This window comes from Calonectris borealis, chromosome 4 (genome assembly GCF_964195595.1).
Source record: "Calonectris borealis chromosome 4, bCalBor7.hap1.2, whole genome shotgun sequence".
Taxonomy (NCBI): Eukaryota; Metazoa; Chordata; class Aves; order Procellariiformes; family Procellariidae; genus Calonectris; species Calonectris borealis.
The window spans coordinates 80,902,222-80,974,310 of NC_134315.1; positions in this window are offsets into that span (position 1 = coordinate 80,902,222).

The window sequence follows — 72,089 nt, forward strand, 5'->3', positions numbered from 1 at the left end:
CCTCGTTCTCTCCGACGACATCTTCTCTTTCATAGCTTTAGAAGTTTTGCTGAAATAATGTACAAGACAGGTGACTGATCTGCAGAGCCAACAAAGTGATGAATTTTCAGGGCAAGTGAGGATATAGCATGCCCCAAGGAGGAGTTTTGGGGGAGGATTACTGTGTTGTCAATTATTGAGAACAGATGTAGCTTATAGAACTTGGGCGGAAAGCTCATCTGATTGCTCTTGGCCAAGTTTAGATGATGGCTAGTCAACAAAATGCGATGCCCAAGAGACTGTGAAACTAAACCCTCTGGAAACATGTCCAAAGAATAAACCAAGTGTAAGGCAATACTGTATTAATAAATCAACTGAGCCTCTTAACAGTAACAGAGTCAGATATGCGTGTAACGATTCTGTTTAAACCATCTGAGGAGCTTGTCAAAGCTCTTCTATCAAAATAATATACATAATTACTTGTATTAAATACAAAGAGATAGTCAGCTTCTAGTTTTCCTCAAATTTAATAAATGTTATTACTTTTTGTATTAATGAAGATAGCAGTCTCTTTAGATAGCTACATGTTACAGTGTCTTCTTGGATAGCATTTTTAACTCCTCACTATTATTTCTGGAGTAGACTAGTTCCAAAAATGTCAGGAAGACAGGATCTGGCATGGTGAGTCCTTGACGCAGCTTATCAGAATTACAGACTGACTGGTTATAAAGTAAAAACTCCTAAATAAAAATAAAACAGTGTTGGAAGAGAAGCTTGCTAAATATTGCACTGGTAATCTTGGGCAGTCAGTAGGAATGGTATATATACTTCTATATAAAATATAGAAGTATACAAAATTAGCAAAATACAAGCTAAAGATGAATGCTATTTAAAATATGTATCTACTCCACGGAATACAACAGAATGAATTTATTACCTATTACAAGGTAATTAACTATTTCATGGTAGGATCAGTATGCACGTTTTCTCCCTAAGACTTTCAAAAGGAACATGTCCATCAGTGCTAGACCAGAATATGAAGCTATTTCTTGCATTAAGTAGCATCTTACGGTGTGTTATCCAAGATAACACTTGGCATGAATAAAATTATCACAATTTGTCCTTTCATTCCTGTTCGAAGTTCAGCAGAAACCTATGGGAAATTGTACTTTCACCATTTTATTTTTAATCTGTAAAATATAATCGCTGCTTAAATAAAAGCACTCAACCAGCTTCCCCCAAAATATTTTGGATGTGGAAAATGGATATCTTCAAAACTGTGTATTCAATTTCTCCCACTTTTACAATCAACTGGCATAAGGCATGATTTAAGCAAAAAGAAGACATACATTAATGCGGGAAATTGAACATATTAGCCAATTTGAGACTGAACATCCAGAATCACCAGCAGCCAGGAGTAAAGTGATACCCACAAGGGGGAACCCCTAGCTAAAATCCTGGGGAAGTAACAGCCTACACCACATACATCCTCTTGCAGAGGCACATGGGAGCCCTTTCTCTGCCCATTTTTCAGCCTGGACTTTACCTTTGATTCTCCATATCCCAGGTGACAACAGAGTTTTTCTCTTTCCTGCCATGGCTTCCTTCTTTCCATTATTTTCTCTAAACAACAAGAAAATCAAGAAAATGAAAACAAGTGCCAAAAAAGAGAGTGTCCTTGTTTTCTAGCCCCAACATAGATTGCAAGATGTAAAGTAAATATTTGTTCTTACTTTTCTATGATTAGACTTGAATTACTAGTATTAATGACCACTGCAATTTGCAGTTAGTTCCCTGAAAGGAAATTTTACGCAAAAGTCATTCATCTTTCTTTAGTTCTTCTGTTTCCATAGGCACTGGAAACTGAGCAACAAAAGCTCTCAGGATTCCTTGGGTGATGAACAGATGGGTGGAAGGACAAGTAGAAGAGTACCTTTCTAAAGTGCAGGTGTAGGGTTCACACCTACACCAGTTCTCTCCCTTCTCCTGGGCCATATTTCCAGGAGTTGGATTTCTAGCTCAATGTATGGTTTTGTCCTTTTATTCACATATGTATATCTGGGTGAAAACCTCTTTATGGTCGTTTATATGAGCAGTAATACCCCCACTGCAAACAAAAGTGAAAAGCTCTTTAAATGGAAAAATACTGTTTCATCAGGTACAAAAAGGTTACCCCAGCACTAAAAGCAATGGTTATTGATGCTTCCTCCTAGTCAAGGTTCTTGCTATTTGTGTCTCTAAGTTGAGGTAGACAACCATTTTATGTCATTTATAGGTTATGTAAGTTATAAAAGCATCCTGTTGTCAAAATTAAATTTTATTTCATAAGACACTGCCTCTTAAAGTGCCTTTTACACATAAATGTAAAGCAAGACTATTAGCATGGCTGTTAGACCATAATAAAGGATGTTCATGATTCGTCTCTTAATTATGCTTTTTCACTACCATACTGTGCCAGTACAATTCCCTTTTCAACCACAAACCATGTTTATGATGTACATATAATGCAATAAAATTGACACAGATAAGAGCAATGGGTCACATTATTCTGTGCAATTGAATCAGAAGACAATGCAACTGCAGAGAATTTGTAATTCAGTGAGTCTTTTTCAGAAGATTTTGAAAGCTCCCATTGCCGCAGATAAATTATAAATCAAACAGCAATAAACTATACAATTACAGAATACGTGTTTTCTATAAAATGACAAGTGAGCTTCTCTTTAACTACAGATTAAAGAAGACATCACTGGCACTTGTTAACCAGGTCAGCATCCATTGCAATTTAGTGCATGTGCCTTTTCATGCTATTAAGCTGATATAGCAAAAAAAGCATCGCATCTTGGATTAATGATAATATTGGGTGGGTCACCGTTAGCCACCTGCTGCTGATACAAATCGCAACAAAGGACAGAGCACAGCACGGAAGTACCCATGTCCCAGAAGAGTTTCGCACCTTAGAAGAAGTTGAGGATCTAAAAGCTTATCTCAGAAACCCTCCCGATCCCAGTAGCACATCCAGTTGTATTTCTTTAGATGGTGGAATGAGGTACATGGAAGGGTCTCTAGCTCTGGAGAAGGGCAGAAATGTCCTGAAAGACTGAACGGAGAAGGACAAGACGATTGTCTGAGGAAGGTGGCCATGAAAAAACTTTAACCTTGGAATGTTAACAACAAAACTTGCAAACATAAGAAAAAAGATAGTTGTTGGGGTTTTTTTTCCCCCTAAATAGCTCTTTAACCTTATAATTAGAAACTCCGTAGCCTTGATGGTGAGAAAATGGGAACTTCTGTAACAGTCACCCCGACTAGGACCCATGAGTCTAACACAAAAGGAATTTTTATAGAGCTTCTCCAATATGGGTTGCAGTCTGGTTACATGAGATGGAGTGGATTCTCAAAGTTTCTAAAGAAGCTCAGCTTAGTTTTAAGTGTGATTTTTCCTGGATAAAATAAGATCTAAAAGACCAATCAAAACTTAAATATTCATGAGATATAAGCATTTAAAAAATAGAAATTTAGGCGAAGTGTAGCCATTGAACAGCTGTATACTCATTCAACCTAGTCACAGTGTACATTTTATATGTCAGAATGTATTTCCTTATAATGACAAATTAACTGACAGTTCATTATGACTTCCTACAATAACTAGTTATGCTTCTACAAAAAGTCAATTTTTTTGGTTCAGTTCTTTACACTACATGCACAGTAAATTTTATTTGGTGCCATCTTTTTTTCTTGACCGAATCACATTGACATAAAGCTGTTGAAATGGGGACAACAATCAAGATCTTAGTTTTTTTTGGCTGTGTTTTGTATTTACATGACAGGCATTTGTCTGCTTAGGTAAGAGAGAACTATTGATTGAATTCAGTAATATAAATACTTTTTCTTAGAAAAACGGGTGTTCTGGACCAGAGAATATTCTATGAAAGACAGAAATGTGGGGGAAAAGAATTAGAATTAAAATATATTACATGTTATTGGAATTTTCCTTGTCCTACACATGTAATTACAATGCAGTATTTTGTTCTGTACGCAAATGATGACAACTTCACTTTTTTCTAATCTGAATAATTTCACATCGTTCTGAAGAATTAATATCCACATGGGAATTGGCTTAAAGCAATGAAGGAAGCTTTTACCAAATGTTCTCCAAGAAAAGCTGATGTTTTGAATATATTTAGGAGACAGGCACAACACTGAACCAGATATTTCGGCTACCACATGGTGCAGTCCACAGAGACAAGCCAGATGTTTAGCACTACTTCTGAGACCCTAGTATCTATGGGGAATTTAGCTGTTTATTTGGAAAATATTTTATTTAAAACAACCCCAACATATCAGCAGCGTATAGCTTGTTGTAGCAAATGTACAACCTAAAGTTTTTGAGAACATCAGATTTTTTCAAAAGAAAGAGGGTTTTAAAAAGCACTCACACACTTCATTTTTAAAAAGCCCAGTCTTTGTTGATCTAAAATAGGCTGAGCCACTGCAGTCCAACTATTTCTGAGTAATAGCAGGTCATTATTAAAAAGAGAAGAATGATAACACCAGACATATTACAAAAGAGATTTTCAGATGTAAGCACCCATAGGAATAATGTGTGGGGTCTTGCATGTTCAAGAATAACTCCCGCAGAATAGGATGAGGAATATGGGGTTGGACTTTTTATGCTCTTATGCTGCTTTGTTCTGTGTGAAGACAATTAGATCTGGATTTTTAAAGTGTGGACTTATTTTTCAGCAGGCTGAAGATACCTGCAGTTTTACAGGGTCACTGGAGTTGGTTGCTTATTAGTCTTCAGCCATCTTTTAAACAGACAAAAGCCAAGTCATTGGCATTGTAAATTGCTCTACGATGCCATCAGCATATAACGGTAAAAGCCCTGACTCTGATACTGGTTGGTCACTATCTAGCAGTTACACTATTTCCATCGACCCTAGAAAAAGCAACATTCTTTACACACGTATTACCTGCTGGTTTTTTCCTTTAGTGTAGAAACTTATTACAATTTGCTATAAACCATTAACCTAGCCTACCCTGCATAAACACCGGGGTGGGAAGGAAGCTCACAGAATAACCACTGCCTTTGGTGTGCTGAACAGGGCAATACTTTCATGGTCTGAAAAAAACAGTGAAAGTGACATCCCGGATCTCTTCAGTTTCTGTTATTTACTCCTAAAATATAGTTCCTATTAGATAATACAACATTTCTATTTCAGGCAGAACGAAAGCTTAAAACTGATGACGTGCAGTCAGGGAGCAACAACTGCAATACCACTTCCAAGGGCCGGGCTGCAAATAAAGCCGTACCTGCAGACAATACAGGGCATCTGTGCAGGCTACAAGTGAATGCAGAATTCGAGCTACTTTTTGCAGATGAAATTGGCTGTAGTCTTTTCTTAAGCAGTCAAACAAAGCAGGCTAATGGAGCCAGTCAAACCTACTCAGTTGAATACACTTAGAGCAAGTGGGCAGTTCTTGCTGAACTCAAGCCATGGCACTGGCCATCATTGAAAAACAGAAAAAAAATAGAAAACCTAAGAAAAGTTGGGGGCTGGGGTTTTTTGGAGGGGTGGGGAGTAGAAGAAAGAAAGGGGAACAGCTGCTTTGCTATTGGTTTATCATTGTGCTGTTATGACTACAAACTTTTCTATACTGGATATCTATACAGTGCCTTTCAGGCCCCTGACAACCTTAACAGCTATGGGGTTATTATGGCTAGCACACATCCCTCCATGGGGACTAGATACCACACCACTCTATTTTAAGTATGATATAATGGAAAATGGAGCAGGGATCTCAAATGGCCTTTAGCTGTTAACCTCAGGAAGCAGCTTTAAAAATACTATATTTGTTATTGTAGTTGTTAATAGTTTCCAAAAGGATGACTCCTAGGACTGCAAGAGCTCATTGACTTCACATACGTACATCCTTCTCTGAGGTCAAACGGGATTGGTTCATGAGCACACAGTTGAGAGAAGAATTACTTAATGAAGTGCTCTTGCCTGAGCACATCCAGCTCAGACAGCGCTTTCTTGCGAACATAAAAAGGAGCTTTTAATGTGAAAGCCTGTTTTTGTTTGAAACTCGGAAATGTTTATGGGAAATTCTGCCTCTAGGCTCCGAGACACGCACATGCATAAATGCACAGAGCATTGTTCGCATTTGCATCATTGTGGTCTCAAGGGGGAAAAGGTCTGAAAAACAAATCTGTTTTTACAAAGGGACTGAAATGAAATTGCCCAAGTTAGAACATCTTAGTAACAGCGACAGCCAAAGCTACTTACCAAGGCAGGCTTTGTTGAAATCCACTCTGTTCATAAGCTCTTCAAGAAACAAGATACAAAAGTCAAAAGCATGCATTTCAAAGTCAATACTACAGAACTCTGCATTGAACTTCACCAATTTAGTGATGAGAAAAGAGGGCATTAGGTACTGACATTTCTTTTGGGAACTGGAGAGAATGGGCGATGGTGACGTGATTATATTATGGACAGTGTAACGTCCACGGTAGCGAATTTGATGATAAATTCACTTATCGCCACATGACAATTCCACAGCATATGAAGATATTAAATAAGAATTCCCCTGAGAATGTCCGCTGAAATTTCAGGTGTGACTCATTTGACTTATACAGTGATTTTTCAGACCATATCTTAGAACAAGGCATACATAATTTTTAAAAGTTTCATTAGACTTACAGAGTTTGTTTTTGTGTATAGTAGAAGCTTTCTTTTCTTTTCTTTCCTTTTCTTTTCATAGGTGGTATTTCAAAGGAATATCAATCACAGGTAAAGGTTAATTTCATTCATAGGAACCATTGACAGCTAAAGGTGCTCGCCTCTTACCTGAAAGAGTTCCGAAACCTGAAATAACAGCTGGTATGACTGTGTCTTTGAGTCAACTAATTGGCTGAATTATTCTGAAGTGTGCACAAGACAGAACAAGAGGGAATGATGAACAAAGTCACTGACTCGAGAGGAGGAATGAGCAAGGAAAAGTTTGTAAGAAAAGGCAAGCGCAATGACAGGTTTATGCTTTTTCTTTTGTTTTAGTCTGTGAGGTTGTTGGTAACATTGGGTGTTTGCAGCTTTCGAACCCGTCTTGACCTGGCAAACCTTAGGGCTGATGTTCTGGTTCCTGTTGAGATGGGCTGAAGGGCAGGAAGGAGAGCGGCAGACGAAGAGCTGGGATGCAAAGAGGGGGATGAATATGAACAAATGTGGTGTCGGGAGTCACCAAGGCACCCAGGTGGGGATGTTCAGATGGGAAGCACTGGTGATGGGAGCTTTGAGGGCACATAGGTCATCCTGAGCTGGGTGAGGGACCAAGTGAGTAACTGCTGATGGGGTATGGAGGCGATGAACAGCAAAAAGTCACGTGGAAAGGGGAACAGAGCGGGACGCTGGATCCAGAGCAGTAATGCCAGACTTGTTGGATAAATAGGCTGGGACTGGGATTTACTACTGGAGATGATGACCACTTAGTGCGGCCGCTTATTCCTGGTAGCTCAGTGGAGGGGACAGAAGGATGTGGGTGACTCGAAGGTCCACTCTTGCTGATGGTCTCTATGCATGGCACTATAAGCTGTTTTACAGTTTGCTCTTCAAAGGCCTAGCAAATTTCACACCACGTGTGAAACAACCCATTAAGGTTGGAATATGCCATAATCACGATGTCTGTGCGGGCTATTTCAGACACCTTATGTATTACTATTGTCTCTGACTATATGATGATAGGCTGTTTTTCCAATATTATCTATCTCATTCAGTGCTAGAATTGTCCTGCTCTGGGATTGCTGTCAGGTGGAAAGGAGTTGTCTATAGAACCCCAGTTCCACCTGCAGCAGGGTTGGAAACTATATAGTGCATAGGAGAGGAAACTGAAGACAGACAATCACAGCTGCCCTGGAGAATGAGATTCATGCTCTGCAACAGATCTCTCACGTGATGCTAAAACACACATTAAAAAACAAAAAAAATCACAACAGACAACTATTTGTGTGTTTCTCATCCTCTGGGAGCGTGACTCCCAGTCTGACTGACAGATCCTCAAAGATATATCTCAAGAGCATAGTGACCCACTAAGATGTGCTCGTCTGCCTTCCTGCACAACATGAGTCACAGAATTTCACCCAGTCATTTCTCTATCCGTACAGAACATGGTCTGATTGAACTAATCAAATCCAACATTTTTGGTCATATAACTGCCAGCCTTCACCTTGGAAGTATAATCAGATTGGATTGCCTACCAATATTTAGAAAATTAGCTAGGAAAGATCCTGTTAAGCAACGTTTACAAATTTAGACTTGTATTTCTGGAACTTTTTATTTCTTATTGCACTCTTGAGAATATATAAGATATGAACAGGCAAACACATTATCTTCTGCATCTTTTCCCTACTATGCAACAGGAGAAAAAAAAAACAATAGCAACACTCTCACAGTGTGTTACAAAATAGAAGATTCATACAAGATTGTCTATGTTTAAATCACAAGGGAGTGAAATACAAAGGCAAAAGAGACATCAAGTCAGTATTATTATTAGATCAAAAAAAAAGAAAGCAAATATTTCAAACCTGTCTGTTAAGTAATGTTGTTTGGGAATGCTTTCCTTGCTTTTCTAATTGCTTCTCCATTGGGAGGAGAGTGGAATGCATGTGTTGATTTTACTAAAATTTCCTTCTAAAAGGGCTGTTTAAATTTTAAATAACACTGAAACACAAATAACCTCACTCAATTTACATACAAACTACTCTGACAAGCCAAATGCCTTCCCTTGGCAATAGCTGAAGCAACACAGCCTGTGTCTGAAGCATTTCAGCTGTCCTGCTCGTTCAGCGCTGCTCAGACACTTTACATTCTGCAGTAAATGAGGATATGGTTACTTACAAAAAAGTTGGGGAGAAAATTCAGTAAATTTTAAGCCTTTAAATGTCCAGTCCCAAGTTCCTTCTTAACATTTTGTTTCAGCAAAGCACTTAGGTATTGATGACAGTGAGGGGAATTGATAGTGTTATTCACCTTCTTTTAGTTGGTCTGTGAACTGAAAAAAGTGAAAATATTTATTGGTGCACAGTCAGTTTCCATCAAAAAGCTGAATCTGATTGTATTTTGTTTTTACTTTTGATAGGTTTCTCACAGAAAATACCTTTTCTTTTTTTCTTAATCCATTCAGGGTCCCTAACTCTGTATAGAAGCTCACACTTTTTGCGTAATTACTTTTAAAGTCTTCTCCAGTCATAGCATGGCTGTCTCTTTAAACTACTTAGAATCATAGAATCATTAAGGTTGGAAAAAACCTCCAAGATCATCGAGTCCAACCGTCAACCCAACACCACTATGCCCACTAAACCATGTCCCTAAGCACCACATCTACACGTCTTTTAAATACCTCCAGGGATGGTGACTCCACCACTTCCCTGGGCAGCCTGTTCCAAGGCCTGACCACTCTTTCAGTAAAGAAATTTTTCCTAATATCCAACCTAAACCTTCTCCGGCACAACTTGAGGCCGTTTCCTCTCGTCCTATCGCTAGTTACTTGGGAGAAGAGACCAACACCCACCTCGCTACAACCTCCTTCCAGGTAGTTGTAGAGCGCGATGAGGTCTCCCCTCAGCCTCCTCTTCTCCAGGCTAAACAGCCCCAGTTCCCTCAGCCGCTCCCCATCAGACTTGTGCTCCAGGCCCTTCACCAGCTTCCTTGCCCTCCTCTGGACACGCTCCAGCACCTCCATGTCCTTCTTGTAGTGAGGGGCCCAGAACTGAACACAGTATTCGAGGTGCGGCCTCACCAGTGCCCAGTACAGGGGCACGATCACCTCCCTGCTCCTGCTGGCCACACGACTTCTGATACAGGCCAGGGTGCCGTTGGCCTCCTTGGCCACCTGGGCACACGGCCGGCTGATGTCCAGCCGGCTGTCGGCCAGCACCCCAGGTCCTTTTCCTCCAGGCAGCTTCCCAGCCGCTCTGCCCCAGGCCTGTAGCGGTGCATGGTACTTACTACGTTTCTCTTCCTCTCTTAGTCTTGTTGACGGTAAGTCAGCTTTAGGTAGTGAATACTGTAGGCAAGACTGCCTGTTCCCTGGGAATCCCCTCTGCAGAGAGAACCGAACAACTTCCCTCACTTCTCCGAGAGCGGATCTGTGCAATCTAGAAAGGGTTACCGGCTTCATGTGCAGGCAGGAGCGCCTCTCCGTCGTTCCTCCCGTTGCTCAGCGGCTGTGTGTTTGACAAGCAGGAGACTCAAAGCTGTATCAAGAGCATTCCCTAAACACCGGAGGTGGAGGAAAAACTAGCACAACTCTCTGATGCATTAGCTGCGACACTTACTTAGGAACCATTTTATTCAATATTTAATCCTGAGGTTCTTTTAGCAGCTTGTTCAATTACTGGATGAAAGAAAGAAAGGAAAAAAAAATCAGCAGCATAGATACAATTAGCCAAGACTTCCCATCACGACCACCATTCATCACCAGCCTTGAGAAATCAAATCTTTTTATTCTCTCCCACTCGTTCCACTCATGTTTAGTACTTCTATGTCAAATACAGCAGATTCAAAAGGAGTGATTGGGAAATACTTTTTTCTCAAGTAGCCCGATGATTAGAGTGCTCTTTTGAATGGTGCGAGCTCTCTTTCGCCTTAGCTAAGCTACACACAAGCATTAAAGCAACACGTTCAGTGAAGCAGGAGGAAAGCCTTGCTCTTTCTCTGCAGATTCTGGGGGAAAAAAAAAAAGGTATAACAAGAGGGCTTAGATACGTACTCCAGGAAAGGCTGTTGATGGAAGTACCGGGAGTTAGGCAGCCTAAGGTTGATCACAGACAGCCTAAATCCTTTTCTCGTGGCCCAAGCCCCTAATCTCAAGCATGTTCCTTCAGAGGTACATAATTCATAGTTTCTAGCTGACAGGTATGATTAAACCTACAGGTAACGAACGTTTCTGTGGCACCATACATAAGCATAGCACCTTATTAACTCACACTTTTCAAGAGCCTCCCCTGGAGAAACGTAAAGGCTGTGAGTGCCACGGTCCCTCTGAGCGCAGCACAAACGTGTCCCCTTCCCAGTGAGAGGTTTTGCTACTGCAGGCAACGTTTCCTCAGCAGCCTTGTGGAAAGGAGCAGCTGCCATTGTCACGGCGTATCATCCGCCTTAACAAATACTAGGGAACCACTGCCAGGATTAATCCCTCTCCTGACTGTCATAACATGTACAATGAGTCTTCTCCTTGAGCAGCTTTTTCTACTTATCTCTATTTTTTGCTACAGAAGCCACTTCTACGTAAGCAAGGGATCGTATGGAAGAATGAATAGGCTCTGATTTATGCATATCCTATCAGACAGCCTTTCAGAGGCTCCTTCTGGGTCAGCATGCTCCATTATTCTCCAAATGTCACAAAAAGGTATTTAAATCAACAGGCGGGAGAGTATGAATTAACAAGCAGAGAAACAAACAGATATCAGAGCAGTTGCTGCAATCATGGTAAATACCATGGCCGTGTCTCCACTGGCCCTTCCTTTAACAGTGGTGGGGAAGTGTGCAAGCCCACTTATTTGGGATGGGAGCTGTGGATGCCAGCTGGACCTACCTTGCTGTTCCTACCTTGCTCGCAACTCTTTTTGATGACTTTGAAGCCACCGACAGCCATAGCAGAACCTTGAGGCCTCAGCTCCAAGGCTACCAACACAGCCTCTTCACCACCAGGTCCAGGATGAAGTTGCAGGAGCTGGGACACACCAGCCTCACAGCTCGTCCCATTCTCCGTTCCCTCTTTATACCTCTCCCGTGTCCCTCCCTGCCCCTGGATGCCCTTTCTGGGTTGTCCGCATCTCCTGTCTGACCCTGCTGGGGGCTGATTCAACTCACTGACTCGACAGAAAAGCCCTCTAGCAATAGAAAACAAAAAAAAAAAGAAAAGAAAGAAGAAAAGGAAAAATGCAGATATATTCTGCCTCAAGCTCGCCCTCCAGAGCTGTGCCCTGTGCAGCTCTGGGGCTCTCTCACTCCATGGGTGGCAGCGGCTGATTTTAGTTGTTTCTGGTGGATAGAGATTGCAATGTGGTTCCCTGCTTGTGCTTTTATTTTTGCTGTTGCAGAGTGCTGCTGCTCTCCCTCATTCCTCCACAAATCCTTACCCTTGACTACATCATCATCTTAACCCAATAATTTCTTCCAATTTTTGCAATATTAAAAAAAAAAAACCAAACCCCAACTCTGCCAGAGAACACAAAAATATAAAGCAATGTTGCAAGAGAAGGCTTGTAGCAATATTTATAGATTTATAGAATGAAATGGCTGTTGTGCCTCTAGGTTAAAATCCAGGATAGCACTCACAATTTCTGTGTGATCCCACTGACCCGTCCAAATTCTTGCTAGCAGGGGTTGAAAGCAACAGTTAAAGGCACTTGTGGTGCAATTAAATACATATTGGAGTGGGTAAGCTGGGCAGCTGCTGAGCGTCTGGCTGGGCACTGAAGACCAGCAGGCAGCCTCCTCCTGCAGCTCGGCGATGCTCAGTCCCTCCCTACGCGTTGCAGGGCCCATTCCCTTCCACCACCGACCTGCCAGCCGGCAGCACGCCCCAGCCCACAGTAGGAGTGCTGACATTTATTTTATTTCCAAGCATCGGGCTTGTAATTGTTAACTACTATCGCTAACTGATTAGACACTGAGCAGTTCTAAAAATACCAGTCTGGGGGTGATAACTTTCTGTCATGTGAAATCTGACATCTTGGAAAAAAAAAAAGCATGCACACATGCAGGCATTTCATAGCTTTTAAATATTAGCGCCAGCAATTATTTCTGCTTCACTTCTTACGCTTTTTGTGAGTTTTAAATATTTACGGTTCAGCCTGTTCAAAGATTTATTTTATCTTACTTTTGATATTTACTTTTTAACTGTCACACCTTCTTTGTCACAGCTTCAAATATGCTGCAACTTCTGACTTCCTGAGAATGTATCAAGGGATTTGGTGCTGGTACCAATTCACAGATTCCCTCATCCCATAGTCATTTTGTTACCTTCAAATGCCGTTGAGATGCCCTGATTAGAATCCTCTCCTCAACCATTGCTCAGGTAACCTGTCTCCATTCTTCTAGAAAAACAAACCCAAACCAAAATTATTTTTGCACATTTTTCAGAACAAAGGGACTTTAATTGTACAAAATTACAGGAGGTGATATCCTCACAGGATTTTAGGCAGTCCTGCCATCTTGGATATTCATTCAGGATTGGCGTGACTTGCTCTTTTTTCCATATAGGAGGGAGCTACTCACCAGAAAAAAGAGGTCTTCATAGGATGCCTGTTCTAAATCCTCACACTAATGCTTGTATTAAATCCTAATGTGTTTGCTGATATAAAGGAAGGACAAAATTAGTCTTTAAACTTAGTCGTAGAGCCTCAGCCAGAATCTACATTTTTCAAGAAATTTGCTATCATGCAACAAAGAAAGAAATAAACAACCAAAACCTCAAGCCCCAAACGCACCACCTTACTATTATGAAAACACGATTTTTGATGAACAGTCTTCTGATCAGGCTAATGGATTTTTTTTCCTTTATTAACAAGAAACCCCTATGACCTCTTTTACACGCATGTGGACTGCGTGCCTGTGTCCAGATGGTCATGACACACAGTTCTTGAGCTCCCTTTCCATTTTCAGGCATGCTAAATTTGCATCCGCTGCTTGTTTCACAGTAAACCTTCTTCTAGTAGCTGATAATCTAGTATTAACCCAACAATTACACTAACTGATATATAGTATATTACCGTACACCTATATTAATATAAGCCAAGCAGCCCTGCCTCTGCTGAGAAGTCAGGACAGAGCCATGGGTCTGTCCGTGGAGAACAGATTTTGGAAGCAAATAATTTTTAAGTTTCATTCTGAATAGGTAGGTGCGGAGAAAACAGTTGTCAGGAGTGCCGAAACAAAATGTAAAAAGACTGAAAAGTGCTGGCAGTGCTCTGGAAAAGCTTTGGGGGTGAAATTGGGAATTAGGGTGGTTTTCAGGGTGAGCAGCTGGTGGTGGGATAGGTCCTCCTCCTCCTCCGAGGAGCAAGAGTCCCCCAAACACAAGAAGGTCAGGATTGCAGCTTCGCCACACTTACACCCTCCTGGATATTAAAATACGGAGGGTTGGGTCTCCAGCCTTGAGGGTTGGCCTGCTCTTCCTGAAGGTCCGTAAATCAGCCTCCAGGACTGAGGCTCTGTGCCAGCGAGAAACTATCATTTATGGGTTGGAGACATGCGGCAGGTGCACGGGGAGTCTGAGAGCGGATTAAGCTGTCCACGTAGACACAGTGATTCTGCAGAATGGAGCTGCTTGTGCAAGCGGTCTTTGGGTACTCAAGGACTGCGCAGTCCAGCTTTTAGTTAGGTGTCTGAATACAGATTAAAAGGTGCTCACTTTTGTTCTAGGTTTCTTTGCTGCCGCTGACATCCAGACAACACGCTGCCCTTAACATACCTGCCAAAAGCGCTGTTGGGGTTTGAAGCAATAAAGGTGGGGTACTCACAAAGAGTTTTTGATTAAAATAGAAAATAACATCAACTTACATGAAAATATAATTCAGTACTTGTTTGATATTTTGGTTCTATTCTAATAGAAGGGTTAATGTAATCTTTCACAAATTGTTGTTCACCAGAAAAGAGCGTATAACAATATGCACTGACTGCAAATGTTGTGTTTAAATATTCAATACAGACGTACTTGTGGAGAACTGACAGAAAAATCCCCTGCTCTCTCTTCCTCTTCATTCAGCAAATTAGGTGGAGGATTTTGAACATAAATTCAGAAAGTTTTTTCATAAATAGAATATTCCAGCAGTTAAGACTGTGGTTTTAAGCAGTTCTGACTCTTCTCACATTCTCTTTCTATGCCTTGGTGGAAATAAATCAAAAACTCTTAAGCTGCTGCAATAATCTCTAAGAGACAAAACAGATGGAAAAAATAATAGGATAAGATACCTTATGAGTAAGATTTTGGCAACACGCACCTAATGCCTCTGTTCTTTACCTAAATGTTTAGACTTGCAGCTGCCAAAACCGAAATAAAATTGTGGGTTTTTTAAAAAAATATGTGGTACATTTTATATATAGCACACTTTATATACTAAAAAAAAAAAAAAAATCTGCACAGGGGAAAAAAATACTCCAAGAAGCAAAATAATCCAATACTCTCCACTATATTTTGTAACGGACCCCCGGAAAGAAGGAAGGCAGTACATACACACACAGACATCGCAGTCCTCGACGTCTGCAGCCCCAGATCCACCAGCCTCATGCAGAGGGTCGTGAAGGGCAGAGGATGCTGGGCAGTCCCTGAGTTGCTCCCACCCGTGGTCGGTGCTGGGATGAGCTCGTGGGGATCCCCCGAGGGCAGGGAAGACACGCCATCTCCCTGCTGGATGGAGAAGCAAGTCAGACAGGATTATGGTGGGAAAAAACTGCATTGATCAGGCATGGAGCTGCTTGAAAGGAGCCCTGGAGCAGCACCAATTTTTACTTCTTTTATTACCTTGTTCCCCTTCCCATGTTCATCCCTTTCAAATGCCTTATCTCTCCCAGTTACACAGCTTGCCCGGTGTGCTCGTACCCCAGTGGCCCTGGTTTTGCTGTGCTAATACCCCTTTTTTGGTATTTGCTGTACGGTTTTCTATATAATCCGCCATAGCACCCTGCTAGTTCCCCATTTTATTATTTACAAGATTTGATCCTTTCTTGCACTGTTATCTTGTTATTGCAGCCATAAACCAAGGTTAGCCCCGACAACACGGACATGACTTTCTCTTTGATTTCTAGAAGGTTCAACAGTTTCTTTTATTTCTATTTTGTTTGTGCAGCTCTATGGTCGGGGTAGGCCACTCGCTTGGGCATTATTTGCTTTTGATATCAGTAGTTTCTCACGCTGCTGTCTCGAACTACACGTTCAGGACAGGTTGTTTGTCTGCGTACCTCGACACAGCCACGGCTCATCCTTTGCTACTTACGGGCCTTCTTGATTTTTCACAAACAGCCAAGTAATTTTGCCAAGGAAAAGGTATTTTCTTGACATTCACTCTGTTGCAGCATGGGCAAACTCAGCGTCCACAAGCCGCCCCAGCAGAACTTTGCAAATTGCAACCAATTTTAGTTTTATGGGAGGCCCCATAATATGTCTGCAAGGATTTTTCCAGCAAAGAGCCTGAGAAGAAATAGGTACAACTATCAAATTTCAAATTTAAATACATTAAAAATAACCTGCACCCTGCTGAGTTGTCTTGACTGATACAGAATTATCCTTCCTTACTGGAAAAGCACATAATTTTTTGGAAGTTTTTTTGAACCAGTTGATGAAAAACAACTGAGAACACATTTTAAAAATTGTCCAGAACAGAGCTTTCATGCATTTGTATAACCCTCGTGTGCTATGAACTTGCAGCGAGATTTATCAGCTTGGATCATTGCCCATTCTCTGAACGAAATAAGAATGAAAAATAGCAAAGTACGTACCCACGGATGGCTGTGCAACCTCAGACCTAGAGACTTAAATTCTTGCAGAAAGTTTAAAGATATGCCGCTAACAGCTTGAAAGAAATACATTTTAGGGAACCTATTTTGACTAAGAAGGGGCAAAAAAGAAATTAGAATCAGAGAGCAGGGAAATAGAAGCCCATATTGATATATAAGTAAGAATGTGCATATGTTTACGTGTAGAGTCATGCAGCTTAAAAGCACACACAGCTTTGGGGGTTTTTGCTTACTTGGTTTTAATCTGTTCCAAGTCGTGATCCTCAAATTGTGTTTTTTGTAATTGGTTTTAGCTGAGCTATAATGCACTGAATTTAGAAACCCTAAATCTTCTTCATCTTATGTTGGTTTTTGGAGATGAATGTTATAATAAACTTCGTATCATACTAGTAACAACTGCAAGAATCAAGCTAAATATTTACTGTTAGGAAAAGTGTAATGCTTTTATTTTTGAAGTGGAACAGCTACAAAAATGCCTGTAAATGTTTGTCATTTTTATTTCAGTATTAATAACCAAGTTTTTATGACCTCATTCAAGAAACCCACAAGAATCTGGCTGTTCTTTTTATATTATGTTTGTGCCCTTTACATCATTTCCTACTTCTAATAACTAATGATGAGAGGTAATTACTTAACAGATGGTAAAAGCTCTTTAATTGCTTTTAAGGACTACTGAGCTTTGCTGTATTTTGGGAGCTTTAACTTCTGTGACTTTTCATCTTCCTCAGCTCATTCCAAGTTTGTTCAGCCATCATTAAATATTCAAGGGCCTGGGCTTTTTTTTTCTCCACCACCACTGAACGGAAGGATAGTAACATGCTGCTTCAGACCGTTGTTATTTCAAATACCTTTCTTTTGTGAGGCCACTCAACACTGCAAAAGCATCACTCTTTTCTCCCCGGGTCTGATCAGCACACCAGCCCGTGCAGCCCAGGGAGTCTGACCTTTAGTTACCAGAGATGCATCTCTCTCTCTCTCTCTGCTGTAGCAACATACTATCAGATCATTAAGAGGAGGCTAGGGGAAAAAAAATGTCAAACCTCAAAGCTAAGTGGGCTGGTCTCATTAATGTCTTACATTGAATTGACATTATCTCCCCAGTAGCACAGGCAGGAGAAATTTCCAAATCAGAGGGGGCAAAAATGAGGAAGGAAACTCCTAGTTTGACACACACACAGTTAGTGACCCTCTTTCTGCTTCCCTTGCACTTTGAATAAATTGCACATTAACCACAGTAAATGCTGGCCTAATTAATCAAGGTACACTATACGCCACCGACAACCCTGCTGAATGCTTTTTCAGTTCTAAGAGTTTGTCTGGGTTTGTATGTAAATGCATATGAGGAGCTGTGGTAAAAGATACAAAATTGACTGAAATAAATTTACTGCATCACAAATTAGCAAGGAGTATGTCTAGAAACAAATAATTCAATTTTATGATTGCCGCTAAAATAAACTATATGACTCTTGCATTTTGCATGAGACTGTGAAATCTGAAATAATAAACAAATAAAGTCAGGATGATTTCTTCATATTTAGGATGAACAGCCCTCCTAGTATATGGCTAAGGTTACAATTGATTAAGTTGCATGTTTTTCATTTAAGGCAGAGCTGCACACAGAGCACTGGATAGACCATACGTGAGTTCTGGTTAAGTGTGCCCAGGAGTCTGATTCATTATTAAAAATAAACGTTTATAACTGATTTGTTACTTGAAATAAAATAGGTACATAATATGAATATAACAAATGGATTATAAGGTAGAGGTTGTGAAACTTTTATTTGAAGCGTACAATGTAAAGGTTTGGTCGTTGTTTGGGAGGAACCCCGAGTCAGCCCTGCGCAGAGGGAGGCTGAATACCTCCCTCCCAGCTTTCTTTTCCTGAGGGATGGCCATTTATCGCCTTCCTACATTAGCGCGTGTTTATGCCAAGGTAGCTGTCCGTGACTACACGGGACTCAGTAGCATTGCCACCTCGTAGGATGTTTGGTCAGTGTTTTAATATTTAAGTAACTTATTCTCATAACTAAGAAAAGTACGGGGTGACGTGCTTATTTTCCTCTGCATACCTCTGAATTGCTCAGAGCACAGATATCAACTTCCCATTTGTATTCACTGAGTCTGAGTACCTCCTGTAACATTGCAATTTTATTTTTGATTGAGAAGAAAATGATAGTTATTTGCCCGATGAAAACCCAAACATGACCTCAACTTCTATTTTGTTCCATAATCTCTAGTACATTTCGTAAACTGCTGTTCTGAGCGGATTATATTCAAACATAGAGTGAATACTTATAATCATCCCCATAGAAAAAATGGACTCGCTAGGTATTAATTTTTGATGTACTAAGCACTTCCTTTGCAATTCCATTGTCATCTAGCATCATTGTACCATAAATTTAGAGTGTTGCCTGGAACAGCTCTGCCTTGTTTTGTAACATGACTCCTTATGATTTAGCAAGTTTAAGCAGACACAGTTGATTGTATAAGCCATTTGCATTTACTACTCTTTAGGAAGATAAGAAATACAATCTAAAAACTTTTGAATTAGAACTATCTTGGCATGGCTTAATAAATTGTTATAAATAAGCAAAATCCCCGATTATGTTACACTTTAAATGAGCCTGGGCTTTACGTGAATTTGTAACCGATAGGGGAAAAAATGAATAAAGCAGAAAATAAACCAACTGTAAGTCTTGGAAGGTGTCATATGAATGAAATCAGAGAGATGATGGAACAAGGAATAATCACACTTTTGGGGAGAAACTAGGAGGTAATTATTATGCCCCATTTTGCACTGTTTTTCTTACCTGCTACCTGAACTATGGATCCTGAGATGCCACACAGGATTCCCTCCTGAAAAGGACTCTGGGATCTTGTTTTCCTGAAGATGGGTAAAACACTACCCAATACAACAGATCGGTGTGAGTGTTTACTGCAAGCTTTCTAAAAAACAGCATGCACAGTTCTTTAGAAACAGAGGTAAAAATAAAAGTTGAGGAATCGGCTATTTCTGCAGAGAGACAAAAGCTGGGATGCGTTTTTCTCCCTGGCCTGCCAAACTCTTCCACTGGTCGTCTTTACTACCCGCTCAAATCACTCAGAAAAGTCTCCTCACGTGAAGGACTGTGTGGCAGAGATAGCTAAACTCTCCTCCACGTGGGCTAACATCCAAGCGTGGCTTTGGAGGGATGAGCCAAGCCTACATTCACAGCTTCAGGAAGCTCCCCTGCCTGAAATGCAAGGGAGAGAAACACGGAGTGCGTGCCTCTAAACCTCTTCCAAGATGCTTTTTTTTTCCTTTTTCTTTTTTTTTTTTTTTTTTTTAACCTTATTCTCAGAAAGAAGTATTTTCACATTTTAATATACTGGTGAATCAAGCAAAATCATACCATGAGAGTCTGCATAAACAGCAGGTATATGTAACATATAGTATTTACTCTTGCAGCCTGACAAAAGAAATGGAGTTCCTCCTACATACCATATTTTAAAAGCTGAAACAGAAAACAGAGCCTTTCCCTGCCTGAAAAAATGCAAAAGGGGTATTGCTGGAAAACAGTTCTCTTCTTCAACAGCAAGCTGTAACATGCTATCCGTGCTTAGAAAAGCTGATGGGAAACAACGTATTTGCATTAGGATTTGCGGGTTTTTTTCCTATCTTTTTTTTTTTTCTGCAAACCTCGTGTTCTTTGAAGTCCTCCAAGATCCACTAAAAGCAAGCACTTTGCAGGAGGCTCCCTGAACCTTACAGAATTAAACCCGTGCATGGTCTATCACCTTAGTTACAGTACATCATTTCCAGTCCCAGCAAGTGCACTAAGCTAATTCACAGCAAACCACCGACTTGCCGTCATTCCGAGAGCGCCAGCTCGGACCCATTTCTGAGACAAAGCACAATCCTGAAGCATTTTAGGCTTTCCATCCTTAATAAAAGCAAAACATACGTAGGAAGGGGAAACAAAGAAGTACCTACGGTTTAATTAAGGGCTGAAAAGCCGCAGGTATCTTCTGATATTTGAACAAATTGCAATAGAAAATTTTCATTTGCTACTTTTTTTAGATTTGCTGTAATTTCATGGCTCTAGCATAAGGTATGTACATGAATACATTTTGAAGGTTCTTAGCTAACGGGTTTCTTTCTGTCTTTATTTTATTTATTTTGATTGAAACAATAATATTAGAACTGCTTCTACAGCCTCTGGGTACCCCAGCACACAACTAGCACTATAGCAAAACTCCCTCAATGCTAAAACAATCGCATCAGCAGGATTTCTGTGAATTTGTAATTATAAAGAAAAAGTATTTTCAGAAGCAAAATCAGAATATTGATGTTATTAAGTGTGACAGCAGGTAAGTCTGGGGAAAGGACAAAAAAATAAACTGAAGAAAACATTAGGAAATAATACGTATTCACATCACCTGTCCTGCTAAAATTGTTTAAAGCACTGCTAGAAGTCATCTCTGAGCCAATGGTCCTTATTCTAGAAAAGACAAGAGGGACACCAACACTTGACTGGCAGAGCCCCCCCCCGGCATGCTCCAGGATCCTCTCCCCCCATCAGGCATCTGCTTGAAGCATACTTTGATTTGCTGTCTTCCTTCCAAGGACATCTGGGAAGGGAGAGGAAAGGAGATCTCACCTGAACGAAGAGCTGACTTGCACCTGGGATCTCTGGATTCAGGGGCCCTCTGGGGTTTGCTGGTGCAGAAGTACCCATGGAGAGCCGGGACAGTCCCTGGGGACCGTCTGTATCTTGAGAAAGAAAGATGGAGATAAAATTCAGTACTCCCACAGATCCTGGAGTATTTATTCTGAGACTTCTAATTCAGATTGCATTTACTCTATGGAGATTTCTACTCAGAGCAGGTGTGTGTGGACCTGGTCCATCACTTCAAAAATTTAGTAGAGTCATCAGAAATTAGCTCAAATGGTTTAACAGAGATTAGAGTACAAGAATGGCTGTTTTTCATCATTTGGTTGCAACTTAGTAAGTTCCCATGAGTAGAGTGATGCACCAAGTGGATCCAGACAAACTCGATAGACCTTATTAAAATCTTTGTCCTATTGACCACTCGTGAGTCAGTGTAAGGAAATACAGATCATCAAGCTACCATAAACCAGATGCTTGCAAAGCCCATCCCACACTTTGCTCTTACTCCGTGAGGATATTTCCTGCCTCGGTTCAGCCTCGCGGCTGGTTACGCCGGGGATGGAGCTGCACCTATTTGTGCAGCTTGCTGGGGAGATAAGAAGAGGAGGGCAAAGGAGCACACGGTGACCTGCTGTCTGTCAGGGCCAGGGTGTCTGGCAGCAGAAAGGGGCAAGAGCGTGGTCTTTCTGTTCTACTGACCAGTTTGATCTAGGAGAAACTCTACAGACATTTTTCATAATGTAATAGGTTTGCTTGCATAATTAATGCTTCTGTCAAAAGGTATCTCTTTTGTAGAAAAGTACCAAGCAGTGCTGGCGAAGTACTATGGAAGTTTGCAAATCCAAATGCCTATTTTGAAAGCTCTGCCAGAAGACTTGAAGACTGTGAAATAAACTTCATAGCATTTATTCATCATCGCAATAATCCTCACAAAATAGAAGCTGTGAATCTTCTGCAGACTGGGAGACTAGAGAGAAGAAAAAAATGTTGGTAGTAGTATCCAGGTTTCTTCTATATTCTTATACTACCTTTTTTTTTTTAAAAAAAAAAACTTGTCTCCACTCTAGTGGAAGGAAAAATAATTAGAAAGAGGAAAAAATTAGATTTAATTAAATCAAAACTTGATTGTTAGCTAGCAGCTGGGATTCTGACGGTCTGGTGCTTAAACCTACAAGATGCTTTCAGGAGCTCTATAGTGCAACCACCATCTGTAATTCCAAAGCTAAAAGAAGAGCATGATTTGAAATAGATGATATGAAATAAAGATAACTCATGGTATTATGAGTTTACCCCCTTTTCTTTCTCTATTTAACTTTCTATGGGTGAAGTGACCAAAGTAAAGATAGAAACAGGTGGATATTTCTTTTGGTTTTTTTACAGCTAAAAATGTAAACATTTTTAAAAGGTACAAAATTATTGTGGCTCTGTGTTTATACCAACGCCACCTTGATCCTTGAAATACATACACCTGCATTTACATTTAAGGAAGCAATCTTTTTTAATCTTGATGATGTGAAATAACAAGCATTTTGGAGTGAAGTGAGAATTTTTATTTTTAAACATAGACCTGCATATAATATCACACCCCATAGTCTCAGTCTGTACAATTAATATTATTCACCTGATGAAAAGGGAATCCTGTTTTCACTGGCAATAACAAATAATTTTATAGCAGAATAATGTAGCATATATTTTGGAGAAAGGGCTCAACTACGGATGAGAATTTCTTAATATAGGATAAGGTTTCTATAACCAATGGCTGAAAAAATAGTTATCTTGGAACAACGGATCAGACAATTTTCTTTAAAGCTCAGCCATTATGAAGCGTATTTGGGTTTTTTTTAATCCTTGGAAATCCACCTTCTCCTCTAGCTGCTTGGGGATTCTTTCTCTTTATATTAAGTAAGGATAGATTTTCTTACTTATATAAAATGTCTGTGGAAAGAAAAATCCTGCTTAATTCTTCATAGCAGATCTTTGAGCACAAGCTTCCACGTTGCTCTGAAAAATGGGAATGGAGCTCTGGTTATAGCCTACAGACTCGGGCTCTGCTCTAGACAGATATTATAAGCAGATAAAGATGAATCTTATTAAGCTAAATCTCTTCATTTCCGTCCTTACACTTCAGTACATGTTGAATGTGATTTCAGGAAAGATCGTATCTGAGCTTTGGACTTTCAAAGAACTGAGAAAAACACATATGCCCCTTAAAATCTCTTTTTTTTTGATCTGGGAATACAAACTGTGGCCGGTACCACAGTGCGAGCAGAGGAAGGGGCACAAGGACACACCTCTGGAAAGAGTTGAAGGAGTTTAGACTTCCATGCTGCTGACAATAGGAATATTATTTGTCCCATTTAACAGCGGGTGTTCAATTTTCTTTGAGCAACATTACTGTTACTTATCTGTCTCTAATGTTCGGCTTAGGAAAATGAACTACTGTGTGGCTGACAGATGTTTGAATGAAATAATGTATTATGATTTGGGGAAAATGATGAATAGCATTTTTCACCCATTTACTTAAGGTTCTTTTTCCTCATTAAAAACGTATCTCACGTAAACTGAATGCACCGTATCATCTTGTAGATATGCAAGTAAAATTCACTTTTGGATTAAAATGACATCTATTTAGATTGCATGCAGAAGCATGCAGCCATTTATTTGAGTAGTTCTATCTTGTAAAAGAAAGAGAGACCAGAATGAGAAGTGCAAAAATCATTATATAAGTAGATACATATGCAATATAGGTGCATTCTAGCTGAACTGGAGGCTGGGGTGGACAAGAACACATGCTCTTTAATTTCCTTCCCACTGCTGCCCTAGAGAAATGCTATCTGTGTTGCTTCTTAAAGATCTTATCACTAAACCTAGCCAAAGTATCTTGCATTTCAATAATATTTCAAAGTCATTGTTTCATTGGGGTAACCACCAATCATACCAATCAACGGAGTTTATTTCCTTACCTCCTTGTCTCTGTCCGTTGGTGGTACCTTTCCATATACTTGCATTAAACTGGGACTTTGGGGATCTGGAGTTATATTTTAGTTCTAGGTGTGGGCAGGCTGTAACCCAATGGGGTCTGGCAGTGCTTCATACTTTGCAAAGCCTGAAATAGTAATACCAATACATTATTAAACCATAGTTTCAAATGATATAGCAACAAGTACGTAATTTCATAATAGCACACAAAAATAATTGCCCTCATACTATTTCTATCCAGAGAGAGCGTACCTCACATACCGTGGAAAAATTGGTTCTTCAGAGAGTGCAACACAGTTTTGCTAATGCAAGGCTCACAAAGCTTAGATAATACTGAGTGTAAGCTTCCAGTATTTTACAATCCTCTAAACTGAACTAGAAATCTGAAAATGTTGGTTTGCCAATTATCAGGCAGTGCATTTCCCCTGATTGCTAAGAAAAATGTGTGTCACAAAAATATATCTGTTCAGAATGTTTCTTACTGTAGCATCACTTAAATACCTGCAGAAAGTGAGAAGAAAGAAAACTTTGAATTATAAACAAAAGAATTTAAATAATCATGATCAAGATAAAAAAACCTGTGCTTGCAAAAAAGCACAAAATATTTCCATAGACCCAGGAACTTAAATAATATAGTGTTCAGAAATTTTCTGCCAGTGGGCTATGTTTTTCCCCTCAAAAAGTTTTGATACATCAGCAGCCATATGCTTTAGTTTACTGGTTTATGCCGATTTCAGTGACATTTTGCTTCTGATGAGAAAAATCTAAGTGATCTAAAAATCTATGTGATGTTTCAAAACGAGTTTTCACTTAAAATGTATAATACATACGCACAAACCTTTGGAAGAAGATAGATTTTGATTTTGTCAAAACTTCTCCAGCAATACAACGTGAATTGTAAAGTTGATACTATAGAAAAATAAGTAGAAGTCATTAGAGGAGAAGAATAAATTGCCACTGAAGAAGGCTGAGGCTTGTCGTTATGGAAAACCTTCACTACTGTTAGGCAATTATTATTTTTTTCCACTGGCCAGGCAGCATCATTGCAGAATTTTCTTTTTTGGTCAGAATGTAGGGACCACGTTAGATGTACATAGTCTTGATTCTGCCTCTCTGAAAGAAAATGGATTAGATAACCTCTTGAGATAACTTCCAAATTTCTTCAATTTTATGCTTTCTATAGTAAATGAATACTGCACACTCCCTCTTGATAACAAAAGGACATCTCTTCAAGTATGCTTATGCCCTTTGAAAAGGAGATAGCATCTAGTAGAACGCTGAGGAGCATGTAAGAGAATTGTTTCCTAACTCAGGTTCATCTTGATAAGAGTTAGTTATCTGATTCATGTAGGAATTTTTGAAAATTCGACTAAATACATGAATATCTTGAAAATCTGTCCCAAATTCTAGAGTTACTAGTTAAATAGACTAGCTTTTTGGACTTACTCCATTAAAACAATGGCTATTACAGAGTACGATGAAATTGTGCTTTCATACAAACTGGAGATACTAAAATAGATATGTTCAAATACAGGATACTACGTTATTAACGAAATTAACTGTATTTACAAGAGTGCAGTATAATATGTGGATTGGCATTAAGAAAACATTTAGGGAAATTCCAGAATAAGTAAATCTGCCTGGGATGCAGGACTTCTTGACTCAAAATGATAGTGCAGGTATTGATAGTCTGTTTGTAAGTGAATATCATGGCCATTTCATGAGTAACAAGTCTCCAACTAGGTTCCAGTGAAAGACTCATAGAATTGAACTGATCCTTGTTTCTGATGCCTTTTTTGAACCTGTGGAGTCTTTCAGTTTACGGCTTCCAGCAAACTTGGTGCTGTTTTAAGCAACTTGATATCAATACTTTTGAGAATGAAAGAAAAAAGGGAAATTGTACTTTGACCCTGATTTATGAAATAACTTGCATTCTTTTTAATCCTTAAAGAGCGCATTCATTTTTTTCTTACAGAAAAAGCCAATTAGGACATTTTTCCAGGTATGTTCTTTTCGATGAGATTCAGCTACTGCCATCTATTGATGTGTATTGTGAAGGGTCACTATGGAAGTGCACATCTTCACTGTACCTTTTCTAAGACTACTGTAAAATATCAAGGGTGAGAAAAGGACACTGAAAGAATACTTCTCCTTCCCAGCAGTGAAAAAACAGTGATTTTGAGAAGTAAGAAAATATCAGTAGTGGTTTGAGGGTTGGGTAAAGGCATGAGCTGCTTTTATTTTAGATGTAAATTTTCCAACAAGAAGGGCAACATCCACATATATAGGGGTGGTCTGCCACTAAATGACTCATCTAACAAACACGTCTGAGATGCGTAGTTGTGTCATCCTCATTAGCTTGTATTTAGGTGAGTTGGCCAATGTTCAGCTCTTTAACAGCAGCCCAATCTCACCGGACATGCTCATTCCCAAAGCCTTTGGAAAGCAGCCTGTTTCCAACCATCTGTGGAAGGAATGCACTGACCTGAATTAATTAACTGAAATCAAGCCAGTTTTATAAAGGAACAAGACCAAAGAAGGAGACGCACTGAATCGGAATAAGCAGCGAGTTGTGACTTTCAGCAAAGCCCTGACTACGCCATAGGGAGCAAACTGTGAACTTGAGGAAACTGCCACTATGGCTGAGGAAAGCAGCTCAAGCAGAGCAACCTCATGGGAGCAGAGGAGAAAACAGGGGAGGGTCTGAGGTAGAATTTAGTAATTTCTTGTTATTGCATATCACAGCAAAATACTGCCATCCCTCAACACTTCTTTTGGTTTCCTTGTGCTGAGCAGCAAAAGCAGTCATTATCTCCTCTATTTTAAGACCCAAGATCTGACAGCTATATAATACACCTAAGGGCTTTTTGAATATTATTGCTTTCCCTTTCGCAAATGAATAACAAGGTTATTGCCAGGCTTTCATGAATATTTTTTCTCTCACTGAGTCTTCCACCTTCAGTTGACCATACAAAAATAAGAATTTTTGCCTTCTGAAAACAGGCTTAGCTTATCTACACAGAAATCTCCTTTATTAATTTGTTTTTAGCTGAGATACGAAATATCTGCTGCATGCTTCCTGCATTTTTGTCAGCATCTTGCTAATTACTTAAACGATAGTTTTCTTCATTTCTCCTTTTTTTTTTAAATGAGACATATTGGGGAGAGAGAAATTCTGCCTTCAGTTACTCATTTCATTTATTCAAATTACAGCTTTCCAATCCAATACTGCAGAAAAAGTGCTCCAGGGTAAATTTGGAAGTCTGTTTCATTATGATCCCTTTAGTATAACGCAATTAGAATCATGCCATGAATGACTAACAGTTTAGAAGCAATTATTTTATGACTAGGTGAATTTCTACCTCACAGCAAATATTTCTCACGTTTTTGTGTGCTAGTCTTTTCAGATGGTGCTAAGAAGATTAGAGAGATTAAATAAGCATTTATAATCATGAAAGGAAACCAAGAGCAATCTTACTCTTGTTTGAGGAAGCTGAACCTGGGAAGTGGAGGACTCGGGCCAGCTGTGCGTCCTGCAGCACAAGCTGGAAGGTAACGGAGGCCTGAAGACTCGCTGTGCCCACTGGATCAGGCCCTTCAGAGGTTGTTGATCCCGCTACCCATGGTCAGGCTGTCTTGGGTGAATGGAAGGTGGGAGGCTAGTCGCAGCCTCCACCTGAGAGGTGAGGGCTAGAAAGGTGGAAGCACACAACACCATCGCAGTGCCGTTTAGCACAGAAACATGATGGACACTGAGAAAATGGCAGGCAATTAGCATTAACAAAGCAGTTAACTGCTCTATTAGAGTGCTAAAATGCATGGATATCCTAACCAATGCCAGGACTGTTACTCAGGGAATTACAACTACTTACTCTCTACTAAGGATACACAAGTCATAGACATCATGTCCCAGTTTAGATATGTTTTTACTTATAGCATTTCCAGTATTTTGACAACACAGGTTGTCCAGAATTATCACTGTAGCCAGCACCTCCTGCTTCTTTCTCGGGCTCCTGAACAGCTCTGTGGCAATGCCTGGGCAGCACACCTAGCCCACTACCCACTCCCCATTGAAAAATCCATCATCCACATGGAAACCATGGATGCATATCGTTCCCAAAATCTTGTGGCTCACACTAAAGTCACAAGAGCACCAACCTGAGAAGTTCAGGGAGTGGTGCTCAGGGCTTGAGCCCAGGAATCAAGCCCTGAGGGTGCTTTCAAGGTTCCTGACTTCCAGGTAGGAATGAAGATTGTCAAGCTGAGCCAGCACTCAGCTCCTTGTCCTCAGAGTCTCTGCCTGAGTTATGGCTCCCAAAGCTCCTGCGTTCCCTTGTGTGAATTCAGGACGCTTCTGTTGCAAGAGTCCAGCTACAACAGAGACTTTCCAGGATTGCCAGTTTTCAGGTGAGCTGGTTTCCCGATAAGATGTTGAAAAAACTAGAATGATGTCCATCAGAAACTTACCTCTGATTTGACAATTTTTTTTAGAAATTATAGCTGAAACACACATAAGTGATCCCTTCAGCCATTTGAAGGGATTCTGCCCTTCCTCATTAGAATTGTGTAGTTTACCATCTATTCTTTGCCACGCCACATGAAAAAGAGCAAAATAAAAAGTGCCTTGCTAGTTGCTTCGAAAACATTGTGCAAGAATAATAAGTCTATTCAACTTGAAAACGGAGCTCCACACATCTGTGGTGGAACTCCCATTTTAAGGACTTCAAGCTCACCAGAAGCATGTCCCTCCTCTCATTACTACTCTATTTCCCTTTTTAAATAAAAGTTACATTGGTTACTATTGTAACAGTCTGCATATAATCTGCTGAGAATAAATACCCATGTAATGAGCCTGAAATGATATGGTAATTTCTTAATTAAAAATAATTACATGGCTCTAAAATAAAGTATTACTTATTCAGCCCAAACAAATTGCTATTTGCCCAGGTTTTGAACTCTGATAAACAGTAACACATATGAATACTGAATCCTGAAACAATTTTGAGTTAGATGTTTACTTACACAGAAACAGAAACAAATATTTATCAAGGCAACAAGCAGATTTTAGTACAACCAAGGGAAAAACGTCAGAAAGCCCTTGAAAACGGGACTGGAAACACGGCCAAGTCAGAGTGCTACAAGGGCACCAGCTGGCTCAAAGTCACGTAGGTGCCCTCTAAAACGTCTTACAAGCTTGAAAATTTTAGATAAAAGAACAGGATTTGTTTAGTTTATTTTGGCTTGTCATCTGTGTCTGAGTTAACTGCCTATTTCCCTGCATCGCCTGGCGATTCCAGAGATGGAAACTGGAAGGAAGGAAAGAAGGAACGAGGGCAGACAGACATTCAAGCCATTGATTCCAGCCAGCTTTCCTCCAAGTCAATAAAATGTCTTCCACTGGCTTTAACAGAGGCTGGAGAAGGCCTAGATTTCAGAGCACTAATAGAAGATTTAAAAGTCACCTCATTCTAAGCAGTAGTAGAAGGCTTTTCATTAACCTGAATAATGTGAGCTAGAGCCATGGACGCTCATAACTATTGGCTTCTCAATGGTAGCTCTCCGCTTTCTCAGACTGGAAGAAGGACTGATAATGAAGGACTTGCAAGTGGACTGATGCTGCTTGGTGGAGGAAGGCAGAGCCCTTCAACACCCGGAGTGGAGATCACGTACTTCACAGACAGGCACGAATGTGCTCTGTGCATTGAGTGAACCATGTGAGCAGACCAAATTGAGTGCACTGCTTTTCATCGGTAGTGATTAAATGTTTGGGCCTAGAATGAAAGTTAAATCCACACTTGATTTTGTACTCCTGTATTGCACAGCTACTCATTTTTTTCCCTCGTCATTTCAACACATTAGATTGAGTTTTATACCTGTATTTATGTTTTTGGAGTTACTGACTTCACTTAAAGAAGTGGACCTATATGCAAGATCTGGCCTGCTGTTTCCTACTTCCAGGAAAGAAAAGGGGAATCAGCTGAAATCTGGTCCATCCCAATTAAGTACATATTGGGTGAGAAATAAAGCTCAGTAATCAACTTTTCCACTTAAAAAATAGGCAATCTGAAGAAGCAGGATTTTCAGAGGCTTATAGATTACAGAGAAGAAATAATACGTTTTCAACTTACAACAGGGTGATCCAAAATGTGTGATGAATCAAACAGAACTGCTGCTTTGCATCCAGAGGCATCTTGGATCTGCTGCTAACAAAAGTCACCTGCTGTTCTAAACCTGTAAGAAAGAAAATGATTGCTTATTTTCTGCTAACTTATATGCCAAAAAAAAAAAAAAAAGTAAATTTTGCATGACTTAAGTGGTAACATTCATTTTTATGCACAACTTTAAATTTTTGTTTCAGCATTACATATCTCTTAATCTATTTGTATATTATAGTTGGACTATTCCAATGTTTTCACTTAGCATTCTTGCTGCAGAAGAGTCAACATTGTACTCCTTGCTTCATTTTCTGAAGATGTTAAAGGTGTAATTTGGAAAACTTGACCGGACAGAAAAATAGCAACTTTTTATAGCGTTGATAGAGTTAACATTAAAACCCCTCAACACTATGTTTTGCATTGTTTGAAAATAAGCTGCACGTAAGAGAACAACATAATACTATGCACTATACCATTTAACTAACTAGTTAATGTTTCCCAGAAACCACGTTTTTTCTCTCACTATTTGTATTTCTTATGGTTCAGGAAGTAGATTACACGCCACGAAAGATTGTCTTCCTGGAAGCAGTTTTCTGGTTGTTTTATCTGAGGTTGTGTTAAGAGGCTTGAAGTGTCCTATACATCTTTCCTATGGCTAAGTGGCTTCAGGTTGCTTTGTGCTCTTTCATGCCAGGTCAATTTAATTCAGCCTTGGTTTCTGCTAAGGTTGCCTTGCCATTCTGCATACCAGTATTGTTTTAAGTGTTCTTGATGCTAAATAGCTTGGGTATTTTCACGAGAACGTTGCTGAGGCCCTAAGCTAAGCTAAACTCTCTACAGTTTTCTATACAGATTCTTTAAAGCACCACAAGAGAAAGAGGAAAAACAAGAAGAGGTTTTGGCCCTTTCTTTAGTTGTCAGTTAACGTTTTCTTTTTTGTTTTGGCACAAACGGTACTGAGTGTGGTAGCTTATGGTAGCACAATAGTAAATAGCCCCACCGTTGTTACTTGTAAACAATAGAGAAAATTGCCCGTAACTTATTTGTTCCATCCCACATTTTTTACAGTACAACTGATGAAGATTTTTAACAACTTTGGCTGCCTACAACGTGCTATTCCGTCTAGCTCTAACAGGTTCAACATTCGACATCCTGGGACTAGTAGCAGTGCATGCAGGTGCTGTTGCCCATTTTGAGTGATGATGTCCAGATTATCTTAAACAGATCAGTTAAAACTTTGGCTTTTATTCTAATGTAAGTGTCATTATATCCACTCGAATAAATTTTTTTATCCATCTCAATGATATTGCTTGTTTCAGCTTGTTTGGTTTTAATTCAGGCCTGAGCTGCTCCATAATAATTCGTTCAAGTTTATGACATTACACATTGTTGACTAATAGCTTCATTTTGCTGAGTTTCCATTTATTACTGTCACTATTACAGCTGGATTTGAATTTTTGTAACTTGCCTATCCTAGCATGAATCTAATTTCATTGATGTTTAACACTGATCCTGAGGGCTCCTCTTTGACTGTTTGTCACCTAAAGATCAAATACTTTTGCTGCTGACTTTTGAAATCAATTATAATCTCGCAGGATTTGGCTGAGAGGATAACCCAAAGTGAAAGGCAGTGAGTCTTAAGAGAGAGAGAGAGTTTCCCAATGCATTAAATAAGATTGATTTTCTCTGTGCAGAAACAAAAGGTCTGCTAAAGGGAAAAAAAAAAAAAAACAAACACAAAAAAATCCCTGCAACCCAGAGTCAAGTCTTTCCTATGATACCTGGAAAATGTGCATAAATCTGTATTGCAGTTGCTGAACTTTAGGTTCTGGTAGAAAAGAGAACAACCCCACAAAGTATTGGAGGGATGCTGTTGCCAAACATGTGCACAAGTCCTCTTAAAGATAGCCTTTCCCCTTCAAGTGCTTCAGTTTTTCCTGTGACATTCTATTTTTGGTTCAATTAATAAAAAGAAAGAATCATAGAACAGCCCAGATTGGGAGGGACCTCAAAAGATGATCTGGTCCAACATTATGTGGAAAAGGGAGCTTAGATGAGATTATCTAGCAGCCTGTCCAGTCACGTCTTGAAAACCTCCGGTGATGGAGACTCCACCATGTCCCTGGGGAGGTTGTTCCAGTGATTGATTGTTCTCACTGTACAAACCAAATTTCTTTCTTATATCAAGATGAAACCTTTCTTATATCAAGATGAAACAGTGCAACTTGTACTCTTTGGCCCTTGTCCTTCCATATGGCTCCTTCTGAAGAGAGAGCCTCCCTCCTCTTTGTAGCCTTTTAAGAAGTAGAAAAGAGTCCCCTAAGCCTTCCCTTCTCCAGGGTGAAAAGACCTACCTCCTTCAGTCTTTCCTCATAGGACAGATTCTCCTGCCCTTTGATCATCTTCACGGCCCTCCTTTGGATCCTCTCCCATCTGTCTGCGTCTTTTTTGAACTGTGGGGACTAGAACTGGACACAGTACTCCAGGTGTCACCTGACAAATGCCAGGTAGAGTGGGATGATCACATCTCTATCTCTGCTATAAAAAAAAAAAGTTAAATAAATCCCCATCAATAAATCCCTTTGTTTATCTTAATATTAAGAAAATATATATTAAATATCTAATTAAACTACAATTTATCATTTCCACAACGATATTTCTCTCTCTGCTTTCCAATATTTGTAGTTTCATTAATTGGATCTGAACTAAATCTCCAAGTTCAACAAAAAAATTGAGGCAAACTGAAGTACTGTGCTACGTGAATTTTCATCAATAGATAAATGCCTTCACTTTCAGAGTGATTCCTTATCTATATAAATGACAAATACAGATTAATGGAATCCTCAAAAAAAAAAAAATACAGTAACTTAATGGAACAAGCAAATGTTTTCTTGAAAATACACTTTCACACTATGAGCAATAATTCTTTAAATACCTAGCAAGTACATACATTTGCTTTACACTTTGAATTAGGTTGAAAAACATTTTAAGGTACTGAATTTGAAAACTGTTAGAGGAATTATTCACATATGGTTAAGCAGGAGGGTCACTAAAAACAGATTCAAAATGAATGTATTTTAAAACCTCATTTTAACAGCATACTGAATAATCACAGAAGATAGACATAAAATGTAAGGTCTTTTGTTTAGCAATTCTTAGTGATGAGTTGCTGTTATTTGATCAGTAGTAAGTAAGAAGCTGGGGGAAAGACAGAGCCAGAAGGTAGAAACATGTGATGGGGAAGATGGAAGAGCTGCAAATAGAAAACTTGTAGAAGAAGTTAAGGAGAAGACCAGATGGGCTGGCAGAAAAAGCTACTCAGAGAAGCCCAAGATAATATAATTGCTTAACTGGCTAGCATGTCTGAGCCAGGAGCTGCAGGATTGCCCTTTACTTGTCTTTCCAGGCTGCAGATTGCTACAGGTATCTTCTCTTCATCCCTTCTGGTTTTCTCTTTCTCCTTCCTGCAGTTGAGAACCTCTCCATTAATGAGAAATAGTCATTACAGAAGCAATCCAGCAGTTCCTGAGAGACAGAGGGTGACCTTTTCAGATGCATGTATTGACACAGAATTCAATTTCACAACTGTTAGGAAATAATTTTACCTAAAAATTATGTTTGGAAATATTTTCCTAATGCCAAATTTTTCTTCAGAAAATTGAGTCATGGGTTTGCTTTAACCGAATTTGAACAATTCATTATATTAAACAGGACAACACATTTTGCTTAAAAATCAATGATTGTCAACTGCATTTTCTTAGAATACTGCCTTCTGGGAATTTGGACACTTTTAGCACAAGTGAGCAAGAACTTCAAGTTGCTGCAGATGATTTAGTCGTGTAGGTCATTATCTAGCTACATGTATTTCAATTAATTCATCCTGGGAGGAGTATTTCTCAGCCCCACAGAGAAAATTGGAGGCCAGGCAATAATGGCAATAGAAAGGTTTATCAGCTCATGAACGAAAGAAAATGAACCACTTCAGTTTCAGGAACGCAGTGCTTTATTTCAATCAAAAACGCCAAAACAAAATATGTCAACGTTTCCAAATGAATGTTCTTTGAAATCTCCATGTTCTGAAGGCAGGTGTTAAAACTTCATCTTCTCCTGAAATGAAAGCAAACACTGAAATATCCTTGGGGAGGAAAATGTGCAATTTATTCTCATCTACTTGTTTCTTTTCCCCATTTTCAGGACACAGCCTAAATAATGGAGGCACTTAGCAGTGAGGCAAGAGCATATTACAAAATGGTTAGAAAGAGATAATCTGAGCTCCACAGTAAAAGTTAGTATGAAAGACATGAGTCTAGGGAATCCTACCAGTGCAATGAAAATTTTATTTGGGGTAGAATCTTTGTAATTGAAATCTAAACACATATATAATGTAACTGTTCATGCGTGTACAAGACTCTAAAAGCAAAATCACAAAGATGTCCTGTTGTCAGAGCTCAGCATTAATTTACTTTCCAATTCCAGTCAATTTGTTATCACAAATGCCCTCAATTAAAATGTTTTATTTGATACAGGGTGAATTAAAACAATCTTTTTATTCTCATGATAGAGATGCACTTAGCAGCATATGAAATAGTGATTTAATGGGTACTTAATACTCTGAAGCTTTAAATGAACAAATCATAAATTAAAGCTTTCGTAGCCTTTTATGATTTCCCATTTGGATCCTAAAAAAACAATTTGCATTCATTATGTAGGACTGATATAGAGTACCCTGCCTCCCAATGACATTCAGCTGCGTCACAATATTTGCCCCCACAGTATGCTTGACACTGTTGCCTTTTGAAAAGCTTTAGTTTAAGTTCTGGGTCACAATCCTTCCTTGCCAAAGGTGGACAGAATGATTTAAAACTTTTCCAGGCAACTTTGAATTTGCTGTAACACCGAGATTCTGAGCAACCACTGACAATAAATCCATGTCTTTGTCTTCAGTTCACTTCATAATTTCAAACCAGGCAATAGGGATGGATTTTCAAAATTCCGTATGAAAAATGAGCACAGAACCTTGATAAGTAAACAAGAAGTTTGCATGGGCCAGTTTCTTTCAGAAAGAAATTCCTTCCCAAAAATAAACCTTAAAAGAAAAAGTAACTACTTTTTTTTTTTTTTCCTAAATGTTTTATCTGTGTCCAGAAGCCTGAAGTGCTTTTCTGAATGTCCTTCACATCTGAATATTCACTGTACGGAACCCAGAAGTCTCAAACCACATCACCCTCATGCCATAGACAACAAACCAGAAAAAGTATTAAAAACCCCAATCTATACAAACCGAAGCAGCAATCTAGGTAAGTTCTTAAACACAGCCATACCTATATTCTAAAACAGATTCAAATGTGTCCTTAGACTCTACTCCAATACCTGTCAGTTGGCAGTTTATGTCCTGGTCCTTCTTGTCAGGCGAAGGAATGCAACTCGGTGCTCCCCGCTGTCCATGGCCACAGCTAGATGGAAGAGAGGGTCCTCGGGAGGTTATTGAGAAAGTCTTATATACTCACTTTGGAAAGGGAGGAAGGAAAAAAAAAAGGAAAACAAGAAAAAAAACCAAAGTGTGTTTCCCTCCAACTTTCATTCAAGATATTTACAAAATTAACAGTGTCTTGTCAAAGTGCATAAGCCCCAAATTTCTCAGTAGCTGCTACCAGATTTTTAGAGGGCTAAGAGTGCTGCTGCACCCGCATCTTACATAGGGATGCCTTAAAAAAAGCAAGGCATGAGGAAAGAGAGTTTTGTTTGTTTGTTTGTTGGGTTGGGGTTTTTTAACCAGTAATTATACCTATTGAAAGGCTGTCATGTCCTTATTTGCTTCAGAATACTCTGTGGCAGGAGGGAATCAGAATGCCTTGTTGAGATGTTATTTTTATAGGCTGACAAATATTGCTGCCTGAATAATATGCATTAGTCTGTCTCCCTTCTTCCCGAGTCCCTGTGATTTTCAATACATCAGTAATTTGGCAATTAGGAAAAAAAAAAAAAAAGTAATGTAACACACACACTTGCACATATTTATTTACGTGAGTATTTAAAGATTCATTTTGGGTTTGAAATATTCTTTTTTATGAGAATAAAGTATTTACCTAGATAAAAATAATTTCTAAAAATAAATATTTAAAGCTAAAAAAAAAAAAAAAGAAGAAAAAACCTAAGTGTTTTCTCCCTTAATATATTTTGAAGATAGAATTTGTTCTTTCTTTTTTTTTCCAAAACAGGTAATTCAGTGAATTCTACAAGCAATAGAAAGAATTTTAATACTACTACCAAAAAAAATTGTTATAACAATTTTAATCAATTTCTTAGGGTTTTTTTTCCACTTCTGAATTCCTTCTGAACATTCTGTGTCATTACCCTTCTCTTTACCACTACTATCTGCCAACAAAGCATTTTCAGATGGTCTCAATGGTGCCACATAAATGGGGACTGTCTATTCGTTGATCCATAATGTGGTGTGTTTGCATTTTTCTCTCTGTACTGCATCATTAGCACTTACCTCATTTTTACAGGCACTGTCATCTCTAGGTCATTTCAGTCATTTCTGCCTTCTGTGCAGTTTCCTCCCATTAAGGATTTAGGTTTGCAATAATTCTCTCCTGCCTGACTAGTTTTGAAAGTACCATATTGCATTTCCTTTTGTTCTCTCTCTTATGTCCATTTTCAGCTTCTTCCATATTGCAAGCCTAACAAGATTATACAATGACACATTAGTATCGCAAATGATATCTGAGAGCTTACGTCCTCATATTTATTTATTGTGATTGCTATCATCAGTTAATGATTCCCCCCCCAAGTATTAGAGTCTGTTTTTTCAAAACTTTATATTTTTAAAAATCAAAAAAACCCTTTTAATATCATGTAAATGAATATGTGAACCTTCTGTCACAAAAAATTGTTTATTGACAGAAAAGATGTGTGAAATTAACAAATGGGTAAAAGAATTGAAATGATATTTCTCAATGTATTGTGTCCTTCCAAAATAGATTTCTAGTTCACTAATGTCTATGATATGGTCAAATCTACTCTGACTCTTTCATCTGCTTCAGGATAGTATTCACATTAATAAAACAAAAATCACCCTTATAAGTTGTCACGAGATGCCCACTCTTTGCCCAGCTGCCTTTGGGACTGCCAGTACAGTTTGTCATGTAAATAGCATAAACAAAACAAAAACAAACAACCAGAAAAAGCATTCTCCACTTTTTCCCCCCAAAAATAAAGCAACATCTTCTGCATTCTGCAAATCTACCAAGACTGAAATTTGATTAAAAAACACGAAACCAAACCAACCAAAACCCAACCAAACTTGTAAACCATTATTAGACCTTCAGAAATCCATCTGCTTACACTCTTCATATTTCTGTCATCTTTCAGGGACTTTGGGATATTAAATGGATTGGTCTATGCTAGCCTGCAAAGAAAGGAGTTAGAAACATTGCATAAAAATCAAGTGCCCTCAACCTCCTTAATACAAATTCACTATGAATAGTCTATTAAATGTTCTGACTAACATTCATGCACTTTTGTTGAATTTATAGATCACAAATACTGGAACAGACTTAATTAGAGATGTAACATCTGAATTATTATTGGGGTGTTAACATATGTATCGGTCCTATAATATTAGTTTTCCATAGAGGTTAAAGCTTAACAAATGAGAAAAACTAACTGCATTTTTTGTGGTTTGCACCTCCATTGCCAGACAGGTTTCCAGATCACATCCATAAGGTGTGCCTCTTTATGCACGTAGCCCTTTCTTCTTCTGGTTATGCACCAAAGCAAACATTATATTCAAAGCACTGAATACACCTTCAAACAACTACTGAGTATTAGGGAGTGCTTCCCATATGAGCTCCTCATAACTCCTCGCAGGGAGGAGAAGAGCAGGACAAAAAGTACAGTACTGCCTTCTGTGGAGCTTGAGATTCATGTGCTAGAGAACTCGCTCAAAAGCAGATTTCCTACCACTATCCTCACACCCCCTCTTGGGTACCAGTACTCCTAAATTAAAATAATGCATGTAGTGGCACCCTGAGACACAAGCTTTATTACACTCAGGAGGAAATATCATGTGATGATACTGTAGATTGTGTAGTAAATGTTTCCTGAGAAGTCAAAATTGCAAGCTTCCTTGTCTAAACATCTTAAAAGTATTATGTTCTCAAAACACAGAGGATTAACCCTAAAAGACCTCAAACTTTGCTTCAGCAGCAGTTGCGCTTTAACAGCAAGTTTCTTCCAGAGCTGCTACTTTCTTTGTGGCTTCCTTCTTCTCATTTCCATCTACCCACTCTGCCCTTAATCCCTTCTACCTTTATTATTCCTCTTTGCCTCTGAGTTTGGGTTATCTCAAGATCTAGCTTATACGAAGACTTGTTTTAAAGCACTGGACCATTTAAAAGATTTTTTGACCTGTGGGTTTTATGCATGAAAGTATTGCAATTATCACATGATACTTAGAGTGAGTAGTGCCATAGTGACCGAGAAAAGTCAAAGTCCAGTTGACGTGCAAACAGTCCCATTTATTGATTTACAAGAAAATGACTTGAATACTCTTGCTGATTCATTTTGCACACTAAATATTACTATGTTTTGAACAGTTTAAAAGGACCATTTTTACCTCTAAAGTTGCTCATGAACTAATAGGAAACCTCACTGCAGTAAGTCTTACCTTAACTTTAGACCAGGTTCTCTCCAAAAAAAATGTGCATCCTGCTCTCAGGCGAATCCGACTCATGAGCCTTGGTCTCGTTCCAGCATGGAGTCAGACCATGCCTGGGAAGTCCTCCCTGGTTCCACAAGACAGACACAAGCTGCAAAATCCTGGCTTCAGTATTATTTTCGCAAGACATTCGAGAAACCAAGAAAGCTTTGTTCAAGGAAGCTTTTCCATTTGAATCTTCAATATTACTATTTAATTGCAAGTTTTCTGCCAAACACTCTTTCATATGCAAGTCCCATTTGCATTTTCTGCTAGATATTGACCCAAAATAGGAATAAGAATTTTCTAAGAAGGCTTCAGCCACAAGAACGGTAGAAAGCCAATGAATACTTTCAAAACTGTCCAGGAATAATTAATATTAACATGAGGAAGAAACAGCAAAGTGCTCCAATGTAAAATTTTGACCAAGAGCTGTATCAACCACATTCTGGATTTACAAGTAGGTATTGAACTGCAAAGAGCACTAAATGCATTTCAGCTCTTATCTAGCTACCTGAAAAGAAAAAATGTTTATTCATGTTTCAATCCTTTATTTTGTCAATATTCTATATTTCTGAAATATAGAAGTATATAATGCAGTCCATCAAGATGTTATTTTGATACTTACGGTAACATCAAATCTCCGCTAATCGATGAAAAAAAAAATTATCATCAGTGATGAAAATACTCATTGTTCAATACATCGAAGACATATCACTGAAAACAGATTATAGCATAGTGGTGCATACATTATACTATTATAGAGTTCTACAATACTAGGCAAATTTATGAACAAGGTAATTTTTACAGGCTATATTTAACATTTACTTCGTCACTTATGTTGTGCAATTTGGATATTTCATTAAATGCAAAGCATCAAGAAACTGGATGCACAGACATATGTGAGTATAAATATATATGTACCTAAATCATTATCGATGTTTTATACTTTTACATTGTCAATTTTTACATTTTTATATTATCAATGTTTTACGTTTACAGTACAAGAAAGAACCAAGATGTCCTCCACTACTCTCTCCCTTTCCTTTCTTATTCTCCAACAGTGACATAAATGCATCTACAGCATCATTCATAATAATATGTTGCTCATATTGACAGAACAACATGCTTAGGTGGATTTCTTGCCCTGGGACAACCAAAGGCAAGTTTCACTAAGAAAGTAAAAGCCACCCAGCTCACGGACCTAGCTCGCAAAGACCAACCATCTAGGACAGAAAACTGCAAAGCCCCACTCTTACCCTCGCTACACAAGGCCATTCTAGCAGCTCTACATCAGAAGTTTTAAACTTGGTGAAAAAGGCTGATATGAAATTCTTACACTGTTCTGCTTTCGGTTCTGTGTTACACATCATATTATCATTATTATTTTCCAAGGGAGAACATTTGGGCAAACAATAAGTAGTTCATAAAAAGTATAAGTCACCAGTTTTCCTGAATATTAGCAAGGATCAATCTGTGTATTTACAAATGTCAGTCATATAACTTAACAGCCACTTAAAACAAAAAGCCAATGATACAACTATTTAAAAGCAGAGATGATGATAAATATCCAAAATATTCAGCGAGCATTTACAAACGATAACTGCTGAAAAACAGTGATCAGTACAAATATTCTTCACATACACAGAAAAGTCAGTAAAGAAAATTACTCTTCAGAGTTATGTATGCATTTCAGTCTTTGAAAGACTGTTACTAAAGTTTTGTTTAATAAAAACAATAAATAAAAACTTTTGTTTTAACTTTTTAAAGATAAAAACAGAATCTGACAGGAATACAGGAAATTTTTTATAAGGTTTTGACTGACACAATTTTTGACACGGATTTTAAGATTAATTTTTAGGTCCTGTTTTTTAACAATTGCTAATCACATAATTTCTGTAAAGAAGGTCATAAATTATTCTGAATTGAGTACACAGAAACCGAAGCATCTTTTTAAAAAAAATTATGTGGTCCATTATAATCCATTATTCAATTAGAGTGAGTTAGACTGCTTTACTTTCACAACCCACTAAATAAGAGGCACGTGTTTTGTTTCAGAGCCTACTACTTTTCCTTTTACTATTGTGAAATGAACATAAAAGAAAGAAAACATAGCTTTTGTTTCAAAAGTTATTGATTATCATTTAAACATGGAAAAAAATACAATTATTTTAAGAGTTATATTATCCTGCTCCTGTCTCTCTGTAAGGAGTAACAGAATTCTAGAGATAGCGACAAAATAAGTTCAAGTAATTGACAATTAAAATAATAAGCTAAGGAAAGACCACTGCCCTGATTCTTTCTGGTGGAACATGAATCATATAAACTAACCTGGAGAAAAAAGGATCGTTTTTTCTGTGTAAGGATAGGCTCAGTTGCATGGTGCTGGCCATTTTCTTTAAAGTGTATTTAACTTTATATAGTAGCTGTACCAAATGACTCCCTGACTTTGCCTTTTTTACATACATGCACAATTAGACATTTGAATATAAAATTGCCACAAAGTTTTGATATTGCTACTGTTGCTGTATTGTCAGAAAGACAATTATTCTCTTACAGAACTCTAAAATCTGCACTCAGCAAAAGAAAGAATATGCAAAGCAACCAGCAAGAGATCCACTAAGCTGCATTTGATTTATTTTGGGAATTATACAATCAGATAAAGTATTTGGGATCAGACTAAGTACCTTCTTCAAGAAGCCTGTGCAGTATGCACTTTCCTTCGTATCTGCAAGCATTATAAAATGGCATCTGACAAGCATTAGACTCCATTTTTCATAAATATTATTGATAGCTTCTTTCTTGAATGATTACCTCCTGTGAACCTGGAGTGAATGAAAATGATGAGACTTGCAGATAAGTCATGATTGAAACTTTTCATGAGACTTACAGAAAACAGGTGCTTAGCAGTGAAAAGATACATTTAATAGAAGTTATAGGAATATTTCTTTATTCATGACATGCTGTGAGTCCTTGTACTTCACCAGAAACTGCTGAAGCTCTGGCAGTCCGCACCACCGGTGACCGTACTCTTTGGGCTCCAGCTCAGCAAGCACTTTGCTGTTCAGTCATGCACCGACCTGCACGTTTTACTGTCAGTGGTGAACCGGGAAAAAATGCCATGCAATTTGCTTCCATGATTTTAGTAACTTGCCAGAGCTCCAGTATATTAAACACTGTCAATCACAATCATCTCTTTCCAAGTCTATTTTTTACTCTATGGATTCCTAAGTTTAATGAGGATTCCCTAATCAGATATCAAAGACTGACTCACAAGTCTGCTTGTCCTAGAGGAAAAAAATAATCAAATGTTGTGGTTTTCTTTCTTCTCCTTATATTTCACCGTAGGTTGAAAATAATTTTGCCATTCCTGTCTTTGAAGACAGTCGCAAAACTCCATGTAAAAAAAAAAAACAATATTTCCAAGGAAGCATTATTAAATGTATATTTTAAAAAATGTTAGATGTCCTTCCCCCCCCATTCAGGGAATAGTAACATTCTTTTTAAACCTAACAATGAAAAATAACAATTCTCAAATCTCATTATGTATTTTCCTATGAACAACACTGCCAACAAAATCTTTGCTTAGTAGTAACTTAACGAGTGTGTCAATTTTGCAAATAATCAAGGTGTGTAACTCAGGACATGACAGAAAAAATCCAAGTAGTAAATAGTGGGAAAACATGTCCGTATCCCTCTTTAGAAGTCATAAGCAAACATTATCCACTATTTTTTAGTTTTTTAGAGAGTAACGAGTTTGAACCAAATACTTAAGTCAGGTCAAAAGCTTTGTTTCTAACATTTGTTAGAAAAAGTGGGCTTGTTTTGATCCAACATCAATTTTTGCAAGAATTTTGTAAGGCTTATAGATGGGTTTATACCACTGAATTCCTTTAAGAATTGATTCTAATCCACCTACAGAAAGTCATACGTTACTGATGGCAAAACATATTTAACACAAACGTAGTTTTTAGACTTGAGAAATACGTATTTTCAAATTGATCTTCCATGATCAAATACCAACCTAAAAAAAAATCAAAAGCTACAGTTTTTCAAATGGATTTCTACTGTTCCATCTTTGCCAAATCAGTTGTTTGGTAGCTTTTTCTGGTTTGGCTCAAAATATCTGCCAAACTTGGTGAAATAGCGCACAACTCCATCATCAGGATAAAGCTGTTCACTTTGCAAGCCTCAATCCCAAACCATTAACATCAGTGAAAGGTTTTTATTGATTGCAGTGGATGGCAGAACAAGCTGTACCCAGGATTTGTTGCAAATCGCATTTGATGTGCTCTGGCATTTTCCCTTTAGATATTTGTGTGATCATAGTCATAGAAAGTTTAGCTTAATTTGTTACTGATTTAGAAATAGATTTCTTCAAAGAATTGCCTAAATAGAGTTCCTTCTGATATCCAGCCGGTTCTAAGAATCAACATTTTCTGTTTTTGTTTCTTTTTCAGTTCATCAGATCTCTCTCAGGGCTTCACAGAATGATGTGTTGTAGAAGCTTGAGAGAATCCGAAAGTCCGGTACTGCTGAGAGATGGAGTTAAGGTAAATTAAGGAATGCATTTATGACCTTTGTTGTTCCAAGTTACTAGGAAAAGTCAATAAATGAAAGTTAAGCATTATATACTTCCAATATATACAGATAATCCTATCATGATCAACTGCGTTTTGAATCTCTATACAGTAACAACTATGAGACAGGCATGCTTACAGGTGAAGAGCAATCAGGACTAATGAGCAGAGCAGACAGAAGTTTTCCTTCAGTCGGTCTCATTACCAAGTGATGTAGACGCCACCATATTTCGTTGTCATCTCCAAAGCCAAAATGGTAGCAAGAAGTTGCTTACAGAAAATGACTTTTAGCTTTCCCAGTGAACAAGTTAATTGCCCTCGCACTTTAAAAATTAATGGGAAATGTGCAAGATTATTTTGGATCCTGCTGTTGCCTGCATAAATGCGATACTATTGGTGGTAGATACAGGCAACAGCATATTGTATCTTGTGGCGCCAAGGCTTTGCAGTAACAAGCAATTACACGTTCCTGCCTGCTTTGCACCTGTGATAATACCACTTCCAAAGCTATTAAATATGCATCTGTGTCCAGAGTGAGTCCTGCTTGCTTGGATATGATAGATGAGAGCTGAAGTCTTTATTTTTTTTTCCTCTTTGCTTGACAGTGATATTCTAAGTAGCTATTTCTCTTGCTCATACCTCATCATAAGGATTGTTTTTCTCAAGCTGAACTCAGTAAGGGGGAGATGTAAATAAGATGTACAAAACTTTATTGTGTTTCTTATTTACATCTTTATTGGCCTGAAAATACTCTCACTAGTGATGCCAAAATGAATTCTTAACATCTAGATTCTTATAGATATCAAGGCTGGGAGTCACACATGAACAGGCAACGTGCTTTTTGGGTTAGTCTACAGGGGACGTACCCAGGTGGACTTTCTTGTAATTTTCCATACTTGCATCCAAAACCAAAAGAGTTTATGGCTATGGTATACTATTGTTTTTTTTTCTTTTTGCCTGGAAGTTTTGGAAAGAAGAATATGTTTATTTTGTAAACTTTACTTTGGAGTTTCCAGTCCTAATCCTATCTTGTCTGAATTTCCCTTTACTGGGCTGAAATTTCAGGGTACGATGCCTGAAAGAGCTCCTCTTGCACTGTTAATCTGCCAACTACTCTTTCCAGGGCTATACACAGAGAACAGAAACTAAAAGTAAATCCTCATGGGGTCACGTCCCCTCCTCCCACCTCCACCTCTGGATTTTTGCTGTTATTTATTTCTGATTTACTCAACCAAGTTTTTTCTCGACTTAAATTAAACTGGCTGCTCTACAACTTTATTGTGTTTCTTATTTAAATCTCCCACGCACTAAGTAATATTTGCTGACAAGTCAGAAGACAAATAAACTGTCTGTTCTGCTGTCTCTTAGCATTTTTTTACCTTTTGTTTCTCTTCTTTTCCTCGTATTTTTAAGTATTTCAGCAGCCTCTCTAGCTAGGTTTGTACTTTCTGTCCACTTCAGACCAGAGAGAATATTTAGGTTGCGTTTTACACGGAAAATAGATAAATGCTACTTGAAGGCAGTATTTCCAGAAGATGACCCTTTTAAAAAATTGCTTATTATGAAAAACAATTTTTTCTAGAAAATATTTTACCTGTCATTATAATACTATTTGCTAATTCAGGCCAAATTCATCAATGCTTTCGTTTTGGACCAATTTTCAAACGGAAAGGGAAAAACTGGAATGCTGCGGCTGCTTCTTATCGTACCACTTCTTATCGTACCCCTTAATGCCAAACGCATCGGAAATCTGAATTGCAGTTCTCAGCCTATGAGAATTTTTACCCACCGTCTTCCTCTTGCCACTGAAGTGTGCCTCTCATCAGGCTGGTAGGCACTCTAAGGCATCATAGTGGAGCTCTTTTATTTCTTTTTCAAAACTTAAACATTCGCTGAACACAGATCAGTAATCTGAAGTTCTTAGTTTAAGAGGGACAGCAATAGCAATTGCTTCCTACAAAAGTTTGGGAAGTTTGCCACTTCATTTCTTTAACTTTTTTTTCACATCTGAATATAGAACACTTCAGTTAGACCAAAAATAGTAACATACTAGATGACAAAATAATTTTAGTGAAGGTTTGTATTTTCCTTCAGTGAAACAGGAAAATAACAAAAACCAGGGAAAAAAGTATTGACTTGTGTTTTCCTTCAATGAAATAGAAAATAATAACAATAACCACTGTCATACTTAATTAAAATGCTTTAAGTTTTTAATTTAGTAGCCAAAGAAATAAATCACTTCTGAAAAGCACTAGATAGTAGCAAAAAAAATGTTATGGTGGCCTTAATTGTCCAATGTCAACCATCTTGATTATTTTCTTTTTGCACATGCTTTATAATTTAAATATATACTTTTGTGTTTAAAAACACCTTTGTATTTAGTTTTTTTAAAAAATCATAACTGGAAGTTTTGAGAACACACAAATAAGCTGAGAATTTTGAGTAAGAGAACACTTTTGCATACATGTTCATTCCATCTTTTATGTTTCGCCTAATATAAATGTTATTTCTGTTTCTTCCAAGGATAACAACTGTAGGCACGTGCGCCTGCACACACACAGAGCTAGGATTTCGTGTTGACAAGGTCTATACATAACAGATAGAAGGGTTTGCCAAAGGTTAAATATTTCTCATCAGGTTCCACCTCTGCTATTGATCTGGAGATTTATGGCTAAAATTGAGTAAATTATGTGACCTTGAACTAGAGCTCCTTGGATTTAAAATGTGACTTGATTCAGCCCTATTTTATATATTATTTACTTAAGCATACATTTTGACTTCTAAACACATGACTTTCCCTGTCTTTTGAGGGAGAAGGAAAAATGGAACCATGATGATTAAAGCTAAAAACTTTCAGCACTTTCTGTCATCCATTTTGAGGTGGGTCCTAGACGTTTTGGCCTGAGTTTTTTTTTAGTGCTTTCACAGTTGCATAGTGGTGCCTGTAGACACTTAGATATGCAAAGGCTCTTCTTATACAATGCAGTAGGAGTCTGGCAATTCTCCTGCTGAGGTGCTTATTCCCATAATGTGGTGAGCCACTCTGAAAAATCTCAATGGGCCATAGCTGCATTTTTAAGCAAATGTATTGTTTTGATTAAAGACAGTTAACATTTTAGAAAAAGAAAAGAAAAAAAAAATTCCTATGATGCCATTGCAAGTCGCTTTATATCCACTTAACTGCATATGGTAATACTATACGACATGATCGTGTATGAGGGGAGATCGTTTGATCTCCCTGATGCGATACAGATTTCCCCAGGCATCAGGGACTGACCCCAAGTCACGGCTCCTACCACACCTGCTGGCAGCGATGGCTTCCAGTGGAGCTTGGATCAGGTGCTCAGGTGAAAAGCTCTTGAGCTGCTGCTTGGCCCCGTGAGCCATCCAATCCACCAGCCCAGGGTTTCTCTGAAACAGAAGGAAACACGGACGCTATTAAAACTCGTGTGTATACGGGAAGTGTCTGGCTGAAAAATTAAAAATTTATGATGCTGCGTTCTCCAGAAATAAAAACACTTTGAAAATAAAGTGTTGTAATAATGAAATATTAATATTTAAAGTAGAGAACTACAACCTCAGAACATAATATATCAAGCTACAGTTTAGTCACTAACAATTAGTATTCTGCACTTTTGGACTAAATGTGCTGACATACAAGAGGGAAACAGGTAAGGACTTTATTTTTACTTCCCCATATCCAAAATAAAATTAATTTTAATTAAAACTTGATTTGTCTGTGACAAAGGCTGATTTTTTAACTGTTACTCTTCACCTTAAGTGCAAAATTTACTTATTGTATAAAGCAAGCCCAAACAGTTACGCTCACAGGAACTTTTAAAATAAAATAAAAAAAGAAATTAGGCCTGGTTTCTTTACAAAGATCTTCAGGTGCTGTTGTATTTTATGTAGCATTCATAGGATTTCAAGAGATACCTCCTCACCTGTATGTGTTATCTCTTAACTCAGGGCAATACAGTTTTATGCATAGCAAAAGCTACAGAAGGAGTGACACAGCACAGAGCTCTGGTTAGAAGAACGAGAGCTGGAGGCATTTCTCTTACTTTTCTGTGTACAGGCCAGTACCTCTGCTCATGCAGATAGAGGAAATTAATCCAGCGGATCGTCAGAAGCAGTATTAAGGGTTGGTTTTCACATAAGAGAGCATTATTCTCAATTTAAATAATTTTATGTTTCAGACTTATCTCAGCAGTATGATTCCTTGCAAGTTTCCACCTCCCAGCAACAGGGAATGAGAGAATAAGACAAAGGCAACTGCTGCGGCCACCCAAAACACAGTGTACGAACAACAGTGAAGAAGAGGTAATTCAAAGAGTGGGACGGTGAGCAGGGTAACGGAGGAAAGGGGAGTTTCCGTCTTAAAAAAAATTTCTTACATAGCATGATCTGAATGGAAAAGAAAAAACAGTCTCCAGATGACTTGGTAGTTTAGCCATCAGATCTGACAACAAGAAGCGCATGGAAATTTCACAGCAACTTGAGATAACAGTTAGCAACTAGAGCATCTTGTGGCTTTTATTAATAACATGTGGATTAGACACATCAAATACCAAGTAAAGTGAGGCTCTGAGGAAAATATATGAGCAGAACATCAGCAGCAGAATGACAGTCTCAGAACATTGTATATTATAGAAGCTGGACAGTTAGAGTAATGAGGAAGCTATACCCACCAAGAAATAAAGTGGCAAAAGATATCATGGAGGACAGCAATAGGATTAGACAAAAGAGACCAGGATTAAGATTTGGAGTGAGAGACAGATATGGCCTGACTCAGCATAACAGTGATAAAATCATCATCCTAGAGGAAAAGAAGTGTCTGGATTTAAAAAAGAAAGAAAGAAAAAAAAGCTATAAATGTCAGCAAGATGCACCCTGGGGAAAAAAAAAGTGGGAGGGGGAACATAGAGAATACTTCAAATGCCTTTTGGAAGGTAATAGCTGTTGTTAGAACTGTCAGCTATAAACCAGTCAAAAGACAGATGTACTTGAAATGTCTTGTCCAATAAAGATCCCAAATGTCACTCAAAATGATCAGACTATTTATTACAGGATTTGTAATGGAAACATGAAAGAAGGCATGGAACGATACAACAGAGACAGATGGACTCTTTGCTGCATATGTCATTTAATATCAAGCAGTGACTAGAATTTATTAACACAGTTGCTGCTCTAATGGATTGAATAAGCTTAAAAACATTCAAAGCACTAGATGATAGGTGATAATTAAAATGCAAGACACATGGCTTCAAAAAGCATAACAGTCTCCTGATAATATCTGGTATAATTTATTTATTTATTTAAAAAAACCCAATAAACCTCCCTCGGTTTTTGAAGAATTAAGGTTGTTTCACTACCAATATCCACTGGAAGATGAACGGAACATTGCATTATATTGATAATACCATTTTCTGATTTTCTTCACCTAACTCTGCTTGTTCCCTTAACTTTTAAACACACTCTTTGCAAGATACCTAATGAAAGCAGGAGAGAAGAGAGGAGAGCCCTAAGAGAGGAAACACCAAGCTGCTGGAGACATCCCAGCTACCGTGGTTTTTCCCAAGCACTAGCTACCACATTTTTATCTTTCCATTTGTGTAGCCTACAAGTTATTTCTCAAAGCAACTCTAATTCTGGGTATTATATTTATATATAATGCTTGTAGGAGAAATTCACCAAACAATACTTATTATACTGGAGACCTGTTCTCATTCCCTCCATTGACATAGTCCTTCACCCAGTTTAGAGCTGCCAGCTCTGGTGAGTACCTCTTTTTGGCATTTCCAAAGAGTTATCTGTAAGCCCAGTTATTTGTGTAAAAGTATTTTTCTAGGGAAAAAAAAAAAAGAAAAAAGAATACAGTGACCTCACCGTATACATTTGATTTCTAGGCTATTCTAAAATACGGAAATCTAAACACAAGTGTCCATTTTTACCATAAATGATGAAGAAAAATATATTCATACATGATATATTTTTGTAACTGTTTAAATTACTTTAAATTACTATTAAAATCCCATTTGACAATTGAATCAGAGCCCAAATTTCCCTGAGAAGCTTATATTTTCATAAAAGTCCAGTGGCAGAAATTCCAATTATTTCAGTAGTGAACTCAAAGATAGTTTGGTGTCCAAAGACAATTCCCTTATGCTGCTTAGTCCAATTCCCTTATGCAAAGTCCAGTTCTATTTGCTAGGTTAGTCCCATGTTTTAAGATGAAATTTGTTCCTGGTTCATATTTATATTAGTCTTCCGTCTTCCCAGGTACAACAGTAGGAAATATCATGAATACACCATGATTATGAAATTAATTGCATAAATAACAAACGACACAAATATCGATCACTCTTTCACTTTGCAGTCACACTAGCATTATCTTAACACTAACCTGAGTCATGTTTTTTGACAACAGAGAGAAAATATTCCATAAAAAAACCCAAAAAGAGGCCTTTTTCCACCCTGCTACTTCCCTCAGTATTCATAGCCTTCTAATGAATCCTTTCAGCAATGTTTATATACCGATACTCTTAAAAACTAAAAAGCAGAAAACACATAATTTCAAACACATATTCCAGCGGGCTGCTCGAGAAAGAAAAATTTAAAACCTTTGTAATTTTCCACAAGAAGATATTTTTGTTATCGTACTGATGCTGTCTGAACATTTAATTTTTGCCATGTCTGTAAAATCTTTTAACCAGCTGACTTCTGTGTACAGAACTGAACCTGCCCGACAGGCACACTAACCTGATGCATATCTTCGAAAAATGTGTGTGTGGGGGGGTTATATACACACATATACATAGAAATCTCCCTCTTCACATAAACTGAGGACCTGGCCTTTTCTTCAAGCCCAGTTGCTTAGCAACTCATGGAAAGTTTTTTTAGAAAATTTTTAGAAAATAAGGCCTAGTTGTTTAACAACAGAGTTTTAAGGTTTAAAATTGTGGGGTTTTTTAATAGCCGAGACTCAGTAACATAAATCTTAAGGAGAAAATTATACTTCCACTGAAGATTTGTCACTCGTTTTAGAAGGTAGCATTTCCTGGTTGTTGCTTTTCCTGTTTCTTTTTGTTTTAAAGCCAATATTGATCACGATCTGCTGCTGTTTCCCCGACTCTCCCCAGCTCTTCCCCTGAGCACGAAAGGTGCCGAATGCGTTCATGGGCTTCAATTACGCCTTCTCTGAAAATGATCCTTTCACAAGTACTTATGAGAAATGACAAATGACGTTCATAATATGCCATGCCACCGGAGCACTAATCAAATTAGACTTACTACCTTTGCAATCACAAGTGGGTCTTCATGTTTTATATCCGAACACAATTTGAGTCAAGTTAGCTTGCCAGAACATTGCTCCCATCCTCATAAAAGTATATGACAGCTATAACAAGCATTTTGGGAGCAGGCAGGTGCTGTACAATACAGCCACAGGAAGTCTAATGAAAATATACACCAGGCTCTTTTCCTCACGAAAAGCTGTATTTCTATTAGCAATTCAGACAAATATCAATGGCAATCAATTAAGAGTGATTTGGATAAGACATTCTGCAGGTGTATTAGATTAATTATGATCACATTAGTTTACTGATGTGCTAATTCTGTGTATTTATTTAGACAGCATAGTATGCTTGCCTCTAACATTAATGTCTGTTTTTTATTTCCTACTGCATGGAATGAGAAAGACAAAATGCTACAAAAATTTGTTTTGCCTAATGAAAAGGCTTGTGCTTTAGTGCTTACAAATTGTGATTCAAAAACCAGGAATGAAAGTAGTCTGAGATATACATCGTTTACTGCTTGATTAAAACACTTAAATAAGTCCTGAACTGTTAAGAATAATAAGTAGGTTCTCAGTGCATGATTTCTAATCCAATTATTTTTAAGAACTCCTAGAAATATAGCTAAACATTATCACCTTTGCCCCAAAGTTATTGCAGTAACACAGCAAATGAATAATTCAGGCAAATAGTATTAGGAATTAAATTATAACTATCCCATGAGACTCCAGTATCATGCATCACTTAATAAACAGATATAAAAAAAAATAAATTTCACAACTGTCTTACTAGGTAGACATTTTGGAATATGGAGTTACGTGTAGGGATGTGTTAATATAGGACTCAAATATTTGAAACTCATTGAATAGAAAACACATTATGGCTTCTAACTGACATTTGCGCTGTGCCATCTGAAAGATCATTCTATAAATTTCAATGTTTTTGTAAACATTAAAAAATTTTAACCTCAATCTGTTAGATTTCATTTCCTGTTGCTTAATGGGTTTTGTTTTTCACCTTTAATGTTTACTGTTTTAGAGTAGTGCCAAGCTGAATCTCATACAAAGCACCCTAGCAGATTCCTCACTTACCTATTTCGGTTAATGTAGATATATCTTTAGCTCAAGGAAATGCTTTGGTTTAAATTATGTGGCATTTCTCCATATTGAATGCCATATCCTAGTTTTGCTACAAATTTTCACCAAAGAGAATAGAGAAAAGGAAGAAAAAGCAGGATTTGATATTCTGAGCAAAATTAATGTTCTCAGAATCACACAAGTTTTAATCATTTGTGTCCAGTGAAATACAGAACTGTTAAGTAAAACCGAGATCATCTATACCCAAGGGGATAGAGTAGAGGCCATACCAGTGAAAAGGCTCACAATTTCAATTTAAAGTTAAACCTGCACTGGTAGTGTCAGGGATCTCTAGATTTCTTCTTTCACTTGCCTTTTGCACAAAGAACAGTAACCTGAAGAAAGAAGACAGATTTAGAAGAAGTCAGCTACACCAGTTGGGTCAGGCAGACACTCAGTTGTAACTAGATCATGTCTTCCAGCCGGTTTAGTCACACAGGTACAACAAGATAAGGAAATAGGCCCTGGGCGCAGAAGTAGCACATATGCTTTTATTAGAAGGCAAAAAAAGAAAGAAAACTTCACGTGAAAAGTCCCATAAAACAATGCTATCACCCTACCGCTTTGCTTCGTAACCAATATCTTACTCAACTTCTAATTTTACAGGTAAATTGAAATTAATCCTTGCTGCAAAAAAACATCCACTACCTTTTCTCTTTACAGACTTGCTCTTTTTTTGCTCCTTCACAAACAATAAATACGTGGGTATTAGATCCATGGAGAAGACATCAAAATAAGGCCCACTGTATTCCTCCAAACTGACTTCGAAAAGTGACAAGAACTGGATACAGAACGGCTGAAGAAATTTCAATGACAAAAAAAAAATGTTAACTGTTCTTTGTATTGTTATTACTAAAATCTGCTCTGCAATGATTTAAGAATGAAAGGATCAGATCAGAGCAAGGACATCAGTGTTTAAAAATGCAAAGTAATCTTCAATAGAATTAAAAACTGTAATTAAATAAAGTCGCTCAGTGATATACACTCTGCCCCTCAGTGATCTTTTGGAAATGTGCCAAGTTATGGTTCAAGTTGTCATTTAAAAACTCTGTTATACACTTACTTATCTTGCATCGTTTAAAAAATAAATGCAATGACCTATAGTAATTCACTAGCTAGTGGTTTCAAAACCCCGACTAGTTTCAAAATCTCGCTAGAAACTTGTGTGATAGTCTACAAAGACTTCATCTGAAGCACTGAGTACAAGAAATTTAGCCGACTGTTTGAGGTCATCGTTTAGGCATCAGTTGTTTCACACGTTACTCATGTCTCAGCATTATTCCCTGTTTTGTCATTACAACATGCAAAATTTTAGAATGAATCCAATCACATGAAAAGGCTTCCTTTACTTCTAAATACAGCAGGATTGAGAGACCTACCAGGGAAGCAAATAAAATCCCTAAACGATGCTTCCAACTTTTTGGCAATCCCAAACACCCAGAATTAGCAGTTGGACCTCCAGAAATCATACTCACGGAACACAGATTTATTTCTGTCCCTCAGAATTGGCACTTCCAAACCTTTCTCTGAATTCACCAGGACTAGATTTTCCTGTAAAAATATCAAGAAAAAGCATGATGTCTGTCACATCCACCTTCTCCAAATATACTTAGCTTTTTTATTACAATTGTGAGGAAAGGTTGCATCTCTCCCTATTTTAGGCATAGATCAACTGAGAGGCAATGGGAGCAAAGACTAGCCTGCCAGGTAATGACTAACATAGGTAGTGCATGCTCTGCACCAAGCACTTCCACATCACGTGGGATTTTGAGAGATGCATCACTGGATCAGGTCATATATCACTAATGAATCACCCAGTAAGATACAAAACAGGCCTAATACAAATAGATTGTCTAACTGTTTCCCATCCCTGCTCAAAAAAAAAATAGAAATATTTACAAATTGCCAATACATTTTCCCATTCCTCAGTTTAAGTAGATGAATCATTACAGATGACCATTTTCTCACTTTCAACCATGATTTCTCAGAAAAGATGACCTATGTCAAACAGATGCAGCCTACATAGATACTTTAAGTCCATTTAACCCCGATGAAGTTAAAGGACTGAAAATTCAAATATCAAACCAGCTGTATAGATACTGTTCCCATTATTTCTTTCAGCTATTTTACAGAAATAGTGCAGTGAACTGACAAAATTTACAGACGACACAATTTTTTTCAGGTAGCTCAAGAATGGAAAAGATTTTGAATAAATCCATAGTGATTTAACAAGGCAGAAAACATAAGCATATGAACAATCAAAGAATATGAGCATTGCATATGAGCCACTGCATATGAACAATTAATAAACAATATTAAAGTTAACCCACTTAATTTAGAAGCAAATAAAAATATAAGCTCAGAAAAAAAATGAAAAACACTGTAAAGTCTAATATTATTTTACAGGTAAAAAAGATTAGCCATTCTCTGCAGAGGCAAAAAACAACTGTACCCAGAAATTGTTTCATAAACCAGTGCATCTACCATTACATTATTTTACTCACTTCCCAATTTCCAATTATTTATGTCAACTTTTAGCAGTGGAACTCTGAACTTGTGCTGGCTGATCATAAATAATCTCTAATATCTGATTCCAGACAAGGGTTAGTTCTATAATCGTGGCAGTTTTTTGAATACCAATTCATGTCTAGACATATTTTTTTTTTTTGAAAATCAAAACTAGAATCAAATTAATGGCTGTTTTAATTTACTCATTCTGTTCCTTGGCTTCATTTTCTTATTAAAGATGTTAACTACTATTTCAACACTTGTCAGAGAAATGGCGACCTCTTGGGAAAATATATGTAAATCTCTATGTATTTCAGGCTGACAAAGCACCAGCAAGATGAAAAGTTGTAACGAGACTTCACTGTTCCTAGCCTTCTGGCACTTCACCAAATATGACATTAAAAAATTAAAAATGAACATAATTCAAAAGTATTTATTTTTGCAAAATACAGGTTTTTCATGTGATTACTTTCATAATAATCAAAGTTGCAGTTGGTGTTTCCCAAAGAGCAGGGCTCCACATGAGGGTGGCTAAAAAGACTGCCGCCTTTTCCGTTCTCCTTTCAAGCAGAAAGAGCTTCATCATGGTCTCTGTTAACGTTTGACTTCCAGCGCCACGTGCTCCACGTTCTGCATGCTAAACATAGCAGTATATATCACCTTAGCTGATCTGCTGTTAGAGAGGAAGAGAGAAACCCGGTCTGCACACCTTTCCTTGCTTCTCCCTTGTTCAAGGGGTGCAGGTTGATATGGGCTGGGCTTAAAAATACCCAAACTAGGCTTAAAAGACCCTCCCTGAATATAGCAGGACAAGCTGTCACAAAACAGCTCCACACTCCCACACCAGGCCCTAGGACCTGCCAGTTTTTGAAGAACTTGCTTTCTTTTGTTTTGCTTTTTTATCTACGGAAAACAGAGTCCAGGATTGGCAAAAAGCTGCAGCGGTGTGACTGGCGTGCAGACACGGTTATTGACCTAGTATAGCCAAATCATTTCCACTAGTAAGTGATTTCTATAAGCAGACAACATACATAGTAGATGTGAGTACGTTACAGAACAACACAGAAACTCCAGAATTTTTATCATCTGTATCATGTTCCACACTTACATAACTTTCAGCTTATTTCAAGAGTACCGCTAGAAATTCATCGTGCAGTTGAAGATCAAATGCTTTGCCTATTTTTAAGACAAGATCTTCCTGATGCTTCATGGTATTACACAAAAGGAAGCTTGCAGATGACTGCTGGTGATGTGAATGAGTGAGAGAGGGGCAAAGCTAGAGACCAACTGGTACATCCCCTATACCCAAGTCATTCTGCTGACAGACCTACTGTGGGTAAAGGGGCTGCAGTTGCTTTGCTCACCCTGTCCCCAGTAAAGGCACGGAAATGTATGAAGGGGAGCGACTTTTCATGCCGTCAGAAGAACTGAAGTGGTACTGCTCTTCAAGAGGCAACAACCAAACAGAGGGTCGCAAGTCTGTAATTATTTTTCTGATGTATTAAAACTGTTTCTTAGTCTTTGTTCAAATTTCATATGTGTCAGTAATGCACTTCATTACCAACGACTGGCCTGAAAACTCCATTTTGGCTTGAACTGGTATTTTCTGAACCTGAACTTTTCCTGCAGCCACTTAAGTTGATGGGAGAGTTTTGGCTGCTCCTGGGGCGGCCCTTGCAGTCTGGTCCCAGGAGCTCTGGAACCCGAGACAGACCCTCAGCAGATCCTCCCTCATGATCAGGCCTTGTTGTGTGCTGCTAAAACCACCTACTCAACGAGGCATCCTTCCTACGGCTCACATCACGTGTCCCAAGTAGCTCCTTTATATTTCCAAGATAACTTCAGAGACGAGACCGACTATGTAAAGCCTTTGTGAAATGTCAACATTTGACTGATTGATTCAAAAAATTATGACTGATAAATTTATTCTACTTAATACTTAATATTTTTCTAAGGTTTGTGAGGTGTTTCAGTAATGGGCAGGCACCTAGCCTCAACCTGCAAGTTTTGCCATGGATCTTAGCATCCACTGTGCTCAAGTCAGCCTTTGACAGCCTCTGTTACATTCCCTATCTTGAAGCAACACAGCATGCTAGTAAAGAAGTCAAATCTCATGCTTTAAAGATTGTGAACCAAGAGGTAGCCAAGTACCAAGATGACAAAAAGGTCTGCTAGGTTTCCCAGTCTTGGATCCTTCTCAGAAAGTCCTGAACTGAGAAAAATTGCTGTGTGGATCTGCTAAGGTGAGAGAAAGAGATTTAGAAATAGTCTGGGAGTGGTTTCTGGATGAAATTTCGAAGATGACTTCTTAGCAGAATAAATGGGCTGTTGCAATTACTTACGGTAGCACTGCTGATCTTTTCTATGACTTAAGCAAACCGGGAAATAGTTGAGTACTTTGTCATTATTCTCCTCTTTTGCAGCAGGTGAAGCCTACTCAGAGTTCACTGTCAGCACCATGCTAGATACGCCTGTATCTAGCTGAGGGGAAAGGAACTGCGTGCAGCAGGTCGGCAGAGCTGATACTGTGACGAGAGACCTTTCTCTGCCCCACACTACTATGTTTGAACACCAGAAGTAAATCTGGGCATACCTTGAGGATTGCTGTGTCTCTACGCAGTGATTTCCTTTCATGGGAAAGAAGAACAGCTGGAGGTATTAAAGATGAGGAAGAATATATAAAATCTTCACCAGCAACCTGGACTGAAGAATGAAAAAGCTGTAAAATTCAGCAGATGTGATGTTTCCTCCAGGCAAAGTCAGCAGTTCCTTGGAGGGCAGGTGTAGGCAGCTTTCCCTCCCTAGAGTCACCAAAGCAATGAAAGAATATCAACATACCAAAGAAAGAACAGCTGAGTTAGAGTGTCTGCTTTAATTTTCTTTCCTAGGTTTAATAACCATATCTTTACCTAAAAACATTAGCATTATGGCACTTAATTTCCCAGGTTTGTGGAGGTTTTTTATTGTCCTTTTTTTTTTTCCTGTTTTCTTTTTTCCTTTTTTAAAGGAAAGGAAATGTGCCGTGGAAGATTTAACAAGAAATTTCAATATTGTTAACATGTAAATTTGTAGCTGAAAAAAATACTGGAATCTGGTAATAAAAAAATTGGTACGTGTTATGTATTTCCTTCTCACTTTTTTTGACTAGTGTGTATTAGCAACTCCATCGAAATGAGTGGAGCGTGCAGTGGCTGACAGGATCAGAATGAGATTTCAGATATGGTGTATGGCATCATAGTGAATTACTGAAATTTTCACATTCATATTTTATGTTTCTCAGAAAGTATCTATGACAAAAAAAAGATTTTGAAGTCTTCTACTGAGATGTCAAGGATGCGACCTTTATTTTCAGTACTGCTATATTAGCCATTCAGATGATGTTATGACAACAGTCCCATTAGATACATGTGCTTACCAAAAAGCAAATCAATATGATATGGCATATGGCAAATAGCTAATGTGAAAATATCTTGAGCAATTTGTAAATTTTCAGTAAACTATATTCCCAAGTTTAATGCTCATTCCATAAAGAAATCTAAGTTTGTTTATTTTTTAATTTACCTTGAAGTCTGCACACAGATCAATTGTTCACAAAACAATTTCCTTTACAAGGACATTCTGCCCAGTTCCCAGCAACAGCAGATTTATGTCAAAGGCTGCCAACAGATGATGTCATTGAAGGAACAAATTTATATTTATGGGAAAATGAAACAATCTTGCAAACATCTTTACATTTAATCGCAGAAGTTCTATTCTCCTGCTTATGATCCAAACACCCATGAGGATTAAGAGCATTATAAGAAGAAACACTTTGCCCAGACAAATTATTCTGTTAAAAACACAGAAGAGAAAGAACACCAGATGTTCAAAAAGAATTGGGTATAGATTTAAGAATCAAAAAAGGATGATGAATATGGACCATGAAATAAAGCATTATGCAATGTGATGAGCATCTGTTGAGTAATAAATCCAGTCTTTGTACAGTTCTCTTTTCAAACTGAATTTAATGGGAGAGTTTTCCAGCTTGATAAAAATGTTGTCAAGTCAGAGAAAATATTGGTCATTTTAAGAATGGTATTTCATCTGTTAATACAAATAATCACATATGAATAAATAAAGATTATTTATCTATGAAATAGAAGTCTTGCACTTTTACCAATTGATAAATAAATTGCTGTTTTTCTTTATATGTAATACAGATGGGAAACCATAATTTACTCACCTCATGAGAAAACTAGGAAAGCTAAGACTAACCATTATGCTTTAGTATCAATGTGTGTGTGGAAACAACTGCTATAGTTTAAGATTGTGTACAGCCCTTTTCTAGATTCTCTAAGTTTTAAACAACATTAGAAATGATGAAATCAGGGTTGGTTTCTGCGGGAAGATAAGTATTTGTTGAGAGAATAAGATGCCCTGCAATCTCCATACTAAGGGTGAATAGGAGAAGGAATAGGAGACCTTTTCTTCCGTGCTGTAAAGCTGCTGTTGTGAACTTCTTCCAAAGACATTTGCAGCTGGAGTAGCTGGGCTGGAGAGCACAAATTTGGCATGAAAGGACTCCTCACTGAGAGCTAATTGCCTTTGAACAGTCTTATGAGCTTTTTAATGGCTTACGCAGAGACAGAACCCTTGAAAAACTCTATGCCACATGTGCACAGTGCGTTTTCGTCACAGGTTTTTCCACTGAGCATGTAACATGTACAGCTAGGAAGGGCGTACTCGCATCACTGCAGGGACCTTGGCTCAGGCCCAGAAAACTTTGTGCATGACAAATGTGACCTCCTCAGCATTTTAGAAGACATTTATTTCAGTATAAGGCAAATGAGGTTTGGATAAGGAAGAATTAAAATCTGATCATCTCATCTTGGAAAGGAAGCAAACTCTGGGCTTCTTCCTCAGTTCACCACATAACTTCTCACAAGGAAAGCCGAACCATATGGCACATGCTATTTTAATTGTGTTTCATATTAAATAGGGAATAGCTAATACTTCCCTTTTGTTCCTTTTTTTTTGGTTATGAAAACTAGAGTCAAAATAGTCTGGGAAGCTATATTCTTCAAGTAATTTGAAAAGCATTTTCAAAGAAATAATGTGTTAATTTTAGCCAAAGTGCCCTTTTTTAGTATAATGACCGCCAAGATTTGCCCTGGCAGTCTTTGCTATATGATAGTATGGCTTCAACAGGGATGATGGAAAGTGCCGCAGCCAACCTGCCCGATTAGCCAGCTGGACTCTACACATACCATTTCAGAGTAAGGGAATTCAACTTGAGTCCAAGGTATAAAACTCCCGTGTGAAAAGCAACACAACTGTTCTTTAAGATTCACATAAAAGAGAAAGTAACCATGAATGCCTTTTGAAATAATGCTTATTTTCTTGGTGTGTGTTTTATCAGTGCCCCGGTTTCTAGTTTGAAGTGGGAGCTTATTTGCCTGATTGCTCTGGCCAGCTCTGCAAGCTGGCTGCTCTGGAAAATTTCAGGTGAATACCAGAATCCCTGCTTTGGTATCTGGCTTCGAGCGTTTGTGCTTTATTCCATCCCTGTCTGCCTAAACGTATATGAGTTCTGTTCTAAAAGCAAAATCGCAGTCTATATTTCCATACTGTTACTTTAGAATAGCTTTTATCTGCAAATGGCTATACTCTGAAGTGAGTCTGCAAGCAACTCTGAAGTGTAGGTATTCAGTTCCCCTCTTAGTATCTAAAGTCATTGCTCAAGTTTTACTAAACCTTTGGTCTGAGCAAACTATTCCATCCTTACCTTATATTTTAATGACTGATTAGAATTTCTAACTTAATTACACCGAAATGTGTTGCTGCTCATCTTTCACCTTCTCCCCTTTGAATGTTCATTCATTATTTATTTAACTTCCCACTTTCTTGTTAATTTTTATCTATGGTCTGCAGGTGAATAGATCAGTTTGTTCATCTCTCACTGATTGTAGATCACCAGCTGTTACATTGCTTGTAACAGTTGCACTAGATTGGGAAAATAATTTTTCATTCTTTCTTAGCTTTTGGAAAATATCTGCATCATGTAAAGGTCTCAGCGTCTTGACATAAAACCCATAATCTCTACAAACACAGAATTAAGCTGCAGTATTGTTCTAGGTCAGGCCTCACATATTTTGTATTAATCAGCAACACAGAAACACATGTATTTGCTACACTCGCGGCACACCAGTTATATTTTCTGCCTGAGCAAATCTAATTTTCCTTAAAAAAAAAAAAAAAGAAAGTGGAAGATTCAGCAGGCTCTGTGCAGTGTACAGCAGGACAGGCAAACAATTTTCTGGTGCCACTGGCAAGTGCAAAATTGTTACTCTTTCTTTTTATGAGTACTGGAGTGCTGATAACCAAAAGTGTTGATTATCAGGGTTTTATCTTGTCTGAGCACAGTACGGGGAGTTCCCAGTTCCAGATCCAACTCTGCGAGGCAATGGCTTTCAGGTCTCTGTGAGATTGTACCCAAGTGCGAAGGGAAAATGTCTCATTCAATGAAGGCATAACACCATTTTAAAAAATTATCTATTGCGTCTTTAGGACGCAGTATCATCAGGCTTGAAGGAATTCTTCAAGTACCTGAAATATTTAATTGAGGAATGAAAAACACATTTTGGTAGAAACATTCTCTGAAATGAAAACTTACCAGAATATCCCATTTTGAAAACAAATATGATTGTTTTTCCCTTTTAGATTAACTCAGAAGTCCAAATTCATCAGACTCTCCCTTTCTCCTCTCTACCAGCTATCATCTTTTCTTCATATGCTTTATCTACTTCAACCATGGTAACAAGAGCAGAATTGTATTTCTAGAAAATGCAATATTTAAACTTACATCCCCCTAGAAATGTTTTAGCCTAGTTACAGGTCTGCTGGCACAAATGATTAACTTGCCAAGCTTCAGAGTATTCTCATACGTGAACAGGGTACTGCAAAAAAAATAACATTGCCTCCTTTAAAAATCAATTATATTTAAATGAAGCAAATCAACATATATTTTAATCTAAAAATATTCCATTATTCTATATGCAGCCACAACATTATACAGCATTTCTGGGGAAAAAAAATTTAAATCCATAAGAAGACACAAAATCATCTAAGATTTAACTACAACAGTGAAGAGGTCATGTACCAAGAACTCTTTTCTTGAGCTTTAAGTAAGAAGCAAAAGTTTAAGAAAAGTTGTTTAGCGCTGTATCTGTCATACCACACCATTGATATTTCCTCCCTTTATGCTTACTGCAACGTTACTAAGGGAGTGATTGTAAACTGTTTTGAATCAATTTGCTGTGATACGATTAGCAAAGAGAGCAAGCAAAGTCCCTATCCACACTCCAACAAAAAACCCCTAAAGAATAGAAACTCTTCTAAAACATTACTTATCTGAATGATTAAAAAAAAATAAAAATATTCAGCCAAATACCCTGAAATGCAATAGCATATGGAAAGAGATGGCGATCCAGTCCATAGTGGACTCACGGTTGCCTATAGAACTCCTGTACAACCAGAGCACAATGAATTTGCTACCTCTTGAAGGCAAATATGTAATTTTGAAGTAAAGGCTGCTGTTTCAGAACTGTATAGAGAAGATAAAACTTCAGTGAAAATTTAGATGTGAGTGCAAACTCTCTCAACTATTTCCTTTTCCTTTCTTTCCTAGAACCATTTCAGATCCAACTTTAGGTATCTTTATGCCCTTTGAAAGTACCTTCAAGCAAAATCATTGTTTTGATTTTAATTTTTTTACAAAGTACTTTACAAGTGAAAGGGGAAAATGCTGGTCAATGAATACTGTATCTCTCTACATTTCCAGGAAATACTGAATTAAGTCTGATGAAATTTTGCTAGAGGGATATTGCTTCTTTCAAAGTCCACATGGATGACCCACCTCCTTTTAACATTTGTTAATATTTATTAATGCGATATGAATAAAATTAACCTTTTTCAAAACATTGCTTCATTTTAAGAGAGCATAAATACTACATTATTTGGAAATATCTTTCCTATTATTCTTGCTAGGCCCCACAATGTAAATCTTGCACAGAGATGGTAAGTTGGTTGTGTGGGTGGTGGCTGGGTCCAGCTTCACTGTTTAAAACTCCATGGGAGCTGAAACTGTTTGCTGTCTGAATGCTTGAGATCAGGAGATTTAGGAGTCGGTTGTGTCATAAGAAAGCCCCTGACGGGGTGAAATGTGGGAGAAATGCTGTCTCCGCAGAGCTGTGCCATCGGGCTCCCCCGGCTCCGTGAGCAGGGAGTCTGAAGGGCTCTGCGAAAGCGGGGCTATCTTCCAGCCCCCCCGTTAAACTGTGAAATCTCCACTTTGACGCTACCAGGTCTGAGTTTGTGGTATCCAAGTTAATACCGTTTAAAAGATTTGCTCGTTGTGCTAATTCATTGTGCATGAAAAGATAAAGGTTGGTTCATTTTACTCTTTTAGAGAAAGGCTTCTCATATGATTTTTATAGTGAAATTAGAATCTGTTCACATAGGGACCTAAAAACTGTACTTCTATTTATGTATTCTAGCATAATTATGCAATTTAAAATGTCAGGTGCTGTAGATGTTAATTCTCAAATCATACACACAGACACACAGTAGAGTTCTCCAAGTGCAGCTTAGGGCAGGTGTAGTCCACACTCATTAATCCATTTCTCCCTTAAATGAGAGTTTCACCATAATTTCCGTTGTTAAAATTTTGTATAAATCAAATGAAGGAAAGTGAGAGTCTTTGTTTACAAGCACAGAGGAACAAAAACAACTACTGGCAACTTTTAGAGCTGGAGCTCTGAATGCACATTTATAGTATTCATGAATAAACAGAAGAATAATTTTATTGAATATTAATATTCATAAGGGTGAGGCTAAACAACATCAAATTCTTCCTACTGACTACTGCCTTCATCTAGAAGATTAATTAAATTGGGTTCTATAAGGGCAGTGATTTCTTTTCAGAAGTCATTTGTAAAGGAATGGTCTCTTTATCCAAATGTTATCTTTCAGCAATAAATTCAGTAGCATTACTGCAGGCGACACTGCTCATATTAAATTAATGGTTTTGAGAGCCTGATACTTCTTAACGAGCTTAATACACAGAGAAATTATTTAAGTCAAGATTTTTGTTTAATATTAAAATATGCTGATTTCTGTTGGAAAATGAAGATGGTAAAGTTCTTGAACCAGAAAAAAATTATAGATTCCCTACGCTATGTTCCACAACGAGAAAAGGCTGATAAGTAATGTTTCATAGAAAAATATTAATTTATTAAATGAGATACTTTATCATATTTTGAGCAAGTTCGTGGACAAGAGTAAAATGCCCTCAGGCTGATGGATGAATTGAACCCAAGTTTCATATTTCTTAAACAAGCATAAGTATCAGTGCTAGCCTTACAGATAACAGTGCAGTGGCACTACCACCTTATTTCAGTTTGGTAAGCAAAAACTTTGCTTATGTGATTTAAAGAATGAGTGTTTCAAAGCATGCAGCAAATATTTTTTAACTTTTTTTTTTTAACTTCATTTGTGTTTTTATCAAATGCTTTATTAGAAGCATGTTCTCAAATTAACCTTTTCCACAAAAGTTTTCTTAAATTGAAATGTAACTTTTCACATTCTCACTCCAAATACTGACCCAATTCTTCCTACCCTCCTCCTCTTCCTCTTCTTCAGTTATTTGTTCATTCCTACTCAGGACAGGGCAACTGTCAGGGTCCAGTAACCAATCTTCAGATAGGTCAATGCCCAAATTACTAGGTGATAAACTTCACAAAAACTTCATTTCCTCCTTACACAAATTAAGAAACTTTTAAAGCCTCTGAAAATGTTCATTACCTGGGAAAACCATTTCTTGTCCTCTTTTGGCATAAGTGCAGGGATGAAACCTTCCTACCAACATCTCCAGGGCTTAGACCCTTCAGTAATAACGGAAAGGTAATTTGATCCTTTTAATACTGCTGAAATCTTCCAGTAAAGAGAGGAAATGATTTATGTATAGCTAGACTGACAGATTTATATGCCTCCAAAATGTTATTGTTTTTATGTTATCTTGAACTCATACAGCTCCAGTAGTTATTCCTTCTCCCTGCAAAGATCAAACAAGTTGATCTGCCTGGGTCTTAATGGAGACTCATTTTAGGTTGTGAGGCTTTAGCATCTTAAATCCTTGTATTAATATACATGGAAAGACAACATATAACATGTTCCATTTCAAGATTAAATAATTTCCAAAGTCTTGAAGTAACCCAGATACACATGTCTAAACCTAATAATTGCTTCTAGCTTAGAATTCTACTCCAGTCCAAATCCAAGTAATATGTATTTTTTTTTTCTAACCTCATAACTCTATCAGAGAGTGAATCTAGGTCAGGAGGCAAATGGCAGAATACGAGATGGCTCTTCCAGTGTGATTTTTTTTCTTTTTTCCTACTCAGGTTCTCCCTCCTGTTCAGATTCCCAGGGAGGAGGACCTGCAGACCATGTCTAAATATCCCCAGCTGGCTCTTCTGCTGTCAAAGCACCTTGTTCCCACAGGAGCGCGCTTATTTTTGCTCTCCTTTTTACCTTGCCTTTTTAGTGAGCAAAACTCCCAAGGAATGGACTTTCTCTTACCAGATGTGGCCAGAAAAAAAATAAGGCCTTGAACTCAGTTTTGCATCTGTCACGCTGAAGTTAGCTGCTATCTCCTACTGCACATGGGTTTGCAGTGGTTTTAAAGATCCCTGAACAAGCCAACCTGTGTAACATTTCCTTCATACATCTGAATGGAGAGAAGATGATCAGGTTATCATGGTTGAATTCATGCTCCTTAAGAATAAAACTTCAAAACTATGAGCTCCATCTCACTAAAGCAAATCCAAGCTTATACTGAACCATGAGCACTTCATGTTCTCTCTCTCTTTTTTCTTTTTTCTTTCTTTTTTTTTTTTTTAAATAATGCAAAAAAGATTTCTGAGTTAGGTCCAGTGCCCCAGCGCTGAAGTTGTAGTGACTATTTTAAATGGTTTGTTTTTGAGAATTTTCCGAATACTAATTTCATCTGCAATTATTATGAAGCAACCATGATGTGCAATGATACAAAAAATAAATGAAAAATAGTGTCATAAATATATAGATATATCGGTAATAACTTTTATTTTAATAGCTGCTTCCAGTATTTATCATTCTCCCCAGCAGTACTGATTTTTCAGCACCGTGTACGAAGCAACCTTTCTTAATGCTTTTCTTAATCACACTGGTATCAAAGATTACAATATGAAACTACTTCGTTTGAGACATTACATATTCATTTCGATTAGCGGGGAAAGAGATGGAGAGCTAAAGCTAAAATCCTACTTAATTCTTGGAAACGCCAGCATTTTTATTCATTTCTGTGACATTATGATGTGCCATTTGTAGTTGAAATGCATTTCATAAATTATTTTTTTCAAGTTAAAGTCTCTATGTTTATAAAACAGCCTACTGGAAATACGCATTGGTTGTATCTTGTTTTCTAATGTATTGTAACATATGCTTACCCAATTAAAAAGAAAGCTTTAAGTATCTAACCGTGAAGATGTTGGACACATTTATAAACTTTCAAAATCTGACTATACAGAGAAAAGATATTCTACTTTTGCTTAATATTTTGCTACTCCTCTGATGTGAGTTTAATGCTCAAACTTTTTGTGAGCAGAATTCTAGGCTTAAGTATTCCTTTCAAGACAAATTGACACAGCTAAGTTTGTTGATATAAATATATTATATTTTTCCTGTGAGAATTTATCTCAGACTAATGTTGTGTTCTATTATACATAATTAAAGTGGCTCTAAAATATCATTTATATTAAGGGAAATGTTAATTTACTGTGAATTTTTAACTAAGGGTCGCATTCGATATAACTTATATAAATATGCTAATGGCCTGAAAACTAATTTCTCTTGAAAAAACCCAACATACCTTCATCCTATTAGAATTCAAAGTCTTATTAAAAACCTACAAACTCAAGACAATAAGCGAATATACAAGATTTGTTGTGGAACTGTGAAATTCGACAGCTGGAATATTTTGATGTGCTAGCTTTTTAACATTGCTTTTATTTTATTTTTTTATACATAGAAGTCATATTTCCATTTCATAGTTTCTATTATTTCTTAGTAGTAACAAAAGCTTACCAGCACTTTGGAACAATCCAAAAATAAAGATTTTGAATTTCCAAAAAAACCCCAACACATTTCCAAAGTATATCTTTCAAAAAAAAAAAGCAAAAAACTTTTGGCAGAGACTCCATACTAACATTATAAATTATACATTTTTGCAAAAGCAGTTTACTTAAGTATTATCTACTTGTCACAGTCTTTAGTAGCAATACCATTATACTCTTGATATCTACCACAGGAAAAAACTGCACAGTTCATGTAGTTTAAACCAAATCAGGATTGAAGCGGTTTATTGATTTACTAATGACTTGTAATTAACCTACAGTCAGGATCAATACCAGTCATACTATGTACATACCCCAACATTAGACACTTGTGAGACGTTAATAAACACCCACACATTTCTAAACACCTTCTATAGCTAATCCCAAGAGGTTGTAGCCCAACACTCCATACCTGCAAGGCTGGTGGGATGGACCCACGAGGTCCCACAGGCACACCCCAGGTGTGGGTCCCAACCCACTGCGCCCTGTGCTGACTCACGGTGTCCCACGGGGCCATGCCCTGCCTGGCCCCCACTGAGGGCATGGTTCGGGTGGGGTGATGCCTCACAGTGTTGAGGTATTGACCACTGCCATTTCCACCCCAGGGAAATTTTCCTGCTTTATTTAGTCTTCAAAAATGATCCAAAGTGTAAGATGGCAAATGTCGGAGTGAATGGATGTATTTGAACCAGAACGTCTTGTTGATCGTGAATGCCACGGATTTGATTTTAATATCTCAGCAGAAAAAGACACTTATGAAGTCCTGCGTCAGCAAAGGTGCTGAATCACATTCCTTCCTAGGAAGGCAGGATTGCAGGAAAAAAATTCTGTTGCTCTAGGTTTTCTGTGCAGGTCTATCCTGTACAAGATTTTTATAGTTTTCTGTACACAAGAAAATGATTTGGCTACAGCATCATAATAATTACTAATGCAAAAGAAACACATGCGTACAGGGAGAAATAAGAAAGGGAAGCAGTGATCAGAAAATCTGTCAAGGGTGACAGAGGGAATAAAAAACAACCCACAACTTAAACCAGAGCCCCTTCTCTAAACTCTGGAAACACTTTTCAGTCCATCTTTCCAAGAAGCTCATTAGATATAAGAATATTTGTCATCTTTGGCTTAGACAGATCTGCTATTCATTTCCACTGTTCACAATGTAAATGTGACTTATGATACATAACACAGTTTCAGTATTTGGTGTTATTTGATCTTTTAACTCTCCCAGAAATGTGCATATATATGGATCATATCTTTATTTGGACATAGTGAAAAAAACCTCCCAAAATGTTCAGAACCAGACTTGTCAAACCATAAAATGGCATTTCTCAATAATCTGGACAGATTTCAACTTCATAAGTTTTAAAAAGTAAGCTGTAATATTCTGTATAGGTAGTCTCCCCAATTCTTATTACAGTAAATGAAAAATCTTTTACTCAGTATAGGCTACATGGAAACCTACTGCTTTAGTTTTCTGGATTCCTTGCAGACCACAACTGTCAAAGTCACTTGGAAAGCACAGCAGATTTTCAACACGTTTAAGATAATCTAAAAGTTGTCAGTTATTGAGTGGTAACACTGATAAGTGGAAAAACAGTCTGATGAGCACTTGATACAAAATCATTCCCAGCATCCTATCAATTAGCATTTAAGCTGCAGTCACTGACTCTTGCATATATTTTGTTTGACACGCTGAATATTAAATATGAACAATCAAATTTTTTACCCATCTTAAAACTTAGTAGGGAGCCTTAGGTTACCTCTATGACTCAAACCATTTCTTGACTACTTTTTCATGAGATCTAATGATACTTGATACACTTTCTTTAAAAAAATCTTTTATGTTAAAAAACAAATCATTTTCTACTCCTGCTTGGCAATGTTCTCATCAATGTGACATTTATTTGTATTTTGGAGGAAAAATTATCAAGCAAAGCTGTTAGAATGAAACAAAACATGAGCTAGAAATGACTGAATGTCACATTTTCCTCTCTCATTGCTTAGGAAAGCAATTGCATCAGTCTGCCCAGGCTTGTGGTGCATTGGTGTGTTTCTCTGCAGATTGCAAGATCCTACTTTTCCTTTTTAGAGGAAAATTAGAACTCAGCACTGTTGTTTCTAAATTGTTTTGAAAATATCGAATTTCAAGAATAGAATTTCGTCATGATTTAAAATATCATCCATAAAGCGCAAGGCAGAATATCATACAATCACGCATTCTGAACTATTATCAGTTTTATTTATGGACTACATTATGACTTCATTCTGGATATGTCCATAGAAGGACATAAGATACATAATTATTTCTCAGGCTAAATAAGGAAATTAAAAATATCACTTGCAACTAAGTTCAGCGTTGTGGCCAGTGGTAGGCAGGGCAGGAATACAATAGCACGGATGGGGACATGCTAGCTAGCCATAATTTTTATTCTGTTTTTTTTTTTTTTAATTAAGAGATGGTCCCGTTGCCTTTAACAGTATTGATTCTGAATTAAGTAGATTTAATAATTATCAGGTTAGTTTAGTTCAGAAAACTGCCAATGCCAGAGGATAAGTAAACTGAGAAAAGAACTGGGAGCCCCAAGTCCCACAATGTCCTCTCCTCAGATGTCTCTGCCCCTCTGAAACTCAAACTCTGGAGTCAGCACCCAGGTTCACTCCAGTCAATGAGAGGAACAACTGGCTAAGAAAATACATGCAAAATCAGCTCTCTCTCCGGGAGAGACATCAAGTTTGACAACAGAAAATACTAAGTACAGGAAAAAAGAGCACCTAAAATCCTTCCTATCTCTGGGTGAAGGCATGTGAATTAGAGATCAGCTGCTGCCACGAGGCATATAATCGAAGAGGCATTCAGGTAGAAACATGCAAGTACCTACTTGGAGAAACCCTACGTGGAGGAGCCCTCCCTGCAGGTGTGCCAACACACAAGTCCCCGCTCTCATCGCCAGTCCACAGGGGCCACTCTGAGGCCCCAGAGCAACAAGAACACAAGTTTCAGAGACCAGAGGAAAAATAAAAAGATGACTGTCACTCTATTTGCCAATTGTAAAAGAACTTACCTCGGGACTGAGTCCTGTTTCAATCCTTGCAATGCTCGTTCTTCTCCTTTTAAAGATTTCTAAAATACAGCATGTGAAGGGTTCTCCACAGTACTGTCCTCTTCTGCTCAACATGGGGCTTCTGGATAACTCTTCCATCACTGACTCTGGGGGCAGGTAGCTGTAAATTAAATATTTCCAATCATCAATTTGGCCACTCCAGAGAGAATAGAGAGAATAAACTGAGAGAATAAAGAAAAAAACTTTTAATTAAATGGTTTCAATTTCTGGATTCTATTTATTTTTCTTTTCCAATGAGTACTGGACAAAGAGACCTCACACCAGTGCACAAGAGGTGTTGCAAGGCCTGAGAGCTGTTATGATCTAACCATGCATCACCGAAGTGATGTAACTAATCAGGGCATTTTTAAAATATCTCAGGGACCAATACAATCATTCCACTGATAAACAATTTTAAAACAAGTACAACCATACAGATTTTAAATTTTCCTTTGTTCTTCAGCTTGGGCTGTTGGTACGGAGCTGCATTGGAACAGTTTTTATACCCATCAGTTAAAGAGCAGTCTTCAATCTATCAGTAACCTTTCTTGTTTTTTAAGAATTACAATTAGTAACGGTGATTTTTTTTCTATATTAAAAGGTGGATTAATTGGCATTGTAAAACACAATTGCATTTTGTGCATGTTTTATTCACTGCATTAATACATGACAACCCCAAATTTTTGCTTAGGTTAAAAAGAACAGAGAATGGGTCATCATTGTAATTTGTTTTTACAAACTGCTTTGATATGTCACAAAGTAAATGAAAGCTGTAATTTTCTGTGTATTTCTCTTTAAAGTCCTGGAAATGTTCACAACATGCTGAATGATGTAGCCTATAAGCATCTGTAGTGTGTGATCTACAGAATCAGCATATGGATGAATATGGGTCACATTAAACTTTAACTGAAAGCCATGACTTTTTGCTCTAAAACTACTGCTTCCTGATGTTATAAGCCACACCATTTCAACAACTATTGCACCGGATCCCAGAAGCTAAGAGGATTAAGACACGGCATACTGAAAATACTACACAAACAACAAAAGATGCAATAGTCACTTACAAGATGTAATATCGTGGCCTAATAACAATAGGTAAAAGGTGGAGTTTTATTTTTGACTATGAGTTTTTCTGAAGAGTGAGGAGGGATGATTCCAAGTCTTGGTCTTGCTGTATAGGTTGGAACTATGTGGACATCTTCCATATAAGTACTGGTACAACATGGCACCCAGTAACAAGGGAGAAACTTTGGTGGGCTTTTATTTTTCCACTATAATGAGTCTGTACTTCAGATGTCTTGTTCAAATCGGCGGTGTTTTTCTGAGAAGTGTCATTGTTTGCAATTTTGACACATTGGGTGTCGGTGCTCTTAGGTTTGGTTCAGCAGCAAACGAGGCATTGGCAGCATATCAGAGCATTTTTGCTGTAGTCAGAGGATGGTTGTTGAAGATTGACAGCTTCATCCGTGCTGTTTTCTCTATATTGTAATCTGCGGATTCGTACCATGTTTCTCACATGGCATTTGAAGGGTGGTCAAGGTGCTCAGGTATTCCAGATAAATGAGTCAAAGGGTATTGGCTACTAAATCTGCAGCAAAAATCACTGAAGCAGGCTATGTTCCGGTTTATCTACTGAGGCTGCCACCCATGCATAGCACAGCATATGTTGTGCTGCCGTTATCTAGAAGCTGTTCCCTCTCTTTCCTTGGGGAACAGAGACAAGAATATTGGGGAGCAATCTCAGATTGCCAGCAGTCTTACTATTTGTAGGTCCAGCTGAGGGCAAAATTGATGTGGGTGAAGTTGACAAGGCTATTTTTGGTCCTATATTTGCCTTGGAAATCTTAAGCATGAGTCTAGCTCTTACAGAGACAACCATCACAATATGGGAACTTATGGAGAAAAATTTATAGTATTTGGTTTATGGAGAAAGTCTGCTGCGTTTTGAAGAGTTGAACACTCACAAAGATTCTGCTTTTTGAGTAATGAGAGACTCTAGGATGATTTCTATGAGTCTAATAGCTTTCCAGTGAAAGTAGCATAGATATGACAGATCTGCCATGGTTCCTCTGTTCATCAATCTTAGTGAAAAGGTAAAGGCTCCTAAAGCGATAGATGCCAAATTAGGTTGTTCTGCATTTTTCTGAACCTTTTAACAAGGGATTTGATGCTGTGGTTGAGTCATTTTTAAGACCATATGGAATCATTCAATTTACACCTGCCACAAACCTTGACACCTAAACTGTTTTACCTAACAAGGAAATATTTGTGAGCTGTTGAAATTCCATCCTTCTTCTG